Source organism: Panicum virgatum, chromosome 9K, assembly GCF_016808335.1.
Source record: "Panicum virgatum strain AP13 chromosome 9K, P.virgatum_v5, whole genome shotgun sequence".
Classification (NCBI taxonomy): Eukaryota; Viridiplantae; Streptophyta; class Magnoliopsida; order Poales; family Poaceae; genus Panicum; species Panicum virgatum.
In genome coordinates, this window is record NC_053144.1 from 24,881,730 (window position 1) to 24,950,801 (window position 69,072).

Here is a 69,072-nt window from a genome sequence, read left to right on the forward strand (position 1 = left end):
CTTTGACCAATAACATCTTCAAAAAAATACTTTTAAATAAAAAATATTACATGTTATAATAATTGGTTTCATTACGAATAAACTAATGTGACTTTTAGGTTGTCAATCTTTATATATTTTATCATCTACGGCCAAAGTTCAAAAGATTTGATTTGGGAAAAATCTAAAAATAGCTATATTCTGAATTGTTCACCGCTCCAACAAAGATAGATAAGCATATCTTATTAAAAGACCGTATAAGAAAGGGTCAAAATTTTGCGTTCTGATCAAATCATCGCGCCATTAGCCTCGATTCCCAATTGCTAATTGGGACTCTAAACAATCGCAGCCTCAAATGGAGGAGGAACACGCTACGGCCGTGTGCCCGTGTCATCTGCCGCCGGATATGCCGATGTCAGACATGGTGGCGAAGCTCATCGCCGCCGTCGAGGTCGTCCGCCAGACGGACCACGAGTCGAAGAGCGCCTGCTGGTGCTGGTGCTTCTCCCCGCCCTCGAACGCGACGTACGTCGCGGGCAGTTCCGGCAACGGCGCGCTGCCGTCGAGGTACTGCGTGACCTGCCGCATGCTCGGCCGCGCCGCCGGCGACGGGTGCAGGCACGCCAGCCCCAGCCGCAGCACCAGGTCCGCCTCCGCGGCGTCGAACTCCGAGCCGAGCCTGGCGTCCACCGCGCCGGCGATGGAGCCCTCGCGCCAGTGACCGAGCACCCACTCCACGAGCACGAACCGGCCGTCCTCCTCCTCCTCCTCCTCCTCGATGGGCCTCCGGCCGCAGGCAACCTCCAGAACGAACGCGCCGAAGGCGAACACGTCGGAGCGAGTGGTCGCCCTGCCAGTGCGCACCAGCTCCGGCGCCAGGTAGCCCATGGTGCCGACCACGCGCGTGGTGTGCGCGTCGTCGCCATGGTCGTGCAGCCTCGCGAGGCCGAAGTCGCCCAGCCGCCCGTTCATCTCGCCATCAAGTAGCACGTTGCTCGCCTTGATGTCCCGGTGGACGACCACCTTCTCCCAGTCCTCGTGCATGTAGAGCAGCCCGGCGGCGACGCCTCGGATGATGTGAAGCCTCCGAGCCCAGACCAGGACGGGCTCGCCGGCGCCGCCGTGCAGGTGCCTGTCGAGGCTGCCGTTTGGCATGTAGTCGTAGACCAGCAGGAGCTCCCCTTTGCGCCGGCAGTAGCCGAGCAGCGGCACGAGGTTGCGGTGCCGGAGCCGGCCGATGCTGACCACCTCGGCGACGAACTCCTTCATCCCTTGCCGTGATCCGTGGGACACCTTCTTCACGGCGACCTCGGTCCGGGACCCCGGGAGCACGCCCCTGTACACCCTCCCGAATCCTCCTGCTCCGAGGAGTCGCCTGTCCTTGAACCCATCGGTGGCGTCGTACAGGTCCTTGTACGCGAACCGGTGCGGCCCGAACTCCATCTCCCAATCCTCGCGCAGCTCGGCGTACCGGCGCCGCCGCCGGAGGAGGAAGAACCCGACGGCGACCGCCGCGAGGACGGTCGCCGTGGTGGCAATCGGCAGCGCGACGGCCAGCGCCTTGGACCGGGGCTTCGGGCCGATGCGCGGCAGCCTGGGCAGCATGGCGTAGTCGAGAGCCGGAGCTTCGCCGCCGAGGCTGAAGCTCCAGCCGAGCACGTAGTGCTTGACCAGCACGATGCTGGACGCCGACGAGAAGCCGACGTACGCCGTGCCGGCGATGACGGCGGAGAGGTTGACGTTCGTGGACAGGAGCGGCCTCTTCGGCCGGGGCCGCCGCGCCGGCGCCATGGCCACGGTGACCGCCGCGGTGGCGGCGTCGTAGTCCACCCAAACCTGCATGGGCTCCCGGCTTATGAGGCTCAGGTTCCGGAACGCGCCGTCGGCGTCGTCGTAGTACCCCGCCGGCGCTGCGGCCGAGGAGTTGAGGCTGTTGACGTCGACGCCGATGTGGTTGTTGTTGATGTCGGCGAACTCCGGGTTGCGCACGGTGTCGAGCTCGACGGCGAAGACGCGGTTGCGGGGGTCGCCGTTGTCGGTGCTGTTGAAGAGGCCCAGGTACTGCTGCGGCATCGCCGGGGACAGGTCCGTGGTGGGCGCCACCAGGAACGCGAACCCGCTCGTGCTCAGGTCCAGGAACTCCGACACGATGGCGAACACGAACGTGGTCGAGAAGGACGGCACCTCGCCGCCGGCGGCACCACCTGCCCCCGGCGCCGCGCGGCGGAACCTCACCGGGACTGGGTGGAAGGCGTGGCCCTTGGACATGGCGGTGTCGTTCTGCTGCGACGACGCCATGTTGGTGTCGTTGGTGAGCAGCAGCAGCCCGGCCGGCGTGACGGCGGCCATGCCGTCGAGCGACAGGCCCGCGCCACGGAAGCCGTCGTAGGCGAACTCCGCGGCGCCGCCGCCACCGGCCGCGACCACGACGGCCGCCACCGCCATCAGCAGGAAGCGCTCGGCCGCCATGACGCTGCACGCTCACCGGATCACGCAGATTCTGACGATCGCTCCACCATTAGTCCCGCGCGAAGTCAAGCGAGGAAGGTTCCGGCAGCGGCACGGTATTCAGGGCGCACGAAACCGAGAGCCGCAAGGAAGGGGCTGCCATGAGAGCGACCTGCCACCGTGGTTCGCCATCAGCGGGCCACGGCGGGTGACAAGGCTAGGATTGCAAGGTTTTGACTAGACCGCAGGAGATCACAATCACACGGTGTCGTGCTGATACCAATCACAATTCAGTACTGAAATTTGGTGAATTTTAGCAAAAATTTGCTGATAGCAAGTGGCACCGTGTGAACTGTGAACGGGTTTTGGTGGTTGAAGCTGGACCATGGGATGATGGTGTCCATGTATAAATCCGAGCAAGTAATGTGAACGTCCAGAGAGAGAGAGGACCGTGACCAGCAACAGTTAAAAGGGAATTGCCCTGCTGCTGCTCCTGCAGGTAACCTGCGACGCCGGTGCGCTGGCGATCGGGTGGATTGTTGACTGTTTGAATTGGACCGCGACTCCCGAGTGTTGACTAGAACGTCCTTGTTTATGCAGTAGTGGCCGTGTTTGGTAAACTATCTAATCAAGTTTAAAAAAAAACAAACGTCCGCATGAAACGTCCGCATGGAGTATTAAATGGAGTATATTTGCAAAATCTTTTCAGAAACGGGTGTATTTTTTTTAGATGAATCTAATGACGATAATTAATTGATGATTTGCTACAGTGACGCTACAGTAATCATCCTCTAATCGCGCGGTCAAATGCCTCGTTAGATTCGTCTCGCGATTTACACGAGGGGTTGTGGAGGTAGTTTTATAATTAGACTTCGTTTACTACTCTAAATTAATGGTCAAAGGGCCAGAAAGTTTTCGCGAAATTTTTTTCTACTCCAACCAAACACGGCCAGTATACTCGTACACACGGCACCTCTCACCTAAATCACACATACATCATCAATAGGAGCATCTCCTACTCCAAGAGACCAGGTAAATCAGATGGAATAGGTAAAAATAGATAAACTTGCTCACCATCCAACTCCGCTCGCTCGCCTGTTTTGCCGAGGCACTCCACTTCACTATCCTCTCCTCCCGCGCCTGCGCCTCCTTCCCGTGCCATGCCCATCCTCCCACGCCCCGCTCCGCGCCGCCGTGAAACCGCCGCCGCCCCTCCCCATCCGCCTGCCGCCGCGGGGAACGCGGGCGGGCGGAGCTTGGCCCCAGCAGCAGGGGCGCAGGGCGACTCCGCCGGCGAGACGACACGGCCAGGGCGGACCAGAGCTCGGTGTGAAGGTGCTGGAGACGACGCGAATTGCAGCAAAGCGTGGTGAGAAGGAGGCAGCGCAAGGAGGCCGCGGCGACTGGCGGCGTCCAGCGCTTCAATGGGATGGAGTGGAGGATGGAGTGGAGGAAGGGATGGATGGAGAAGCTGTTGGATTTCTTATCTTTTAAATAGTTAAATGGCTAGTTAAATGAAATTTGGACAGTGTAATTTGAAGAAGTGTTTAGAGATGCTCCATGCAATTCTTGCATAATAAAAAGACCATACCTCCTCGGCTCCTCAATAATGCCTCGTTTCCTCACAAGTTTGTACGCGGGCCGTACAAAGCAAGACTTCTGCGCGAAATGTTGTTCGTTCCGTCGAATGAGCAAAAATTTCCACCTCAACAGGACGGAATTAATCACTAGATGTGAACTGGGCAAAGCTACTTCAGGTGCTATGTCTAGTAGTAAATCGAAAGCTTATGATAGGTTTTTGTTATAACCATTTTGCAGCGAACTGTGGCAGGCTTGACCCCGCTGAATTATCTAATTACTCATAAGCAGTAGCATAAACCCTAGAAAATGTATCAGCTCCAGCAACCACGTCAAAGAAATTAGAGCCTGTTAGGTGTTAGCGACTTAGCGTGGCTTCCACCGGCTCCGGCTTACAGCTGATGCGTTGCTGAAATACTGTGTCGGTACCCTGCAACTGGGGTACCCACTCCTACTGTGCCAAGACTCGCGTAGTTATCCGTAACTACGCCCTAAGGAGCTGAGCAGCCGGACCCCTGGGGTCCGACTCCATCTCACCGGACCAACGGTCCCGGACCCGCTTCCCGCTCGGGGACGGGTCCGGTGTCACCATGTGTCCTAGAGGTGGAAATACTCAGTACCTGTGGCCGCGGACCCGGACCCCCGCAGGAGGGTCCGGGGCCTCCATGTGCCATCCGGACCCCTGTAGGTGGGTCCGGGACCTCCACGTGCCATCCGGACTCCCGCAGATGGGTCCTGGACCTCCACGTGCCTATCCGGACCCCCGTGAGCTCTCGGCTCAGCTAGCTGCTCGGGAGGGGTCCGGAGTCGCCACGTGTCACGCGGGCGCGGGCGCAAGCCTTCTGCTGGAAGCTCCCTCACCCACCCGCATTAAGTGCGAGTGGTTGAGGTGGGCTCTGCTGCCTCTGGGGACGGGGCAGCTTTTGTCAGTCCACACTATGGATCGCCAATTACCGACGCGGCTCGTCATTTACCAAGGCAAGCATTAAAGACTCAGCGCCGCGAGCATGGACGACGAGTCATGATGACCAGCTACTGACTGGAGCAACAGTACACACTGCTACAGTGGACTGAGTCAGTAGTTCGGCGCTTCATCATGACCTCGACGCGCGGCTGCAGAGGCTAGACTCTACTCTGACAGGACAGCTCAAGACCATCCCTGGTCAGAAGCTACGCACGGAAGCCGACGATAAAATCTCCGGATCTGAGGCATTGAAGGCCAAAGTGTAGTTTATAATACATCGCCGGGTCCACATGTCGGGGCCCCGCTCAGTGTACGTGCTCCACTTGGACATATAAAAGGGAGAGCACGCCCGCTAGAACAGACAATCTCGAGACAGATCCTCAGGATCTCCACAATACAGACTCAAGCTCTCGCACCTCCTCACGCTTGTGGGAAGGCAATACAACACACAGTGGATGTAGGGTATTACGCTCCGGCGGCCCGAACCACTCTAAATCCTGCTGTGTTCATCGTGTTCTTGAGAGAGATCGATCTAAGACTAGCTAACCCCCGAGTACACACCCTCTGGGCTAGGGCGGGTGCCTTCCGCCACCCGGCTGTGGTTTGCAGCACCACGACATTTGGCGCGCCAGGTAGGGGCGCTTTAGCTAGTTTTAGTTCATCTCTTGCTCATCTCCATGGCTCGGATGGTTGAGCACTCCCACCACGACGACATTTGGAGATGACGGAGGGTGTGGCGTCATCCGCACCACACGCCTCTCGCCTTCCTGCGCCAGGGGCAGCCGTACCCGTGGAGCAGCCACCGTCGGCAGCGGCGCGCGCTGCACATCGGCAAGAGTCAGGGCGCCCGTCAAGGGCCCCCGCACAAGCTGCGAGCGGCGGAGCGACAAATCCTAGCTCGCAGCATACCTCACTCATGTGAGAAAGCCCGCTCCGGCGGAAAGCCGACTCCGGTCGCACCAAGCCCGCTCCGGCGGAAAGCCGACTCCGGTCGCACCAAGCCGCTCCGGCGGAAAGCCGACTCCGGTCGCACCAAGCCCGCTCCGGCGGAAAGCCGGCTCTAGTGGCTCTCTCCGGCGGAAAGCCGACTCTGGTCGTACCCCCGACTCTACATCTCTGTAAGTCCTACTCTTAGAGGCCCAGCAGGGAATAAAATCTTTTCCTTTGTAACTATGTAGTACTTCCGTGTGGTCCAGTCCGGTGAGCCTCCCCCGTGGAGGGGTCCGAACCTCTGCGAACCAGGTTCAGGGAAGCGTATTCACCCTCCGGGGAGGTCCGGAGCCGTGTAGCCGCTTAGCCTGGTTCCGTACCCTAAGCCTGCATGCTCTACCTCCCTAGGGTGAGTACCGTAGTACCTAAGACTGGGGGCCCGTAGGTCCGGACAGCTCCGGCCTCATAAACCCGTGTTCTGGCTTACATCGCACATCTCATGTACATCTAGTTATAAAGGAAAAGTTTATTCTCAGTTCGCCTCTAAGGATGTTACATTCCAATTTCGATCTACGCATTCTGTTTGCGCTAACCCCCACGTGGCTTCTTACTCTTGTGCGGTGATTGTGGTCCGAATTGAGTTGGCTAGTTAGTGACTTAGCTCGAGACCCCTCATGGAAGAGAGGGGTTCGGACTCCTGGGAACCTGCAGGTTCAGGGAAGCGCACTCATTCTCCGGGGAGGTCCGGAGCCGTGTAGCCGCTTAGCCTGGTTCCGTACCCTAAGCCTGCACGCACCACCTCCTGTGAATGAGTGCCGTAGTACCTAGGACTGGGAACCTGGAGGTCCGGACTTACTCTTAACCTAAAGGCCGGCCCCTTGAGCTCCGTTCACTGAACCTAGCTGTCTATCTCAAAGGATTACAGCCAACAGGATTTGGGACCCGTGGGCACGCTACTAAGCATCTACCTTGAGTCATGTGCAGGTCCAAACGTGATGATGCAGCAGGTGACCCAAAGTATGGACGACGCGGGGCAAGACCCTTGCGGCGCGCACCGCTGGGCGCCAGAAGCAGCCAAGTTGCTCACAGTAGTGGCCCCACCTGCGGGTTCGTTGCCTCTCCCGAGGCGGGCCCGGGGGCCTCTGTCGGTACCCTGCAACTGGGGTACCCACTCCTACTGTGCCAAGACTCGCGTAGTTATCCGTAACTACGCCCTAAGGAGCTGAGCAGCCGGACCCCTGGGGTCCGACTCCATCTCACCGGACCAACGGTCCCGGACCCGCTTCCCGCTCGGGGACGGGTCCGGTGTCACCATGTGTCCTAGAGGTGGAAATACTCAGTACCTGTGGCCGCGGACCCGGACCCCCGCAGGAGGGTCCGGGGCCTCCATGTGCCATCCGGACCCCTGTAGGTGGGTCCGGGACCTCCACGTGCCATCCGGACTCCCGCAGATGGGTCCTGGACCTCCACGTGCCTATCCGGACCCCCGTGAGCTCTCGGCTCAGCTAGCTGCTCGGGAGGGGTCCGGAGTCGCCACGTGTCACGCGGGCGCGGGCGCAAGCCTTCTGCTGGAAGCTCCCTCACCCACCCGCATTAAGTGCGAGTGGTTGAGGTGGGCTCTGCTGCCTCTGGGGACGGGGCAGCTTTTGTCAGTCCACACTATGGATCGCCAATTACCGACGCGGCTCGTCATTTACCAAGGCAAGCATTAAAGACTCAGCGCCGCGAGCATGGACGACGAGTCATGATGACCAGCTACTGACTGGAGCAACAGTACACACTGCTACAGTGGACTGAGTCAGTAGTTCGGCGCTTCATCATGACCTCGACGCGCGGCTGCAGAGGCTAGACTCTACTCTGACAGGACAGCTCAAGACCATCCCTGGTCAGAAGCTACGCACGGAAGCCGACGATAAAATCTCCGGATCTGAGGCATTGAAGGCCAAAGTGTAGTTTATAATACATCGCCGGGTCCACATGTCGGGGCCCCGCTCAGTGTACGTGCTCCACTTGGACATATAAAAGGGAGAGCACGCCCGCTAGAACAGACAATCTCGAGACAGATCCTCAGGATCTCCACAATACAGACTCAAGCTCTCGCACCTCCTCACGCTTGTGGGAAGGCAATACAACACACAGTGGATGTAGGGTATTACGCTCCGGCGGCCCGAACCACTCTAAATCCTGCTGTGTTCATCGTGTTCTTGAGAGAGATCGATCTAAGACTAGCTAACCCCCGAGTACACACCCTCTGGGCTAGGGCGGGTGCCTTCCGCCACCCGGCTGTGGTTTGCAGCACCACGACATTTGGCGCGCCAGGTAGGGGGCGCTTTAGCTAGTTTTAGTTCATCTCTTGCTCATCTCCATGGCTCGGATGGTTGAGCACTCCCACCACGACGACATTTGGAGATGACGGAGGGTGTGGCGTCATCCGCACCACACGCCTCTCGCCTTCCTGCGCCAGGGGCAGCCGTACCCGTGGAGCAGCCACCGTCGGCAGCGGCGCGCGCTGCACATCGGCAAGAGTCAGGGCGCCCGTCAAGGGCCCCCGCACAAGCTGCGAGCGGCGGAGCGACAAATCCTAGCTCGCAGCATACCTCACTCATGTGAGAAAGCCCGCTCCGGCGGAAAGCCGACTCCGGTCGCACCAAGCCCGCTCCGGCGGAAAGCCGACTCCGGTCGCACCAAGCCGCTCCGGCGGAAAGCCGACTCCGGTCGCACCAAGCCCGCTCCGGCGGAAAGCCGGCTCTAGTGGCTCTCTCCGGCGGAAAGCCGACTCTGGTCGTACCCCCGACTCTACATCTCTGTAAGTCCTACTCTTAGAGGCCCAGCAGGGAATAAAATCTTTTCCTTTGTAACTATGTAGTACTTCCGTGTGGTCCAGTCCGGTGAGCCTCCCCCGTGGAGGGGTCCGAACCTCTGCGAACCAGGTTCAGGGAAGCGTATTCACCCTCCGGGGAGGTCCGGAGCCGTGTAGCCGCTTAGCCTGGTTCCGTACCCTAAGCCTGCATGCTCTACCTCCCTAGGGTGAGTACCGTAGTACCTAAGACTGGGGGCCCGTAGGTCCGGACAGCTCCGGCCTCATAAACCCGTGTTCTGGCTTACATCGCACATCTCATGTACATCTAGTTATAAAGGAAAAGTTTATTCTCAGTTCGCCTCTAAGGATGTTACATTCCAATTTCGATCTACGCATTCTGTTTGCGCTAACCCCCACGTGGCTTCTTACTCTTGTGCGGTGATTGTGGTCCGAATTGAGTTGGCTAGTTAGTGACTTAGCTCGAGACCCCTCATGGAAGAGAGGGGTTCGGACTCCTGGGAACCTGCAGGTTCAGGGAAGCGCACTCATTCTCCGGGGAGGTCCGGAGCCGTGTAGCCGCTTAGCCTGGTTCCGTACCCTAAGCCTGCACGCACCACCTCCTGTGAATGAGTGCCGTAGTACCTAGGACTGGGAACCTGGAGGTCCGGACTTACTCTTAACCTAAAGGCCGGCCCCTTGAGCTCCGTTCACTGAACCTAGCTGTCTATCTCAAAGGATTACAGCCAACAGGATTTGGGACCCGTGGGCACGCTACTAAGCATCTACCTTGAGTCATGTGCAGGTCCAAACGTGATGATGCAGCAGGTGACCCAAAGTATGGACGACGCGGGGCAAGACCCTTGCGGCGCGCACCGCTGGGCGCCAGAAGCAGCCAAGTTGCTCACAGTAGTGGCCCCACCTGCGGGTTCGTTGCCTCTCCCGAGGCGGGCCCGGGGGCCTCTGTCGGTACCCTGCAACTGGGGTACCCACTCCTACTGTGCCAAGACTCGCGTAGTTATCCGTAACTACGCCCTAAGGAGCTGAGCAGCCGGACCCCTGGGGTCCGACTCCATCTCACCGGACCAACGGTCCCGGACCCGCTTCCCGCTCGGGGACGGGTCCGGTGTCACCATGTGTCCTAGAGGTGGAAATACTCAGTACCTGTGGCCGCGGACCCGGACCCCCGCAGGAGGGTCCGGGGCCTCCATGTGCCATCCGGACCCCTGTAGGTGGGTCCGGGACCTCCACGTGCCATCCGGACTCCCGCAGATGGGTCCTGGACCTCCACGTGCCTATCCGGACCCCCGTGAGCTCTCGGCTCAGCTAGCTGCTCGGGAGGGGTCCGGAGTCGCCACGTGTCACGCGGGCGCGGGCGCAAGCCTTCTGCTGGAAGCTCCCTCACCCACCCGCATTAAGTGCGAGTGGTTGAGGTGGGCTCTGCTGCCTCTGGGGACGGGGCAGCTTTTGTCAGTCCACACTATGGATCGCCAATTACCGACGCGGCTCGTCATTTACCAAGGCAAGCATTAAAGACTCAGCGCCGCGAGCATGGACGACGAGTCATGATGACCAGCTACTGACTGGAGCAACAGTACACACTGCTACAGTGGACTGAGTCAGTAGTTCGGCGCTTCATCATGACCTCGACGCGCGGCTGCAGAGGCTAGACTCTACTCTGACAGGACAGCTCAAGACCATCCCTGGTCAGAAGCTACGCACGGAAGCCGACGATAAAATCTCCGGATCTGAGGCATTGAAGGCCAAAGTGTAGTTTATAATACATCGCCGGGTCCACATGTCGGGGCCCCGCTCAGTGTACGTGCTCCACTTGGACATATAAAAGGGAGAGCACGCCCGCTAGAACAGACAATCTCGAGACAGATCCTCAGGATCTCCACAATACAGACTCAAGCTCTCGCACCTCCTCACGCTTGTGGGAAGGCAATACAACACACAGTGGATGTAGGGTATTACGCTCCGGCGGCCCGAACCACTCTAAATCCTGCTGTGTTCATCGTGTTCTTGAGAGAGATCGATCTAAGACTAGCTAACCCCCGAGTACACACCCTCTGGGCTAGGGCGGGTGCCTTCCGCCACCCGGCTGTGGTTTGCAGCACCACGACATACTGTTGGCCACAATAGCAGGGAGTCCCAATGGAAACCGAGATGAAAAATAGACGGGAGAAGAGGCCGGAGAAGTTGGAAAAAGTGCTTTCCTCCGGCTTGCTACAGTACCGCTACGGTAGTTGGAGCTGGAGCCGAAGCCATCTGTACGCTACAGTACCACTTGGACTGATCGCACATGCATTGACGCAGATTCAGTGACATTCCACGGTGACATTTTCGGTGACATTGAGTCACTGACGTGTGGAACCTACGTAAAATGTCACCGAATCTCAATCCATCATGCCACTACTAGGTGGTGCATCATGTCTAAGGCTAGTATCGGTGAGAATGCCATTAGTGTGGGTAGAACTAGGTAATTGAGCCGGAGAAGTGTGATGACATTTCTCTTTTTTTTATAATAATTATGTCATGTCAGTAAATTTAATGCTTATAGTACTCCATTAAAATTGAACTAATAATTAAAATTTACATTCCTGCTCAAATTAAAGTTCACAAAATTGGAGCCCGATTTCAAAATGGAGGCTGGCGGTCAAATTAAAACGCGATTAGTATGCATTGCCGCTCTAATCACCTTCCTTCGGAGTGAGCACAGAGGACACGGCGCCCACGCTTGTCCCAGTAGCCGACGACGACGGGTACGACGCGGCGTACAAGTCGAAGCCCTCGTTCTGCATCATGGCCAGTGCGGTGAAGCTCTGATACGACCGCGGCGGCGAGGGCAGCGGCGCGTCGCCGTCGAGGTACTGCACCACCTGCCGCATCGACGGCCGCTCGCCGGGCACCGGGTGGGAGCACAGCAGGCCCAGCTTCAGTACCAGCGCGGCCTCCTCCGCGGGGTACTCGCCGCGGAGCCGCGCGTCCGCGGCGTCGGCGAGCGCGCCCGCGTGACAGAGCTCCAGCACCCGGTCCACCAGCAGCACGAGCCGCCCGTCGTCGTCGTCGCCGCCGCCGCCGCCGCGCTCGATGGGCCGCCGGCCGCACACCACCTCGAGCACGAACGCGCCGAACGCGAACACGTCGGTGGCCGGCGTGACGCGCCGGGTGCGCGCGAGCTCCGGCGCGAGGTACCCCATGGTGCCCACCACGTGCGTGGTCTGCGCGCCGGCGCCGCGCTCGTACAGCCGCGCGAGCCCGAAGTCGCCGAGCCGGGCGTTCATCTCGGCGTCGAGGAGCACGTTGCTGGCCTTGACGTCGCGGTGGATGACCACCTGCTCCCAGTCCTCGTGGAGGTAGAGCAGGCCCGCCGCGACGCCCCTGATGGCGCGGAGCCTCCGCTCCCAGCTCAGCGGCGGCGCGCCGCGGCCGCCGTGCAGCCACCTGTCCAGGCTGCCGTTGGGCATGTAGTCGTACACCAGGAGGAGCTCGCCCCGCCGCCGGCAGTAGCCGAGCAGCTGCACGATGTTGCGGTGCCGGAGGCGGCCGATGCTGGCGACCTCGGAGACGAACTGCCTCATCCCCTGCCTCGCGTCGTGCGAGTGCGACACGACCTTGACGGCGACCTCGGTCCCGGACTCCGGGAGCACGCCCTTGTACACGCGGCCGAAGCCTCCGACGCCGAGGAGGTGCTCGCCGTCGTCGAAGCCGCCGGTGGCGCGGAAGAGGTCCTTGTACGCGAACCGGTGCGGGCCGAACTCCACCTCCCAGTCCTCCCGGAGCTCGGCGTACCGGAACCGCCGCCACGCGAGGAGGGACACGCAGGCCACCGCCGCGAGCGCAAGGAGCGGCACGGCGACCGGCAGCGCCACATCGAGCGCCCTGGACCGACGTTTGGCGACGGCGCGGCGAGGCATCCTGGGGAGCTTCGCGTAGTCGAGCATCGGCGCGGCGCCGTCCAGGGCGAAGCTCCAGCCGAGGACGTAGTGGCGCGTGCGGAACGGGCCCGTCGACGACGAGAGCCCGACGTACGCCGTGTCGTTCACCACCGCCGAGAGGTCGACGGCGACGGAGATCAGGGGCTTCCGGGGCTTGGCCGCCTCCGCGGGCGCGAGCGTGACGTTGAGCAGCGTGGCCCGGCCGTCGTAGTCCACCCACACCTGCATCGCGTCGCCGCTGTACAGAGACAGGTTCTTGAAGACACCGGTGTCGTCGTCGGCGTAGTAACCGGCGGGCTTGGCGGCGACGGACACCAGCCCGTTGACGTCAACGCCGACATGGTTGCTGTTGATGTCCCGGAACTCCGGGTTGAGGATGGTGTCGAGCTCGACGGCGAAGATGTGGTTGCTCGCGTTGCCGTTGTTCTTGTTGTTGAAGAGGCCGAGGAACTGGCTCGGCGACGCCGCGGACAGGTTCTTGCTCGGCGCGACGAAGAAGGCCAGCCCGTTGCCGCTCACCGTCACGTACTCGGCGGCGATGGCGAACACGAAGGTCGTCGAGAACGACCGGGCGGTTCTGTTCTGCGTCGACACCGGCGCCGGCGCCTTGTCGTGGAAGCGGAGCGGCGCCGGGTGGAACGCGTGGCCCTTCAGCTGGGATGTGACGTTGGTGAGCATGAGCTTGCCGTCCGGGTCGACCACGGCCATGCCGTCCAGGTCGAGCCCCGCGCCGGCGAAGCCGTTGTAGATGAACTGGCCGTCACCGCCGCCGGCGGCTGCTGGCACCGCCGCGTGGCTGAGGCCATGGAAATGGCAGACGAGCAGGACAAGGAAGGATAGGCTGGCAAGCATCGATCTTTTGTCACTTGGAGCAGATTGGCAAGTAACCTATCCTTTGTGCCTTGGCGGTAGGTGGCAGATTAGTGGATTTGTCCGAGACAGGACAACCAAGCGGACATGAAACCTTTCAGCCTTTCAGGTAGAACTGCTGCAAAATCAACTACTAATTGACCATTTTATTTCCTTCTCTTATTAGGATCACATAAATGAGAAGAAAGATCCACATTTTCTTCTCATGTCCATCGCGAATCAAATGCAGTCATACAGATGTGCCAAGGCTCATATGATCAAGAATCTGTTTGCAGAATTTGGCAGGAAAAGAAAATTCTTGTTACACTACAAAAAAAATGCGGCCTTTGACCGCCTGAAATTTCCATGCTGAATTTTGAATTTGACAAATATAGCCATAAAACATCTCTTTTGTCTAGATTCTTAATCGTTTTGAGACTAATGCGTCCAGCTTACAAGTAACAACATACCCAAAGAAACAGCAGCAAGTGGCCACCCAAAGTTACTGAAAATCTCCAACCAAATTTGACCTAAGGCTAGGCCTAAAGCAAGCAAGAAAAGGACGAAGAAATTCTTCAACTAAAAAAATGTAAAGAGGAAAGGATCGTGATCAGATGCCATAACCATCACGGTTCTTCATTTGGAGATGAATTAATTGTTGTTGCGGATGCCAGTACAGCTTTTTCTGATTCAGCGGTCAAGTCAAAGCTGAAAAATGATAGTGAAAGGAGCTTGGATATGGAATAGAGCATTCCAGAGTCTAGAATATTGAGGTTAGCTTTTCTATATGTAAATAATTGGTTGGGTTCTGAACTTCTTTGTTTTTTTTTCAAAAAGGATCCACCCTGTTTTTATAGAAAGCAATAACGTTTTGGGGTACACATGAACGCTAAACAGTTCCGAACTTCTTTGTCGCATTCATATAAAAAGATTTGCAGCTCGCCTGTATATTCTCAATAAGAAACGGCGTGGTTCTTACCGATGGATCTACGTAATGATCGTAGAATTCAAATGCTAAGTGTAAAATTAATTTAAGAAAGTTTCTAGTACAAGGGCAGAGCTGGTCAGTTATTGGCAGAGATTGATCACAGAATAGCTCCTAATGTTTTCAGCTTTATTATGGGACCAAAGGCAGCTCCCACCGTAAACAACAAAGTTACATAATATGGTACATTTGAATTCGCATCAGAAAACAGGAGCCGCAACTTGCACCTGTATATCAGTTCAGTCACGTCCTTGTGTGATCGGCCAGTGTACAGTGCAGATCATGTCACGGCGAGTTAACTTGGACCAAACTGGAAAAGTGTATTTCCAGGTCTCCAAGGTCCACACAATCAACACAACGGGCAAGCTTTACATGAAAGTTACATATGCAAACAACGCGCATACAAATGGCTGGAGTGCTTGACCTGATACCATGTTACATTGGACAGGCAAGGTCTGTAATGTACATTACACAATACTCCTTGACCAGGCTTTTTAAAACCTACACTGATCAAGTATCATTAAGATGATGTTGGCCTGGGCAACCTCTTGGCGATTTCCTGCCAAATATATATTCAATATGTTAGTATGATTGCGCCAAAGACTGCAACAGCATATGAACAAACTGTGGCAGGATGACTATAAATGTGGGAGCAAATGTGTTTGTCATTTCAGTGTGTTGGTCAGAATATCCACACAGAGAGGTTGCTTTCATCTGTGGTGGTTAGAGCACAAAAGTTCAGGCCTGCTTCAAGCTTCCTATAAAAAAATGTTATGTTTTGCGGATTTGGCCCTACTCCCCTTCTTCCTATCAATGATTTCACATGTAAAGCTGTTTTTCTCCAAGGACAAGACAATTAGCACGCAAGAGACAGAATGACCCAATCAAATTCATAAGTTCTGGGAGTCCCTTTTGGACGGGCCAGATTCCAACAGCCACATCACAAAATTTCAGATCTTGAATCACGTGGGTGACAGACCTATTTTCCCCGAAAGACACGTGGCAACAGAGTGGAAATGCTAACTGCTGGAAGATTTGGTTAGCATATTTCTTGGTCCTGTTTGGAACGAGGTGTTTCTTGATTTTAAAGCAACTAGTCAGCAGTGAAGCCAAAAGGCTTTGCTCTCATCTTACTTCTGCTACCAGCCTTCATTGTGTAGGCATTGCACTTGGAAAAAACTCACGAGCCTAGATGCTTTTCATGTTATCACCTGCCTAGTAACTGCTCCCTCAGTTTTAAAATGCAGAACTTTAAGGACAAGCTAATTAGTACGTCATGCTTAAAAACGGAGGGAGTGTATCAAAATAAATTATCACTATGCTCCTTGATACATAGTTACATACCTCAAATAATTGATTTATGTTATCGGCTGTTTTTGCTGACGTCTCAATGAAAAACATACTGTTCTTTTCTGCATACTCTTGTGCTTCCTTAAGAAATCAAAGCATAGTGTCAAAACCTTTAGCATTACCATTCAAATAGACAAATTGGCATAACCTTTCTTTCATACCTGAGAAGATACAATACGATTTTCATGTAGATCAGCCTTATTTCCAACCAAAGCCATAATCATGTCAGGACCACCATGTTTTTGAAGTTCCTGAGGAGTGGAAAAAGAAAGTGATGAAAAGTTCAGGCTTGTGCCAAAACAAAAGAGTTATCATCATGGATTTCACTATGCTATTAAATATAAATGTTGCTCGCACAGTCAAAACTAAATAGACAAAAGCTACAGAATACATGCATTGCTAAATAACAATAAGTTAGGGCATTTGCTACGCTGTTGCTAGCAGATCTTATGGGACTCTTTGGAACAATCATTAATCACACCATTTGAAATAGTTACGAAAACCTCTTAGTACTGTAGTACAAGATGAGATCTCAATACAGTAAGATAGGCACTCCAATTATACTGTCAATGTAGTAGACTGATTGGAAATATCTCCGTAGTACAACACAAACATGATATGGTAAGTCAGAAGCAGAAACACAAATCCTAGAGAACTTGTGACCAACGTTTTGGAGTTTGGAGTGAATTAATTGAACTTGACCGTCCATACATCTCAAGGAGATTTCATAGACAAGATTAATCAGTGACTTCATAGAAGGGAGTAGATGCAGTACCTTCACCCAGTATTGTGCTTTGTTAAATGATTCTGGACTGGTTATGTCGTAGACAACAATTGCAGCACCAGCTCCCCGGTAGTAAAGAGGCGCCAAGGCAGCATACCTGAAAATTGACTATCATTCATGAATTTTGCAAGAAAATCATTACTATGCTTGAATACAACTTAAGTAAACTGAACTTGAACATGAGATAAGTGGGTACTTTTCTGATGAAATTTCGTCAGGCAGAACAATGCAAATATGACCCAGGGATGCAAGTGGTTTGTCCGCGAACCCCCATATAGGCCATTTTTAGATGGGTTTCCACTAAAGCCAACTAAAAATGAACTATTTGCGGGTTCACGGACACACCCACCTGCATTCCTAGTGCCCTACATGTCATAACTTAAAATTAAAGCCAAGCCCCTGATATGTACCTCTCTTGGCCAGCAGTATCCCATATTTCAAACTTCACTGTTGTGGAGTCCTCTAATGCCAATGTTTGTGACAAAAATGATGCACCAACAGTTACCTAAATTCATTAAATGGAAGAAGGTGAAGCAAAATAGCACATGTGAATGTATGTACTTGTACTGTTCATGAAACCGAAAAAGGTTAGTTGCTAGTTTAACCTTGGAAGTAGGGTCAAACTGACCACGGACAAAGCGAAGAACGATGCAGCTCTTCCCAACACCAGAGTCTCCAAGTAATACCAACTGCAAAGGGAACAAATAAGAGAAACTGGGAACAATGTGCAAAATTCGATTCAATTTGATCCCAACATTTAAAAAAAAATTACAAGCATTACACCAAGGCAATAATTGGACTGAGATATGATGTTGATATGATGATAAAACGCTAGCCAGACACATACAAGAACAAGGAAAATTATAATGACAGAATTACAGTTTAATTTGCGAATAAACATATCCAAGTACAAATTTAAATAAATGGGCCATATAAGATCATTATTAGCAAACCTTCACTCGGAAGTTCTTTGAATCAATATCAGAACTCCCACTGTTGACATTGTTCAACCCTCCACCTCCAGCATTAGTGGCTAAATGAGGGAAAAAATGTTGCATCAGCGCATAGCGAAATTGTTTGCTACCTAGCAGCTCTATATTATAGTAATGTTGATTTGAAAAGCACAAGAGTGACTAACTGGAGAATATTCAATACCAAGCAACTATAATTCCATTTTAGCAGTTTTGCATGGATCCTTTTACAGTATGTTTGACAACCCAGCAGCCACAAGAAACTTTTTATGAGGTGTACTCAGAGAAAAACATGATTTAAAAAAGGTTTACAAGAAGCTACAGTGAATATTATATAGATTCTGTTATGAGCTGAAGAAGTAGAACATAAGATTTAAGGAAATCCATAAGATTACAACTATTTTAGTAAAATTTCAATTTTGGATATTCAACATGGGCACTTTTGAGTGAACATAGGTTTGAGGATGGAATCTAGATAATTTTCTTTCGCGGTTTCTTTTTATGACTGGTAAGCAGGCCTACATTCCTTGCAAGGCTATAATAGCTCTTTTTTAAACAGCGGATTATTTTGAGTCCAACATAAATGTGCGGTAGTTATAAAGCAAAACGTTAAAGTTTTAGGGAACTAGCAAGATGGCCCGCGCAAATAGCGCGGGTGCTAGATTTTTTATATATTAGTGTATACGTTTTTACACAAAAATAAATTATTGCAAATAGTTTTTAGTCATGTCATTGATTTCTTTTGCTCTAACGACACATATCAAAGTATATTGAAACTTTTTTCATTATCATATTCTATGCCATATCTTTTCAAAAATAAATATAAAAGAAAAGAAAAAAGATTTTCTATAATATATAAAAATATTTACATTTTATAGAATTGTATTTGATTATTTTTATCAGCAAGAATTGTATTTGATTGTTTTTATCAGCAATGTACGGTTTTTTTTTCACGGTGACAAATTATCCTTAGAATTTTTGAAGAATATCTAAGTGAGTGATTGTGTGTACCACCAGAAACAATATTCATAATTTAATTATAATTTTGCATTGAAATCTTGATGAGAAGTGAATGCATCCTTTTTAGTTTTCATCATATTCATATCTCTTTTCTTTTCCGTATTCTCCAATCTAAATCTACCACAACCCTATTGCATTTATGCTCTCATATTTTCTTACGTCTTCTACATCCTTTTCCCAGCACGACTCGTTTGCTCGGATCATCTAATTTATTATATTGCGATATGTTGTATAGAGTTCTTCTTTGTGCTCGTCCTCTCTCTCTTTCTAGTAACATATATCCTTCTCCTTTGCTTCTCTCTCTCTCTCTCTCTCTCTCTCTCTCTCTCTCTCTCTCTCTCTCTCTCTCTCTCTCTCTCTCTCCTATTTTTGCTTTCAAGTAGCTTTTCCTGCTACCTTTCTTTAAAGATGAAGATGAATTCTTGATTGTATTTTAGCTTGTGGATGGACGCGCATGAAAAACAAACACGATCATTTTGTGGGTAGAACCTGGCTCTGGTTGGACCAATAAAAAGTCTGATTTATTCTAGGTCCAAAATCAGCTATATGGAGCCTGCAAATTCGGGCCCAGCTCGAGGAGAGCTCGGATTCGGACCGTACCGCCCACTATTCTTCAATGAGAAAAATAGCTAAACAAATATTTTCAAGCTTGTTACTACCATGCCCCTAATCCTCATATACGGGTTATTACTGTACTTTCCAAGTGTAGCAACTGTGCAAATAACTTGACTATACTTGTTCTATCATATTTTTGAACTATTTATTCAAGATAAAATTGGCTTTTTTTTTTGTACTAACGGACTTTTAGCATTTATTTCTATTGTTTAGTTATTTTACATTCCAAAGTTTATGAAAAATAAACTGCTATTTTTCCTTCTATTATTTTCTTGCGCCCATCATTGATATGTAGTAATAGTTAATGCCGTAAATTTTTATTCCATTTAATATTCATACACCTTTATGAAAATTCATTAGTTATTTTTTTTTGCAAACAAATAGGGGATATACCCTCGAGACCCACCCTAGTCTTTTGTAGTTGGTCATCTTTTCCTTCTAGAAAAAATATTTATTTATCTATTTCTCTCTCTTCTCCTCTCTTTCAATCTCGTCGCCATCGCAACTGCTTGTGTGTTCACCTAAAGTTGTGAAGACTTTCAACCTTCCATAAGGTGCTTCACCTATATCTTCCTATTTCTCACACCTGCTCAACAGGCACACCGCCGCCAGGACGACAATCCATGGCATAGTGGAAATCAACAACTATTTTCGCTTTTCACACTCTACTGATTCTATCCAGCGCTTATCCATTGCACTCTTGAAGTAATAATAGTTGTAATGCATTGTTTGGATGCTTTGTTTTGATTGCAACCTTCGGCGATACAATGTAGCAATACAATCATTGGTGAGTTTTTTTTACTCCAATTGCTTCTCCTAAGAGCATCATTCAGACACCAAAAGTATACTTGCATCTTGGTTTTTGTTCTAAATACACCTTCAGCTTACGAAAGGTGTCATCTTGGTCAGTCGTCTCCACTTGAATAATTAGTGCTTTCAGTTGCACTATCCTTCCAGCTTCTAAAGCACCACTGTGCTGGACATCGTGCTAATATGAAATATCATGCCCAACCTATTTATTTTACCCTTTTCTAGAAAGTATGTATGCCACATGCGGATATGCAACATGGCCACCATTGTGATGATATTGGGTTGTGGTTCCTTGTTGGTTGAGGTCTGACACTGCTCCTCATCTAGTCATCCCACATCCTTGCAATGCCGTCTTCTTACATCATTCTTTCGCTCTCCTATTTCCTTGGCATTGCATTAAGCCCTCATCTAACATTTTCTTCCACTGAAGGCTGTATTTGTAGGTTAAGATTTACATTAAAATAAAGTTGTACATTTATACTTTACTCAGTATTAAATAATCGGAGCCGTTATTTTAAAATAGAGTTGTACTTTTGTACTTTACTCAACATCAAATAATTTGAGCTGTTATGATATAGTCGCACTGGATCCATTCATGGAGATATCTCTATTTTTTCATTGACTAACATGGTAATTTATATTCTCTATAAGCGAATATCGTGGATTTGTGTCACACTTACAACAACAACAACAACAACATAGTCTTTTTTTCCCAAGTAAGTTGGGGTAAGCTAGAGATGAAACCCGAAATAAATAAGTTCAAGGTTCAGGCACAATAATAGCTAGTCTCCAAGCGCTCCTATCCAAAGCTATCTCTTTAGAGATATTTCAATCCTTAAGGTCTCTCTTAACCGACTCATCCCACGTCAGTTTAGGTCTACCTCTACCCCTCTTTACATTATCGACCCGCTCAAGAACCCCATTACGCACCGGCGCCTCAAGAGGCCTTCGTTGGACATGTCCAAACCATATCAGCCGATGCTGGGTAAGTTTCTCCTCAATTGGTACCACCCCGACCCTATCCCAAATAACTTCGTTCCGGAGTCTATCCCTCCTTGTGTGCCCGCAAAACCACCGCAACATCCGCATCTCTGCTACACTCAGTTGCTGGACATGTCGCCTTTTTGTAGGCCAACATTCAGCACCGTATAACATCGCCGGACGAATTGTTGTCCTATAGAATTTGCCTTTTAGCTTTTGTGGCACCCTCTTGTCACAAAGGATGTCAGAAGCTTGCCGCCATTTCAACCAGCCAGCTGAAATTCTATGCCTAACATATTCATCAATGTCGTCATCCTTTTGTAGCACCGATCCTAAATACCGAAAAATATCCTTCTGGACCACCACTTGCCCATCTAGATTAACGTCTCCCCCCTCATGCCTAATCGCGCTGAAATCGCACATCATGTACTCGGTCTTGGTCCTACTAAGTCGGAACCCTTTCGACTCTAACGTGCATCTCCACAGCTCTAACTTCCTATTAACCCCTGCCCTACTCTCGTCAACTAGCACCACATCATTAGCAAAGAGCATACACCAAGGTATCTCACCTATAATTTATATTCTCTATAAGCGAATATCGTTAAAATAATTAATGCGGGTTTTTTCAAAGAAATCATGGATGTTGATTTTCTAATAACTTAATAGACACACAAATCTGTGTAACAACATCCATCACTTTGTTTCCATCCCTTCTTTTTTGTGTAAACATTCGATGACTCTATTTGATTGGGTGAACTGAAAACAATAAATATATCACAGTGGTGGATATATCGCGATGGTGCATATCAAATTGTGTGTGGACACGTGTTACTATTGGATAGTATGCTTGGCAAGCAATGGAGTGCATGTGCTTGCTAAATTAGTTCTTTATTACATATGCTAATATGGATGGCATGCAACGGTCATCGGCTACAATCCGTATTGAAATCAGCTTTAGCTCTCCCTTTTTTTTGTTAATTCCGAGTTTAGATCTATTTAGTACTCATATTTGATATAGATTGTTTGGATTAATTTAGACCGTTAGATCTTCATAAAATCCAACGGTGCAAATTTTTCTCTTTTTTTCAATTAACGTGGGAATTTCTAGACCCTCTCGGCGAACGTGGTGGCTTCGTTTTACTGTATTGTATTAAGATAATAGATATCGATGGAATTATGAATGACCGGCCTTGCTTTAAAATAGCTGCAGGTTAACTACAGGGGGAGGGGGGGGGATACGCTGGTCCATTTATAGCACTTCCTAAATCACAAGCATCACTCGCATTAGATGCCAATTGGTGTCTTAGAGTGCCTCTCAACCTTAAGGGTGCTTATTGGGCGAGTGCATGAACTATGATATGAAGTCAGTACAACTCCTTAATATAAAAGCCCTCCTATTTTAGATGTCAATACACAAAATTACAAAAATGCCTATTTGTATCCCTTATTTGTGGTTGCTCATTTGATTGTCCCACTGATGATATTGCCATGTTAGAAGCAGTTTTGAGAAGACAGCAACAATTGAATTCTAGTCTATTCTCAAAGTATATGAGCATTGAGCACGACGGATTGATTTCACATCAACACACCACTAGCTTCAGGCTTGAGTCAATGCTAGTGTACAGAACTTGCAAACGAATTGAACCAAATAAATCATTCCGCTGCGGAATGGAGGGGATTGAGGGGGGAGAACTAATTTCCCCCCTCAATCTCCCAGTCCCCTCCAATCCACGTGGGGAATGGATTTATCCAAACAAGCTGTAAAGACCGAATTTTCCCCATTCCTACATCCCACCAACCTTCATGGTCTCACGAATTTCATAGCCCCTTCAGTTCCACGGACCATATCATTCAGCTCCATGGATACCTGGACGGAATCTAAACAAAAGACCGATCAAAACTCCACGAATTGATCAAGCTGCAAACCCAACCACCGTCGCAGCTCAAACTTTCCCCCAAACTGAAGCAGCATTGACCTCCCACCCCACAACCGCTCAAGTCCCAATCGGGAGCCCGAATCACACCGTGCCTACAGCAGCACCCACCCTGCTCAACTCCGAGCTTCCGAGGCCACATCACCCAAGCAGCACAACGCAAATGAACAGAAAGATCCACAGATGAGGGGGGAGAAAAGGGGAGCGATTTTTTTTCCCTTTTGGCAGTTGGTGAGGGCGGGTAGGAGCTACCTGGTAGGGAGGAGGAGCAGCCCATGGGCGGCGCGCGGGTGGTTGCCGGACGAACGGACTGAGGCGGGTGGCGGCGGAGGCCGGCGTTTGCCGACGGCGGGGGAGAAGCCGCGGGTTGGTGGTTTTTTGGTTGGCTCGCAAATCCTTTCTGGCTTTGGTCGTCGGCTGCTCGGGGTCACTTGCTGCACTGCAGATGGTGACTTGTTACTGACAAGTGGGCCCCAAAACCTAGAGGCCCGCATGTCACTGATCAAGTCGTGCGCTCGTGTCGGGCGACACGTAGCAGTTGCGCCCGGGGAACGTGGCACGTGGTTAGCAATGGAATGGGCGTCGTATGCGGTGGAATTCATGCCAGTGTGTGCAGGGGGCTCTATCTCGTGGAAGATAAATAAAATATTTATCTATAAAGTCTATTTTGGTCAAATTATATGCTGTAAATATATTCAATATTTTAGTAAAATTGACTCAATTATTGATAAATATGTTTAATATTTGGCTTTCAAAATGTTGAAACTGTAGAGACAAAATATTAAAATTGGAAATATAAAATGTTAAAAATACTAAAATAGAAATGTTGAAGATTTTTTCTTAAGCAATTTTTTTTCTCCAGGGCGGTGTGCGCGGGTGCGTTACGGCAGCAGCAAGCAGCAATAGCAACGCCGCGCAGCAGCAGTAGCAGCAGCGCGTAGCAGCGCACAGCAGCACAGCAGCTTGCAGCAGGAGAGCGGAGTAGCACAGCAGTAGCGCAGCAGCGGCGGCCGCGCGCGGCGGGCAGGCGGCCGCGCGCGGCGGGCAGGCGGCCGCGGCGCATGGAGAGCAACGGGATTAGAAGGAGGAAGAATATTAGGGTTTAGGAGATCCAATAGATGTGATGGCTTGCACGAATCTCAAACATTAAAAGATGAGAAAGAAAAAAAAATTCGAAAAATGTATAGGATTTCCTGTGTGTGCATGCGTATTTTAGTTTTGGCCCAGCTCAATAGGCCGCCCATGATGTAGCTAGCGGGAGAGCTAATGGGCCAAAGGCCATTGCTAGGCGAGCAGCCCAGTTGCTAAACTTTACGGAAAATTCTATCCATCTTTTAGAAAAAATTATTTATCTTACTTTCCAGTGTTTGAAATTGGTGCAACCTGCAACAAACGGATCAGATTCCACCCGATAGGAGAGCAATGCTGAGTGCATAGGCTGGATTTAGGGTGGAGGTGGACACATGTCGCATTGTGGGTGGCTGCTGTGCATGGAGGAGAGATTCTCTTTGGATTTGAAATTTTGATCTCATTTTTCTTTCAAATCATAAATGCATTTTGAATTTCATTTGAACCATGGTGTTGCTGAGAATTTATGTAATAAAACAAGATCAAATATGAATATATTATAATTTATTTATTTGTTTTCTACAAAATCAACATTCAAAAAACACTCTTTCAACATTTGAATATACATCTTCAACATTTTGAATATACAATTTGAACATTTTCATATAAAATATTGGACTAGTTCATCTGAAATATTGAACTATGTTTGCATATATATTGAATTTAGTCTTTTGAAATGTTGACTACATTATATTAATATTTTAAACATAAGATAGTAAAACCTATAATAAAAAACGATGAATTGTTGAGGCAGCAAAAAGAGAAGAAAAAGAGAAGGAAAGCATACCTGCCGCTTGTGACACACGTGGACGGACAGAGCTGGTGGCTTTGCGTTATTCCTTGATTGGGCCACGATGCAGTGTTTTGACGGGCCGTGGTGGGCCGTGCGATGCTAGCGTTATTGCGGTTTTTTCTTTTTTATATTTTTAAAAAATAAAAATTTCAAAAATATATGTCTGTTTTGAAATATTTAAAAAACATCCCCCGGTCGCCCCCCATAGGGCGACAGTCCTCGCCATGTCTGCATTTTGGCCACGGTTCTCTACGGTTATCGTATTGTCGAAGAGGAGTTTCATTGGTAAATTCACTCTTGTGCTGTGGCGGAAACTCAAACACTGGTTCCGGAAAGGAATCAGATCCAAGAGGCCCTTCCCATATTATGGGGTCTCCCTTTCTTCCACTTTTTTCTTTACCAGCAAACAAGTGTGCTCCGTGACAATGGAACATTTCCAGTTTGACTTCTATTTTCCCTTGAATGCATATACTCGCCATGGACATCCAGCATTCACACACTTCACCTCATATTCTTTACTGCCAGACTTTACGACTCTGAATTCTCGTTTCAATGATATTGCCCATATTCTCACAGCATCTTTTACGGCTTCAATGTTTGGATTTGTTGCACCTTACACTACCTCATTCCCTCTGTACTCCCACTCCTGATTTCGTACATCTTCTGCGACATGACTGCCAAAACCATGCTCCTTCCACTCTTTTGGCAATGAGTATTGCTCGTCATCAGATGAACCCTCATATTATTCCATCTCTATTGCGGTTTGGTCTTCTGCCTCCATCTCGTCCACAATACTATGTATCCTCTCTCCCTCATCAGCAAGGCCCTGTGGTTCTATGTTTTGGTTCTCTGTCTCTTCTGACTCATCTTGCTCAACATAATTGGTCTCTCTTCTAACTCAGAGTTCCTTGATCTGCACAATGTTGGATTTCATTTTGTGTCTTCTCCCGGATTTGAACAAGGATGGCCAGAGGCCACCCACGCTCTAGAGCTGTTTGCATGTACTTCTGCCAGTCATCAGTGCTGTGTATCATCATCAATTCCCATAATTCACTTTCTACCTCCCAATTAACAAGAGACTGGACAGTGATCACATGTGTCAACGGATCAACACGGAACCCACGCTGCAGCCACTTACATATGGAACCAAAACTCCTTTCCAGAGGTTTATCTATGCCGCTAGATGTGCACTTAAAGGCAAAAAGATCTACTCCATTTGGCCCATACATAACATTATATTCACTATAAAATACTTGAAACTGCATCTTGCTCGACATTTCTGTATATCACATAATACTTATCGAGTTATACTCTTTACTTCACTACCTTATTCAATAATCCGTAAAAACTAAGTATGAAATTCAACTACAATGTATAAGTATTCATAACTATGTGATGACACTCAAATTCTATACTGCATATGCCAAATTCTATTCTAAATCATAATTAATTTATAAACACGTCTCTAATAGTACTGCAATTGTAATAATAAATGCGTAGTACTAATTTTCTAAACTAATTTACTAGTACGTAACTACAAACTAAAGTATCATTAAACTCCTACTTAAATGGTTCTACTATACCACTAATTAAATTAAATTACTCACCCCTACTTAAATACGTAGTACTTAAATATAACAATATATAAACTAAATGTACTAACCTGCAGATCACAAGTGCTGAATCCGGCAAGGCTTCGCCGCTTTCCTTCTCCTCACTCCTCTCTTTTTTTTCTGGATTTTTGGTGGAATTTTCGGACTCAAATGAGGAGTGAAGGAGAGGGTTGGGTCTTATATAGGGGGGCTTACCCCGGTCGCCCGAGGGGGGGGCGACAGGCCCCCCGTGTCGCCTGCGGGGGGGACAGGCCCCCTGCCGCGCCCGTGGGCTGGGCCCCATTGGTCGCCCGGGGGGTCTGTCGCCCTTTGGAGGGGCGACTGGGGATATTTTTGAAATATTTCAAAAACGAACATATATTTTTGAAATTTTTATTTTTAAAAAATATAAAAAAGAAAAAACCGCAGCGTTATTCCCATCGCACGGAAGATACATAGGAACCCCAAACTTTACGGCCCCATTCGTTTTGTTCCTGACCATCGCTCACTTGCTGGCTCCCAGTTCTCGGACACACTGTGCTCCACGGACGCCCCTGCGCTCCCCGCCACGTGCGGCGCATGCGGTGAGGAAGCCGTCGACATTTTCCTGCGAGACCCATCGCATCCGCCGATCCGGGGCTAGGGCAGGCCAGCACGGCACGGCCCATGCTCGCTGGCATCATTTGCCGGACGCCCTGCCAGCCTGGATGCCCCTCACAAGCGCCTGTTCGGAGCTTGTCTCAGTTTAGGGGCCGTTTAGTTCCCAAAAATTTTCACCTCTTTTTTAAACACATGTATAAAACACTAAATGTAATTAAATAACAAAACTAATTACACAGTTTGGATGTACATGACAAGACGAATCTTTTAAGTCTAATTAGTGCATGATTAGCCATAAGTGCTACAGTAACTCATATGTGCTAATGACGCGGTCAAAGGTCTCAAAAGATTCGTCTCGTGGTTTCCAAGTGAGTTCTGAAATTAGTTTTTTAATTAGTGCCCAAAAAGCCCTCCCGACATCTGGTCAAACTATTGACGTGACATCCAAAAATTTTCACGTTTGCAACTAAACGGCCCCTTATTTTTTTCACATAATAAATATTTATTCTACCAGTCGAACACTATTTATCAGATCAGCCGAACAGCCTCCAAGTCCCCAGGCTACGGCATGTTGGCATCACCCTTCGCGTCAGACGTCAACCGCGTCCGTGATCCGTCGCCGTTCGTCGAAGCGGCCGCCGGACCAGTCCGAGCCGACCGGCGGCAGCCGCCAGGGCCATGCGGGCAGCACACGACGGGCCATTCATTCGACCCGGCGAACGGGCTAACGGACGAGCCAGCACCAGCCGGCGCATCTATCCACCACCCGCTCCCACCCGGTGCGGCGTTCCGAGAGATCGCGGTGACGACATCGTCTCCGCCTCCTCGGCCCCGCCTCGGGCACGTCGGAATCCCCGGGAACACGACGGGGCCAGGCCAAACGACAACGATGGACGAGCCCCACAGCGCCTCTCCTCGTCACTCCGCGGCGGGTAGGATGCACGGCGCCACACTGGCGTTGCCCACTCGCCGGGGCGGGCACCCTGTCAGCAGTATTTTTCTCGCATATCAAACTATCACAAGCCACTAGCACTATTTTTGTTCTCACAGTAAATAGCACTAGTCACCAGCCACATCCAGCAAAATATAGTGATGTATTGGAGGCAAAATAAGAAGAAAAAAATCCTTTGTTTTTTGGGGTGAAAAACCACATGCCACATCCCTTTCTTTGGTGACTCGGGAAGTTGGTCCGGTGCAGGGTACATGGACGACTGGAGAAAAAAAAAGTCAGGATAGGCTTAAATGGATCGCGATAGATCGGGCCCGGGGGCGCAGACGCGCAGCTGTTCTTTGTGTCCTGTTTCTCGGGAAGAAACTGGATAGGAAACAAAGAGAGTATCCGGATTAGATTTCCTTGGCCGATTCTTGAAGCTGACGTATCAGATTATGAGTAAACATTGGCATTATTGAGTATCGACGATGCTGACGCAGGAGGACCGAAGTTGAGTCGACCAGTTTCAGAGGGAAGGTGTTTATACTATCTATCTTTTTTTTCAAAGGTTGTTTATTCATATCTTATTATACTTTATTAGTACAATATGTATCTCCCAAGTTACTAGTACAAGATAGATTTGACAAGATCACACAAAATTAATCGCCTTCCACAGTGTTTGCGTTGCTTTGGTGCGAAGCAAGTAGGAATCGGCAGACGCGTGGACACGCTCGCGCGGCGTACGCGCCCGTCGACAGTGCCAACTTTTGTCGGAACTCGGAGCCTCAGGTCTTTGGTCAATGGCTCAATGCGCTGCATGGCCCTCGACCGCGTTGTGATCTCTCCATGGGGACCATGGGGCTGTGGCTCGCAGCTTCCCCTGCTTCGTCTCCTAGCGGGCCTGAAAAATTAAACAAAAGCGAATCGGGTGCAAACGGAACGTGGCCGTCGGTGCGCGCGCGCGCGATTAAACCCATGCAAAATTAAAAATGCCGTCCCGTTTTATTCAGGCCCGGTTCCAGGCCTGTCGATCCTGCTGCTAATCCGGTGCTCCTAGTCCTAATCCAGGATGATCTGGGGCAGTCCAGAACAGGAACGCAGAGGTCGTTCTCCTCCCGTCGAAACGGCACTTCTGATGATCAGATCCGTCCCCACTACCAAAAGGCGCTTTTAGCTCGATTTATTAGCAAAAAAGGGGGAAAGATTGGCCACTAAATACTCCTAAGTGGACTTGCGTGACACCATCCATGCCCACGCACGCTCCGGGCTACCTGGCCCGCTGGCCGCCTGCACCGCAGCGTGTTTCGCCCGCACCGTTCGCGCCGAGATCAGAGGTCACCGGCGAATACGATGCTGCCGTGGCCCGTGGAGGAAGTCAGGAACGATGTGGCGTTTTGGGCTTGTGGCCACGTACGTGTGCTCGCCCGTGCGCGTGCGGTGCCATCACTAGACTCTAGCTGCTGGCCGCCGCCTGTTATCTTCACAAATCACAACGTCCGGCGGGCGAGCTGTAGATCGCATCGGGTGATCTGAGTGTGGCTGCCTCGTCCGTCGACGCGGCGTGGACGAAGGTGACCGACCTCGCATCGCTCGCGCTAGCTAGACCTCGGCAGCGTACACCGAGCTGATCGAGAACCTACCAGCAACAGCAATCAGACGGATCGCGGATGGATCGGATCGGATGTGTGGCTTTGGCGGCTGGCTGATGCTCCCGAGGGCAGGGCAGGACAGAGCATCTCCGGTCGCTAGCAGGGGCCTCGCGTGTCGGTTCGCCCGGTGGACGCCGACGCCGACGCCGCACCCGCCGCGAACAAGGCCGGGCGGGCTAGCTAGCCGCGCGGGGGTGGGGTGCTGCCGCGGCAGGGCCATCGCCGGAGCGCGACGCCGCAACCGATCCAGGTTCCCTGATATCTGATGCTTCGGGCGACCCGTCAGTGAATCACCGGTGGTCGGTTTCGTTGATGACTGGGAGTCCCAGGATGCAATGAATGCCTCTGCTCGCTTCTCCCCCGTCAGTGAAGCTCGCGGGTTGCTGTCTGCACTAACGCTAGGCAACGGCGAGGCAACGGCCCTAATCAAATCTCATTCTTCGGTCCGTCCGGTGCAAGCGCAGTGCACTGATCCGTGAAAAGTCAAACTGACTGTGACGGACAATAATTCAGTCTCCTCCCCTGTTTCTTAAATGGGGCGAAACTGCAAAAAAATGAAAGACAAAGAAACATATTCGGGTAATAATGCTTGATTCAAGCACTGAAGGTGATGTGCCCCTGTTGGCGTTATCGGTGGTGCAGTGGCAGGATAGAGTTTTGGCTTCGGAAGCAAGTTGATCAAACTAGTCCATCAACCCGTGCTATCGCACAGGTTATTAGCATTTGATGGTGATTTTAACATTACATTTTGTTAAAAAAATTATCAAGATAAAGAATCGATTGAATTTACAGTGGTTGTTGTACGTGTTATTTTTTTTATGGCATCATAAGATGGTTTATTTACCTTCCTCAATTAGTGGTTTAAACTTTTTCATATAGGCCTTATTGATAACTCCGTGCATCATAGTTACCTGATTTATCATCATCATTAATAATTTGTATAAGCTAAAAAAATTAAAAAAATTACAATAATAGTGAAATACTATTATACTGCTGATCAATAAGGATCATGTCAAGACTTAATTGTTCACCACTATCCAGCAATATTGCATTCCATACTCTGGTTACCCTTGCCTTGATTTTCCAAAGTTCTTTTTCTGTTCTGATTTCATTTAATGTTTTGCTCATCATTGCAACTTGTTCAATTGTATCAGCAAGGTGGTGATGGATCAAATTCAGCTATTTTCCTATACAAAAGTTATCATATACACAAATATGGGACTACAACCATTAGAAAAGAACAACAATCTTGCGAGATATATTCAGAAGGAATGTAAAATTGAACTATTTTCTATACAAAGAGTAATACCATTGCGAGATGATGAAACGAATCTAGAACTGCAAGTGACATTAGTTGACACTAAACTAATTGCATGCGTCTTTCATTCGGTATTGATTCAACATGCTTACCTCTGTGTTGATCGAGCGACGTTAGAACGGCCAGCGTACCTATGTGTTGATCGAAGCGACATTACAACGGCCGGCGTATGTTCCTGCTGGCGGGGAGTCGATGAACAGCGCCAACGTATGTTCCTGCCGGTGGACGGCCAGTGGTGTCCTTGTACGTGATTACGTGATTTGGTTTTGGAAATCTTTTTATGTTTGTTAGTTGGAGATAGAGATTAGCCTTGGAGATAGAGACTCGCACGTGATTACGTGATCTGGTTTTGGAGCTATTCTTTTATGTTTATTAGTTGGATATAGAGATTAGCCTTGGAGATATAGATTCTCTATGATTCAAATAACGTATGAGATATAAGGAAATCAGTTAATATTAAACTGCATCCGTTACTTGGGGAGCTTTGCTTCCGTTCGTTCAGCGTTCAGCTAGGTGCCGTACGGGTGGTTGTGTTTAGATCTAAAAGCTATTATAATTACATTATATAGATTGACGGCTAGATGTTTTTTTAAAGAATTTCATTGATTTCTCTTATTTTTTAGGATGTCCACCTAGAATTCTATGTGGCTTCACGTAACAATTTCTTTTATTTCTCTTATTTTTTAGGATGTCCACCTATGATTCTAGGTGGCTTCACGTGGAGGCTTCAAAAGGAGTCTCCAATTAGTAATAGTAAGATGCAGAAAAAACGAAGAGTCTTCTCAGAAAAAAAGCTTCTCAGAAATAACAGACCGGTACTTTGGTATGCAGCAGGAAGCGAACGAAGAAACTGACAGTGCCAACATTTCTTTTCCTTTTTCTTTTTCTTTTTAGAACTTAATAACATCTGTAGTTCCCTCCCTTGGAAAAAGGACTACTCGTACTATTTTAGCTGCTTCAAAACTTGACGAAGTTTTGCCCAAAAAAAAAAAACTTGACGAAGTTTCGGGGGCCCCTGAAATCCAAGACCATCTGGTATTCTGGTGAGACTGAGAAAAGGCATAGAGAGGTCGTTCTCCTCTCCTGCAAACCGCACGCCCACGTACCCACTAACAAAAGGCACTTTTAGCTCTACTTAGCAAAGAAAGATAGGCCAAGAAGCAGTGGGTTTAACTGCGTGACATCGTGTGCCGCACTGTCATCAAACGGTACCGCACTGTCATCAGGAGACGAAAACGAACGTTCTGGTCCACCGGATGGCCTGGTGGCGATGCAACGGGGTCCCTTCTTCCTTTCAGCGCAGCGGCACCGGCATGCACACAAGAAACCGTTAAGGCCCCGGACGCCGTGCACGCGCTGCAACCTGGAAGCTCGCGTTGGAATTGAAGAAACAAAACCCGGGCCCTGTGTCCTTTCTTTTCTCCGATTAATAATTGGAATGAAAAATCAAGAGAAACCGTACTGTATTTAGGCTCGAGAAACGCGGCGCAAAATGGACCGGGCCGGCTAGGAAGTCACAGCAGGCCCGCGAGAGGGTCGCCGCTTCTTTTCTCTGGAAGATGAAGCATGCGCGCATGTGCCTCTGGGTGGAAAAATGCATGCCGACTTTGAACATTCGTGGGTGGAAAATGCATCTCTCGAGAAGCATGCTTGGAGTCGTCAGGGATGATCCGGTGCAGGCTGCAAAAGCACCAGCAAGCAAGCACCAAAATTGCCGCTGGGCGATCGATGCTCCCGATCGAGAGCATCATCTCCTGTTGTCGCTAGCGTAGCAGTCGCCATCCATCGATCCCGCCGGTTAAGCCGCCGGACGCCGACGGCGCACCCGCGCGCGTCGGGGGAGTCTATTTACCGCATATGCGAAGGGGGAAGAACACATCGCAGAAGCTTCCGCCCGCTTCCCCGGGCTTCGGCGCCGCCCCCGGCGCTTCCGTCGCCGCCCACCACCGCCGCCAACCCTAACCAAGCTCGTCGTCACCGCGCCGCCGACTTCTTCTCGCCCCCGCCGCCAGCCGCCGCCCACCGGGGGTCCTACCCCGCCCGGCCGGCGGCGCTCCCGCGCCGCCTCGCCCTCCGCCGGCCGAACCGTCGCCGCCACCCATCCTCCACCACCCCGGCCCCCTCCTCTTCTATCGCCGGCGGCCATGGAGCTCCCCCCCGAACTGAGGTAACCCGAAACCCTAAAGCTCCGCCGCCGCCCTCCACCACCCCGGCCGCCGGCGACCTCGCCGGCGGCCGCTCCGCCCACCAACCATCCCTCTCCGGCCAACCCTCTCCCCCCCTCCAGATCGCCGGCAGTCGCTCCACCTCCTCCCCTAGCTCCTCGGCGGCAGCAACAGCGCCTTCTGCGATGGCTCGCCGTTAAATCGCATATGCGATGAATAGATTTCCCGGCGCGCGTCGCCCCCAGAGTGCAGCGCACCTGGCCTGCACGAAGCAGAGGCCGCCGGGCCGGCGGAGCGCGACGCCGCAACCACGGCTCTCGTCGATCGGTTCGTCCACACGTACATATGCCCGCCCCGGTTTGCGCTTGTTGTCTTCTCGGGAGGGTCCTTGCGCGCGCCGCCGTTGCGCTCGGCCCTTGGCCTCTCGTCGCTTTCTCCGCGAGAGCATGCCCGGAGCCCCGTAGCTAGCACAATTTGCACAAAGGCTGGCAAACTGCCGACCACTTTAGTAAAGCCATGCACTAGGATATTATCCACTCGTGATCGTCGACGCCGCGCCGTCGGTGCGAATGTGATGGCGTATACGTAGGTGCAGAGCCGTCCGGTAAGTTGCCACGGTACGTACTACTGGATCGGTGCACGCACGGATGTTCCTTCCCCCCTTTTCGACGCATGAAGCTGCTCGTACGCACGTACACACGAGAAAAGGTGCGGTTGGCTGCCGGTTTACCGCATGCACGGGCACGGACCGGACCTTCAGTAGCTGCTGATCGCCAAAATAAAAGAAGCCACCCATTGCTGCGCGACCTACATGTATGCGTGGTACGCTACAAAAGGGAAAAAAAAAGATCACATGCTACTAGTACTAGTTCCTTTGAGCAGCAACTCAACGCGCGTGGGGCGCCAACAGTGCCGGATCGCCAAAAGAGCACGGGTAAACTCCCGTCAACATTAGCAGTGGGTCGGGTCCTATATATTCTGACGACGGCAAGCACGCGCGCACAGTGCGGGCCGTGCAGCCGCGGATGGGAGCACCGGAGCAGGTAAAAGTACCAGACTGTTTGGATGTCGTCGGGCACCAGAGCGGCAGGAGCGCCTGCCCACGATCTTGCCCAACAGCTCCAACATCCATCGCTGCTCCGTTCCTGCAGCTCGCTCCACCACCCACTGATGGTGATGGTGATGGCCATCATCATCTAGACCATCTCAAAGGACATCAACATTTGATTTCCCACAAGAAAGCTGGATTTTATTCGTTTCTTAAAGAAAAAATCATAGCGATCGATGACGGGTGATGTTTCCTACACCCCGCGCATGTTTTTCTGATGCGCGCGCCTGGTTTATTGAGAGCGTTGGATTTGGTCGACGAATTAAGATCTGAGGTCTTTCTTCCAAAAAAAAAAAGATGTGAGGTCCAGTGGCAGCACAGTTCTGCCGCGTGCGTAGGAGAATCACTGCCTGGCTGGCGGCTGGCCGAGGGGCCAGGCCGCTCGCCCGCTGCCATTAATCTGGGCTGTGTTTAGATGTGAAAAATTTATGAAAAGTGAAATTAAAAAGCATTGTAGTACTTTTTATTTATATGTGGTAAATATTGTCTTATCATAGACTAACTAGGTTTAAAAGATTCATCTCGCAACGTACATCCAAACTGTACAATAAGTTGTTTTGTTTATTCACATTTAGTGTTTTATACATACGTCATTTGTTATATTTAATATTTCGATGTGATTTTAATGTGACGGAAAATTTGGAAACTTTCGAGAAACTACACAGGCCCGGTGGCGAGCGCGCCCCTGACCAGGTCAGTGACCACCGCCGCGACAGGCGCATATGGCTCGAATCGAAAGCCGTGACCGAACCCCCTGCACCTGCGCAGTGCCGAGCGAAAAGGGACGCTCAGGCCAGGCCAGGCCGCCGCCGGCATGGCAGCTCTGGCCCGGCACATGCATTGCCCTCCTCTTCTCCTCACACCCCAGATTCTCTCGTCAGCTACACCTACACCTAGGCACGGAGGAGCAACACATTCACTCGCAGTCCGTCCTTGCTGGGCCGGCGGCCAGAGTTTACGTACCGGCAAAGATGGGAAATGGGAAAGGCCGATCCGGTTGTCCCCATGCCCCTGGCTCGTCTCACCTGGCCTGGGGCTTTCCTCGAAGTGGCAACAACTAAAGCGGCGCCGGGGGCGCGCCAGGACGGGCATGTGAGGAAAAAAGGAGGCGAGGCGAGGAGGTAGAGTGCCGCTGCCGCCGTGTGGTGGCGCAGCGGCCGGCACGCACAGTGCGCTGTACGACGAGGCGCTGCCCCGGCGTCGCGTTCCGCATGATGAGCTAGCTAGCTAGCAATGATCGGCGATGGATGGAAGCTGCGCCGTCTGCTTCCTCCGTCTCCGTGTCCGGGCCGGCAGATTCCCTTCCCTTCCCTTCCCTCGCCCCGCCCCGGCCGGTGATGCATTCGGCTTTTGGGCAGCGGTGGCGCAGGTCAGGACTCAGGAGTGAAGAAAAGCCGGTCCGGCCGGGCGGCAGGATTTAAAAGAGGATGGCCGCCTTTCGCCTCCTTTTGGCGAGAGTTTCCGACCGCATCGACGCCGCAGAGCAGCAGAGCATTTGCGAGCTCGCAGTCTGGTCTCAGCAGCGACGCAGCAGGCGCGTTCACGAGGTGAGGCGAGGCAAAGGGGCCAAGGTGCGATCTCATCTCACAGTGCGCGGAGCTCGAGGCAGGTACTAGTACGCGTCTCGCCGCCGCCGCCGTGCGGGGAGCGGAGAGACCGCGGCCGCGACGTCACCCGCGTCACGCGCCCCGCGGTTGGAACTTGCGCCCGGCGCCTTGCGCTTGTTGTCTCTCGCGCGCAGTCTGGCTGACAGCCCCCTCGCGCACTCAAATCATCCCTCCAAGGAATCTGTCGCGCCCCCGCTACGCTCCTCGCGCTCTCCACTCGGCGTCCCGGCCAGTTGGCCGTCACAGGCCTTGGTCTTGTTTAGTTGCGTAAAGATTTGGGTGTAAAATACTATAGTACTTTCGTTTGTATTTGATAATTATTGTCCCGTCATGGGTTAACTAGGCTCAAAAGATTCGTCTCGCAAATTACAATCTAACTGTGTAATTAGTTATTTTATTTAGCTACATTTAATACTTCATGCATGCGTTGAAACATTCGATGTGATGGGAATCTTGTAAAGTTTTGGAATTTTGAAGGGAACTAAACAGGGCCCTTGTTTAGTTATCTTCAAAGTTCCAAAATTTTATAAGATTTCTCGTCACATCAAATTTTTCAATACATGCATGAAGTATTAAATATAGCTAAACAAAATAACTAATTACACAGTTTATCTATAATTATCAAATACAAACGAAAGTGCTACAGTATTTTACATCCAAAAAATTTTGCATCTAAACAAAGCCTAAATATGAATCTATAAGGAAAAGGAAAAAAAAGAAAACGCAACCAAATGCTCGTCCTGCTGGCTTCCCTGACAGGTCATCAGCCGGGATCAGGACACGCGGAAGCGCCCATTCGTGCGCACCAGCCTGACAGCCGACCTAACCCAACACGTTTGAATACTAATCAAGCTGCCACACTGCTGCGTCGATCATGCGGTGGGCGCCGTCTCGTTCTCGTCCCGGCCCCCAGGATGGCACGTTGATTCGCTTGATCCTTTTTGGTTTGATTACTGCGAGCCGTGCCGAGCCGTGCCGTGCGTGATCATCACGGGGCACGAAGAGAACGTTTTGTTTAGCCCGTGGTGGTGGTTAGCCGATCGATTAGTTAATTGCTGCCAGGCATCAGCATCAGCCGGGGCGTCCGGCCGATGCGATGTCATGATCGTCGCTCCACGCACGCTCCGGAACAAGAACAAAAGCCAGCAGCCAGTTGAATAATCAGCTGCCGGGGAAGAGTCGTGCCAGCTGGACATGATCTCGGCTGCCGCCGGCGGCCGGGCCGGGCGGCGACAGGTAGGCCGCGCCCCGGTCGCCGTACGGCCGGTCAGCCAGCGGGGCCGCCCGCCTCCTGCCCGGGACGGGAGAGAGCGAGCGTTGTCATGGTTGTCTGCTTGCTTCAGATGAGACGGCGCCGCGGGGTTTGCTCGCAATCAATCGCAAGGTGATCATCAGACGCGACACAATCATGGGGCTGGGAATTCTGGTACGCCCCGCCTCTCCGCGACGTTGATCGCGCCGACGATGATGATCCGTGGTGATCGTAGGTTTGGCTGGGGTGATGATAGCAACACGAGATAAAAGATCGACAAGCCCGTCGTTCACTCAATCGGAGCCAATCAGTCCGGTTACTGAATAGCATATGCAAGGGAAAAAGAAGCACCCCAATGGGGGCGGATTTTATACGTGATATGTTGCTCATAGTCGAGAAAATATCAACCGATAGATTTGTTCTTTGTAAGCGCAATTTAGTAGAAGTTTAGAACAAATTATTCCCATTACGGTGAAACAAGCTGACAGGACGATACTACTTTGTTGCTCATAGTCAAGAAAAATATCAATAGATAAATTTGCTCTTTGTAACTGCAACATAATAGAAAGTTTTGAGAAAATTATACCCATTACGGTGAAATAGACAAGGCGATACGCGATATTTTGCTTATAGTCAAGAAAATATCGGCCGCTAAATTTATTCTTTGTAGCTGCACTTTGGTAGGAAGTTTTGAAAAAGATTGTGCAGATTTTCTGCAAAAATTGTAAATCACGCATGCATATTAGCATCAATCTTTTTCAGTACTCGCAAATAAGAGTATATAGTCGTGTATTATCACTGGCATAATTAAAATGTCAAGGTGATTGCGATATGTTGATGAGAGACGAATTTGTTTCTAAAATTAAATTTTACACTACCTATTTTTAGGCGTGCAAATGGATGACCCTTATGTGCACCTTCCACCTTTAGTTCAAAATTTTGTACTACACCGAAGAAGATTGGAGCTGCACCTAAGGGTCACCCATTTGCACCCCTACTTATTTTAAAATGCAAATTTTCCTAAACGCGCACAATATATTAATATGACCTTTTCTTTTTACATAGCTTGACGAATAGGTCGATAATCATATCATCAATAGAGTTAAATGCAGGCAATATGATCTTCCTTGTTCTTGACATCCTATTCCTTCCAATGGTGGCCGAATAGATACACTATCTATGTAGACATTGCGGCGTATGATTTTCCAACGCCCTCGTGATACAACGGTATAATCCAAGCCCGCCAAAGGAAAAGCGATTTCACTAAGCCAACCGTGAGTTCTGGTGGTTGCGGCATACTCTTAATGCGACGACACTAGAATGAGGTCCAGGTTGAGTCGTGCCATACTCTCGCTCACGTTTACTATATGCTCACCCTTGCGAGGACGACGAACAATAGCACGCTAGCTAGGGAGTGAGTGAGAGTGAAACTAGGTGTGAAAAGAGAACCGTTTGAGCAGGAAGAAGAATCAAGCTTCCGGACACATATTAACGTCCTTATCAATCAACTAGGATAAGAGGGTGACATAATAGGGTTGATATTTATATATGTATACATCTCTTCGGACTCAAATATGCACACGCAGGCGGAGTAATTAATTAATTAATTAATTAACCACCCGTTGCTAAATCGTCCGCGCCAGAGGTAGACCACGCGCCCAGCATACTCATCTCCGACAATCAACCACCGAGCGCGAGCGCTCCGTTTTGGAAGTCTCCGACCCACCCAAGAGCAAGTTGGCTTCGCATACTCGCAGCCGCAACGCAACGCAGAAAATTAGAAAAACACCGTGCCATGACCATTGACTGATTGACCCACCCACACTAATAAAGACCCCCCCCCCCCCCCCCCCCCCCCCCAGAATATTCCAGGCCCGCTGCTCATCCACGTCGGATCGAAGAGAAACCACGGCCGCCGTCCCTCTCCTGCCGTCGCCGGAGCTAAACCCCCCTAGAGAACTCCGTCGAGAACAAGAGAGGACGCCACGGTCGAATTGTATACTACTGTATCTGCCAATAAAGTAAAGATTTCACTTTATCCTTAAGGAAAAAGACGAGGCGGACGATTAGCACTAAACTAAGGTTAGCGATATGCTCCGGTTGTGCCAAAACCACAAGACAACGAACCGCAAGACAACGAACACACTACCGTGTGCACAAGCAGAAACCCATCAACGCAGGTCGCCAAGCCTTTTGACTTAACCGCCCGGATTAGAGGAACCGTTAATCTGACGCTCCCCGCGCCGACGCAGCGCCAGCCAAGTCGCCGGGGGCATCGGGAACCCTCCCTGCCCTGGGTGCGAAAAGACGGGGGACCCGTCAGCGTCGATGACCTCACCGGCGACGGCGACGCGGCACCGTCGCGCTCAGCCGTTACGCGAGCACCACCACCACTCCACCAGCGACGCGGTAATAATGGCGATTAGCGGCGGTACAAGGGCAAAATTTTCCATCGGCGGCGGGTGGATTACACACGACGCTGCATTACACGGACACACACCATGGCGTGGCGAGAGTCGCTGCCGCTGCTGCTGTCATTTACAGGGCCTGCTAGAAGACTGCTGGTACGGGAACTCGATTAAACTACTAGCTAGCTGATGATTAACTAAGCTGCTGCTAAAAAACCCAAGCCATAGTAGCTTCTGGTATGACACAGCGGAGTTCGACGGCGGGAGGCGGCGCGGCGCTTAACTAAGCTGCTGCTAAAAAACCCAAGCCATAGTAGCTTCTGGTATGACACAGCGGAGTTCGACGGCGGGAGGCGGCGCGGCGCGGCGCCGGCGGCCGGCGGGGCTCACATGACGGAGCAGGCGTTGGGGTTCTCGTCGCTGAACATCTGGGGCGCGTGGAGGTGGGACGCGCCGTACGGGTAGGCCGGCGGGGGCGGGGGCGGGTACTGGCCGCCGGCGCCGGGGTGGTAGAAGCCGGCGGGGTGCGGGGCCGGGGCGCCGCCGTAGTAGCCGCCGGGGGCCGGGGCGTACGGCGCGTACCCGTAGTGCGGCGGCATCTGGTACATGCCGGCCTCGGCCATGGGCATCGGCGCCACCGACGCGGAGGAGGCGGACTTGTCCTTCTTCTCCTCGCCGCCGTCCTTCTTGCCGCCGCCGTCGCCCTTGTCCTTCTTGTCGCCGCCGCCGCCGCCGCCTCCGCCGCCGTCCTTCTTGCCCGGCGCGACGACGTCCACGGTCCGGCTGAGCTTGTCCCGGAGGTAGCCCGGCAGCGCGGCGGCGTCCATGGTGCCGGTCACCTTCACCAGGTCCTTGGCGGCGTCGATCGCCACATCCTTCACACCTGGAACCAACAGATGGAATTGGAAACAGTCAATTCGAATGTTCGATCTGGACGGCCGGTCTTTTCTGTCGTGCGGAGAATCCGAGGGGGGGGGGGGGGGGGGGGGGGAACCGCACCTTTGATCTTGTAGATGCGGCGCTTGATGCGGTCGATGCAGCCGTCGCAGTGGAGCCGGATCTTGAACGTCACCGTCTCCTGGGGGAAAGAAAAAAAGCAGAGTAATTTCAGTTTAGGCTGACGAGAGCATGCAGCAGCGGCTCGGGATTAATTGGAATCATCGGCAAGTAACTGACCTCCTTGGGTTCCTTGGCCTTCTTCTCCTCCTTCGGCTTGTCGCCGCCCTTGTCTTTCTCGGCCTTCTTGTCGCCGCCGCCGCCGCCGCCCTTCTCCTTGTCGGCCTTCTTGTCTCCGCCGCCGCCGCCGCCGCCGCCCTTCTCCTTGTCCGGCTTCTTCTCGCCGCCGCCGTCCGCCTTCTTCTCCTTGTCCTTCTTGGGCGCGCCGGCGCCGGCGGAGACGATCTGCACGGGCTTCTTGGCCCTGGCCTCGATGCGCTCCTTGAGCTCCGCGGCGTCCGCGGGGCCGGTGACGACCACCTTGCCCGCCGCCATGTCCGCCGTCACGGTCTCCACCCCTGCGCGCACAGCAAGCAACGGTCAGAAACGAAACCCAACGCCCGCAAGAGGAGGACAACGGCAAGGCAACCCGCGACGACGATCCCGCGCGGCGGATGGACGCACCTGGGGCGCGCTTGATGGCCTTGCGGACCTTGCCCGCGCACCCGGCGCAATGCAAGTCGACCTTGAGCACGATGGGCCCCGGCCCCGCCGGCGCGGCCCCTGCGTCCTTCTCCTTCTTCTTGTCGCCGCCGGCGGCGCCGTCCTTGGCGGCGGCCTTCTTCTCCTCTCCCATGGTGGTGGCTGCCTGCCTGTCTGCCTGCCTGTCTGCCTGCCTGAGCGGTGGTTACCGAGGGCGCGGGGTTCGAGGTGGGATGCTGGCAGGGTGGGGGGGTTTGGGACGGTGGGGAGCGGAGTGCCGGGTGGGGGCGGCGTTAAATAGCCGGGAGGGAGGGTGGCGCTGCGGCGGCCTGCGTGCGGGGCGCACGTTTCATTTACATACCGGACCGGCCAAACTGTCGGGGTCCGGTACCGGTATACCGGTCTGGTTTAGTCGGAAATCGGTCGGTATCGGTTGAATTCAAATTTGAATTAAAAAACTCAGTTCAATCGGTTCGTACCGGTATACCGGCCGGTAAACCGGCCGGTTTGAATTCAAATTCAAATTTAAAATCGCATGTGTAACCGGTTTGGAACGGTATACCGACCGGTTTGACCGGTTTATCAAGTTGGCTTTAATGAGCCGTCTTATTTTTTTTCTTTTCTTTTTTGGTGTAACTTTAAATGCCCTAAAAGTATGTTAAACGAACGAATTTTTGAGAAAATTTGACACCATTATATTCATCGCACCTTGAAGTATTTTTAGAAATTTTTTGGGAATTTTTCATTTTTTGAATTTAAATTTGAATTTTGAATTTGGAGAACCGGCCCCACTGAAACCGGACCGGACCGGTCCGGATCGGTTCCCACCGGTTTTGGAAACCCTGCCGGGGCCGCAGGGTGGGTGGGCGCAGTGATGGCGGAGGCGAAGAGATGCGGTTGCTGCGGCCTGCGGTGTGAGCGAGCGCGGGTCGGACGGACCCGGGAGGCGGCGGTGGAAGAATGTTGCGCGAAGCTGCTGACCGCGGACCGGCTGGACGCACGTAGTACATGTGCGCGATGCGATGAGCGTGCGCCGCCGTCAAAGCGTGCCGCTTACCGCTCCTTTCCTGGCTGCTTCTTCGGGCGCGCATCCTGCCGTGTGGTTCGGTTCCATGGGTGGGATTGGGAACGTGGGATTTGGCAGGATTTTTTTTTCGGGTAAATTTGGCAGGATTTTTTTATCGTGGATTTGGCAGGATTTTTGCAGGAGTAATTGAGTAGTACTCCATCCTTAAAAAAACACTCTAAAATTTAAAATTTATCTAAAAAGCAAGTTATCCTACCATATTTTTTTAAAAATGAATGTTTATGCAATAATCAATTAGTAGCAAATATAAGTAATATATAGGAGCAAATATGACTATTTTACTTTTTTGTTAACTTATTCTAGAATTTTTAAAATGATTTGCTTTTCGGAGTGTGGAGTGGGGGAGTACAACTCTTTTTAGCGTCTAATGAATAAGGGGAGCTACAACTAGGGAAGAGAAATCTTTGTAAAAAGTCAGAAATTTCATGAGGATTTGAGTTTCCAAACTACTAGCCTCTAGAGTGAGCAGTAGTTTTCATCCACGGAAAATCTGATTCCCTTCCAAGATTACGTACGGAGAGCAAGGCTTTGACGTTACCTTCTGTAAGCTCACACTTTGCCTCCTGTACACCTGGTAGCACTCTACTACTCGACTACTCCAGTCTCTCATGCATGCCCGTTGCAACGAGCCAGAGCGACGCCGCAGCCACAGCGGGCATGAACAGTTCGGTCAGGCGGCGTTCCGGCCGGGGTGGCGGCGCCGGTTGGTCTCCTCCCCGGAACGACGGCCCGGTGGTGGCCCCGCCGGCGTTCGATTTTCCTCCGCGCGCGCCATGACCGGGACTAGGGCTGGAAAAAAAAGCTCATTAAGCTGGCTCGGTGGCTCGTTTCAAAATTGCTCCGATTACGTTCGTTCTTTTTTTAAAATAAAGATTAGTTGATTTGGAATAAAAGTTAATTTTGGCAGGCTCGGCTCGGCTCGGCTCGTTATGCTCGATTTGAAGTTGCATATCAAACAATGCGGGAGACTATAATAAATACGAATATATTGATTTCGATGAAAGCTCGAAAAAAATCGAGACTCGGCTCGATTCCACCCTAACCGGGACAACGCGGGCCGCGCGCGTGGAGGGAACCCCGCACAGGAGGCCACCGGCGCGGTACGGCACCCACGTGGGTACCCTCGCGCTGGATCCGTACGGGCCGCCGGATGGTTCGTGCCTCCCGACTCCCGAGGCTTTTTCAAATGTCGGTTGGCGCGGAATCCTCGCGCGGCAGCCGGTGATGGGCCCTCCGGTTGTCACGGGCTGGGCCTTGCGGCCTGACATGTGGGCTCTTCTGCCGCTTTGACTCCATGTCGGGCTTTTATTTATTTATTTAGTATTTATTTATGCTGCGTGCGCGGTTTGATCTGGCGTAGCGTGGGGCTTTAATAGGAACGATGTGGCCCACTAGGCCCAGCAATTTAATGACCATTCGCTTGGTGACTTTGCACTTGGGGCCCAGAACTCAAATCCTATCGGTGGTGTGGGAGGAGGAGATTTTCTTCTTCTTTTTTTATGGCAGGAGGAGATTTTCTGATACTACTGCGTTGACCTTTTTTCTTTCAAAAAAAAAAAAACTGTGTTGACCTGCACGGCTGCCCGGAATGTACGCATTCACTAGTAGTATTTAGGGGTGCAAGTGGATAATCCTTAGGTGTACCTCCAACTCTAATACAATATTTTAAACAAAAGAGGATTGGAGGTGGTCCTAAGGCTGTCCGCACTGGGTGCGGTAACCCATCCGCAACCCAAACTTTTAGTACCATATACAGAAAATTTTGCTGCAGCGGGTGCTGTAAAGGACTGCGGTATTATCCAGAGCGGCCTCTGACACGCCATATGCAGCGCGGCACGGACGAGACGGTACACAGCCATGCGCGGGCCCCTTTCGTCCTTCCCGCGGCCCATCCCCAACCGCCGTTGCTGCCGCCGCCGTCGGGAAGCTGAGGCTCTGCTCCACCTTGGCCGCCGCAGATGCCGAAGGAAGGAACTCGCGCCACCCTGCTCGCCGCCGGATACGCTCAGGAAGAAGCGGATCTCGGAGCTCCAAGCTCGAGCTCGAGCTCGAGCCGCCGGCGAGGGAGAAGGCATGGACCCTCCAGTCCATGGTCCCGCCGTGCCGCGCCTCCGCCATGGCCCCGCGCGGCCCACGGGGCACCGGTCGCCGAGGGCACAAGCTCCACGAGGCGCCGCGCCGCGGCACGGCTCCCGCCTCGCTCGAGCTCCCCCGCCCCGCAGACCTCCGCGGGCCGCCGCCTCACAAGCTCCCCTGCCCTGCGCGCCACGAGGCGGTGAGCTCCGCCTCTCCACCTCGCCACGCGCCTCCTCTGCCTGGGCCTCGCTGCCGCGCGCGCCTCCGCCTCCGCCTCCTCCGCCTTGGCCTGGCTGCCGTATCTTCCGCCCCGCGCGCGGCCGCCGGTCCTGCACCTCCGCGCACCTCGGCGAGGCGAGGAGAGGCAGGGGAGGCCAAAGAGGGAAGAAGGCCGGCCGGAGATCTTGCCGCTGCGTCGAATCGAGGGAGGGAAGGGCCGCGGCGAAGCTCCGGGAGGAGCGGCGCCATGGATCTGCGGGAGGTGGCGCCGCCGGTACGCTTTAGGGGCCTGGCCTCCGCGCGCTCAGAGGAGGAGGGGAGGAGGACAAGGGAGGGGCGGCGCCCAGCAGGGGAGGAGGCCGGGGTGGAGCCGGCTGCCGCCCCGCGCGGGCTTCCCCGGCTAGCCGCGCCAAGATCTGGCCGAGAGGGGGGGGGATCCGGCCGCCGCCATGGGGCGTGCCACGACGACGAGGCCCGCTGGCCGCCCCTCGCCGAGGAGGATGGATGGGGCGGGCGCTGGCCCCGCCGAGCTCGAGGCTGCCATGGACGGGCCGAATCAGAAGCGCCACGAGCTCGCCGCCGCGCGCCCCTGCGCCCGGGAGCTCGCCACCAGCAGGGGGCAGGGCCCTGCTCTGCCGCGAGGCCGCCGGGGGCGGGGCCTTGCTCCGCCCGAGGCCGGCGCTGGAGGCCGGGGACGCGGCGGCCCGCAGGGGCCACGCCGAGCTCTGCCCGCGGCGCCACAGGGGGCCACGGCCGAGCTCCGCCCGCCCCGTGCCAGGGAGCCGCCGCTAGTGGCGAGGGAGGAGGGAGGCCGCCGCCGCTCCTTGGCCCAGCGCAGGGGACGCCGGCCGGCGCAGCTCCCCAACCGCCGCAGCGAAGAGAGAGAGAGGAGTGTGCTGTGGCCGGTGGGAGAGAAAGGGGTTTGGGTGGATAAAAAAATCTATCTTGTGGGTCCCACGCTGATTAGTTGGTATATAGAGGAGATATAGAGAATGAATGAATGCGGAGAAACTGAATATAGAGTAGAGAATCTCGATGACCAGGATGGAATATTCCATTTAAAGAGTGAATTTGGAGTATCACGAGTGCGGATAGCCTAAGGGTCACCCATTGGCACCCCTAGTAGTATTTGAGTCCGTGTCCTCGTTCGAGCCGGCGGTGCCTCTGGTGCTATATTCTACTACTTAACATTTGGGATCATGCCTTTGCCACTCCAAATCGTGCATATCCAACCATAATTTTAAGGCCAGTCTCATTGGAAGTTTTATGGGCACAGTTATGTCAGATGAGTTTCATGGTGATGAAATCCTCCTCACATCCCATGAAACTTCATTCTTCTCTCTCCTTACCAAATCAGCAAATTGATGATATTTAATATCATAAAATCTTCCATAAAACTCTTATTGAAACTGATCTTAGCTGACGATGACCGGGCAAAAACCATGTCCGGGTGAACCGCGTCCCTAAAAAAGCAAGTTGAGGTGCCATACAGAACATGATCCGTACCCTAAATTGACGTGTTTATTTCTTGCAATACTATGAATTGTAGGATAAATTGGTGGTGGAAATAAAATGTTATAAATAACCCTGCATGTAAATTCTAACGGAAACAGGGCAGGCGGAACTACGTGTGCACGAATAAGTTTAATTATCATAGTTGAAAAGCCACAATTACATTATTTGTGGGACAAATTTTAAATTCTATATATATAGTTGCATTCTTTGCTGGACGGAGCCCAGTACGTACAACATATTTGCACCCTCCATTACACGACAAGCTCTCCTGACTTCTCTGAGTTTAAATAAACAACCACCTGCATGCGAATATTTCTTGTCGTAAAGCAAATTATAATTTTGTACTCCATAGAAGTTTACAGTATCTTGTAGCAATGACAGCTCGGAATAATGGAAATCTTTTTCTTTCGAACCACGTACTCCAAGGTTAAGATGGGCATTGAGAATCCAGTTTTCACCATCGCATTCCAACCTCTGAATCTCTGATCCTCCTATCAGTGTCACTGATTAGATGGAATGGGAATTACAAACAGAAGACATGTTTAATTACACTGCGCTGTTGGACTCAGAACGTAGAAATTAAATACACAAAATTCCCACTGTAAACAAATACAGGATGCTCATTTTTCTTTTAATTTATAGATGAGAGTCAGGCTCTACGCATTTGCCATGATGGCACACTTCCAAGTGCGCTTCTTGGTGGTCGGAGCGGTACATAAACCAGACATATGGGCACATTGTTTAATGTTATTTGTGCCCATTGTTGTACATTATTTTGGGCTTTATTACTTTATGTATCACATTAGATGGCTATGTGGCACATGATGTGCATTGGACTTCTCCTTGCCCCGGCCTCAGTCTCATCATCAGTTCATCACTGGATGGAACAACTGCCAGGATTCTCATCCGCCGGCTGGCCACCGTATGGATAGTAGTAGCCCTCCGGCTCTGGTTCCGGCGGCGGGTACGCCGGCCTGTACTGCTGCCCGAAACAATCTCCTCCTTGATGCGTATAGAAGGCGCCCACCTCCGGCGGTTGGTACGCCGGCCAATGCTGCCCGTAACATTCACCTCCTCCTTGAGGCATATAGAAGCCCCACGTCTAGTGTTGCCTAGTGGGGCGGGCGCCGCCCAGTGTTGGTCGCCGTACACTCCTTCCGGCGGAGGGGAACCGTACGACGACGACGACGCCGGCGGAGACGGAGGCATGCAACCACGGCATTGCGGTTGCTGGACCGGTGGCGGAGATGGAGCTCGCTGAGAGGCGCCTCGTCGTCCCCGCCGGCGCCCACCGGCGGGACACGCCGCTGACGACGGCGACGATGAGTGGTTGCTGGCATTGTCGGTAGCCGCCACCTCCTGCGGCCGCGGCTCCGCGTGCGCCGTCGTCGCCCCGTACAGCTCCCACATCTGCTCCGCCGCTGCCCGCGCCGCGGCCGCCTTCCGCTGCTCGTGGTCGTACCGTGCCGGCGCGTCCCCCGCGCTGCGGGGGTCGCTGACCACCCTGACGGGCCTCCTCATCCTGACCTCGACGCTCGTCGCCACCGTCGAGGCGTCCGCCGTGCCGGTGACCTCCACCCGGCGCCCCGGCACGTCCGTCGTGACCGCGTCCACGCCTGCACGCACGCACGGACTAAGCACACGTGAAAAATGGCACGGCCCTATATCGTGCGTGCCCATGGCGCGCGCGTACCTGGGATCTCCATGACGCGCCTCTCGACCTTCTCGGCGCAGGACCGGCAGTGGAGGTCCATCTCCAGGACGATGGGCGGCGCCGGAGCTGGAGGGTCATCAGCTGGCCCGGCAGGCGGCGGCGGATTAGCGTTGACGCTGCCGCTGGCGCTGGCCCCCGCGGCCGCCGCCTCCCCGTCCTCCTCCACGCCGTCGCTCACGACCCTGACGGCCTTGTTCGTCCTGGCTCGGAGCCGCGCCATGACCGCCGCCGCGTCGGCCGTGCCCTCGACCACCACGAGCCCGGTCTCGTAGGACGCGGTCACGCTCTCCGCCCCTACACGCTCCCGCGAGCAAATTAAAGATGAGGGAGAGATCAGACGATCACAGGCGCTGGCATGGATGATATATATAACGAACATGGAGGCCGGCAGCCAGGGTACGCACGTACCAGGCACCTTCATGATGGCTTTCCGGATCTTCTTGGCGCAGCTGCCGCAGTGCACGTCCATGGCGAGGATGACAGGCGCCATTGCCGGTGCACGCGGTGCCCGATGATCTATCTCGTCGTCGATCCGGGGCCGGGCTCGACACCGGTCGATCTACTCGGCGTGTGCGTGCGTGCTAGCTCTATGGGTGTATTGCTGTGCTGTGCATGGCCTGTTGGCTCTCGATCGGGGTTTATATACGGGAGCACGGAGGTGATCGATCATCGTGCGCGGGGCGGGGATCGTGGAAACATTGATGAGAGCTCATCTCCTTTTCGTTTCACCAGAAAAAAAAAGGAATCACGGGGAATCAATCGGCAGATCAAAGCTGCAATTATTCAGCAATTACCTCTCCCGCGTTAAATACGATTTTTTTAATTGCGTTAAATACGATTTGGAGTGAGAGTTTAGGAGAGAGTTTTTTCGGAGGCTCGATCAGAATCTGTAATTATTATTTAGGAATTATTTAACGTGGGAGAGGAATTGCTGGTCAAATCTGCTCGAACATATATACCATCCGAGATATATCTTCCTCTATAGTTTTCCATATGGCCATATCTTAGATGGCATGTTCGCTTCTCGTGAAATCTGACACATTTAATTTGGAATGAGGGTTTATTAGGCAACAGTTTTGGGAGGCAAGACCGCAAGACTGAATACCTATCATGTACTATGTCAAGTGCATTTTTTTAATAGAAACAATGTGGTTATTTCACTTATAGTAGGAGATATATATTCATTTGAATGGTATAAATTTCTAGCAATCATAGATCGGTAGATGAGCCTTTTACAATTAGTCAAAAGATAATACTATTATGAGGAAAAGAAGTTATAAGAATAAAGTGCATTGGAGGTCCATCAACTTTTTGAGTAGAGGCTTTTCCTACTTTCTGGGGCTTTGTTTGTTGCACCCAACTCCAGCAAGGGTCCCTACTTCTCAGCCCCTAAATCTTTTTCTTTCCTATTTCAAGTTTCTCTCTATGTATATCACATTAGTAAATGGACTCCCATAGCGACTGCTCAAACCGAATGGACTCAAATCATATATGTCAATTCACAGCTGGATGCAGACATGACAATGCACAAGATGTCACCGATTGAAAAATGGTTCTAGTACAAATCACTGCAGAGCCAATACCTATCCAACTGAATCTGGACAGCAGTCGAAACCAAGTATAATACAACTATAGTTTATATGACATGCTACTACCAATCTATGGGCATCACTAGCACACAAACTATGAGACTCCAAAAGTGCTTCCTGCAGATTCTTCACAGCACTGTCGTGGTAAACAAAGTCCATGGACCAAAACTCATGGTTATCAACTGAAACCACCTGAAAGTATTTCGTGTTTCTCTAACGGGTTTGTTCTACTTCTGGAGGAGTTACTGATCGCAGTCAAGCGGAATGACCACCTACATTTTCAAATAGATAAAAAAAGTTGTTAAGTTACGTATACTTTTTCAAGAAAAACAGATTTTGGAATCAGCTGACAAACTATAGTGACAAGCCACTTCTTTTTGTTATCCACATCAAGGTGACAAGATGCAGAAATTTCACCCGAAAAAAGTGCAGATTCTACATTTGTTGACTTCCCATTTACCAATCACAGATCAAAGGCTAAGAATTATGAACCTTAAACAAGAGACAAATAAAGGGACAGATCATATGGCAGTGCATATAAAAGCTTGAAACAGGACCTAGACACGACAACCATTTGTCCAGCAGTAAAAAAATACCAATGGAACAGGCTGGTGCACAAAACAGAGCTAGACAACACGTGTTACATCAAACCAGATGCTACATAAACAATCAGGCTGTTTGTAATGCTGATTCATTTCTCCAAATTACCTAAGCAACAACCTGGCAGTCAACATAAATGTATTCAACAAGCATCTCTGCAAGCATCAAGCAGTACTAGAAAATAACCAAACATATCTCTACAAGAAGCTGCTAAAGATGGTTTACAACTAGTATACCTCTGTCACAAAACATCACCGACCGTAGAGAGAAAAAAATCAAAGCTTGCTAAGCTAGTCTGACTAATTTCTGGTTATGGTCTTAGTGCATGATCTAAAGTACTCAAATAAGCAAATAAAAGAGAAAATAACTCACCAAGCATAAATTAAATGGCTGCACCATCGGCATCACCTCCTGTTCCACCACTAGAAACGCTAAACCCACCACCAAACCTAGCATTGAAGGCATCCATCTGTTGTGCTGCAATTTGTGCTCTCATTGTCAACACATGTGTCTTCTGATCCGGATCCATGGTACTCACATCACAGAACATGATTTTTCTGTTCTTGTTCCCACATCAGTTTGCCTTTTTCCAATGATATCAATTTGTCTTTTTCCAATGATATCTTTTGCTGTTGAATCATCTTTGTCTCCTTCCACCTATCCTCCTTCATTTTTTTCTCCTCCTCCCACCTAAACTCCCTCAACTTCTTCTCCTCCTCCTTCTTATCCAAGATCAACTCTGCAATAGCTGGTATAGTGCTGCATCACTGTTGGGGACGCCACCTTTGGCCATCGACCGAAAGCCCGCGGACCATTTCGGGTCCAATGACAAGGTCTTCTGCCGGCTCAGCATCCCGAGCGAGCGAAGGGCCTCGGGCTTCAAGCGAAGAGAGGCGAAGACCAAGGTCCAAATAGCGAAGACGAAGGCAAACGAAGACCGTCGAAGACCAAGGTCCAAACAGCGAAGACGAAGGCGAGCGAAGAGAGGCGAGGACCAAGGTCCAACGGAGGAGGGTAGCGAAGAGAGGAATCAGGAAGCGATTGTAACACCCAGGTGTTAATCAACCCTAATTAAGTTTAATCAAGGCCATTAGTTTTAAATTTAAGCCACAGACCATAAGATAGCAAAATTTCTTGTTAGTCTGGGCCGGACCGGTCTGACCGGTCGGAGCAACCGGTCTGACCGGTTGAACCTGGGCCAACCGTTTTTGGGCTCCACATCATTTAAACCACTCTCTCTCTCTCCCTCACCAATTCACTCATCTTCACCACACCAACTCCCTCTTTCCCCGAGCTCTCCTCTCCCAAAACCCTCACTCCCTAATCCCTCATTCCAAACTCCATTTTAAGGCTTGGGGAGCTTCAAATCAGGGTCGAGGATCATCCTCTCCAGGTGCTCCTTCCCGGGGTGACGTGGATTCAAGTTCTTCGCGGAGGAAAAGCTCATCCAAGGTATTTTAGCGTGTGATGGTCGATCTCCCGTTCTAGGTGATTTTAGGTGGTTCCGTCTGGTCAAACACGTCCAAATGCACCCCTGAACTAGTTCCTAGGAGAGTTTTGGTTTTGGTGGGCGATTTTCACCGCGCCATGAATTCTAGCTCTTGGTCTGAGTAGGACCGATCTGACCGGTTGGAAGGGACCGGTCTGACCGGTAGCATGTTAGGAGTCATATGGGACCGGTCTGACCGGTCGGTGGGACCGATATGTAATTGGGATATTGAATACTTATAACTTTTGTAAATCATGCATGCATTCTCATGTCATGTGCATATGCACACGTGTAGCAGCCGCCGCGGAGGAGGTGGTATACGAGGTGGTTGCGGAGCCACAGGAGTCGTAGGGGCAAGCCCCACAGCAGGAGGTTCGTGAGGAGGCAGCCCAAGGCCCAGCTGACCCTAGTGCTGAGCAGCAGACTCAAGGTAAGCCCCGGTGCATGTCCTGTTATTTCAAATTATGACACCTATATATGTCTCTATTACTCATGCATTAGGTTTAGGAATTGTTTGAAACCCTAGTTGCATGATCCCTAGGTTCCCTTGAGTTGTACTAGCATGTATAGGATGATAGAAATACTATGCATAATAGATCTCGGTAGAAGTCGAGTGGATTCTGGTCACTTGCGAGATATAGGATATCTCATTATTTTGAATGTATGGAATATTGGAATATGTAAGAAAGGAAAAGAATTCGGAGACCGTGCGGGGAAAGGTTAGCCCCGTTTGTGTCGGTTAAGGACCGTTCGTTGTCTGGTCCTGTGATCGAGTTTGAATTGTACTAACCGCATGCCGGGAGTAGGAGGTAGTCGAAACCGGTAAGCCGAGTACTGCCTTGCTTCGAAAGTACAGGACTCCATCTCACCTCCTGGGGTAGTGGAGTAGTCGCGGAGAAATGGGGTTGCATGGATTATTTTTGGTGGTCTCACGTTGAGCTCGGCTGACCATATGATGGTGGGGCGGTCCTGTAGTTCGAGGCGGGGAGGGGAATGGTTGGTGCATGGGGTCCGACGGGGCTTATACGTGCCATGTTGGTTAGGTCCACCTTGCAAGGTTAAATCGAATCGATTCGCCGTCAGTCGCTCTCGGATATGAGCACCTTGATCGCAGCACCGCATCGTAGTAATATGTTACGGAGCATGGATTATACATTATGATGATGATCACCTTGAGTTATGTTATATTTGCTCTATCAGGTGTGCTCTAGATATCATGCAAATACTAGTCTATGGTTAAATTATATAGAATCTTGAGCTAAAATATGGAGAATAAGGATCCATTGCTAGATGCCTCTTTCTGCAAAACAAACTACCGGCCAAAAGCCTTACATGTCTAGATAATGGGCTATGTATACCTTTAGACGGGTAAGTCTTGCTGAGTATTAGTTGCTCAGGGTTTGTTGCCACCATTATTTCAGGACCCGTAGACGTTGACTTCTGCCCCTGCTGTGTCAAATTCATCCGCCGTGATGCAGAGAGGTGGGAAGTGGTGGAGCGAGACCCTTATGTTAGGAAGTCGGCGGGTTGCACACTTGAGGGCAGAGTGTGCAGCCCTCAATTTTGTTTAGACCGGTCTGACCGGTCAGTGGACCGGTCTGACCGGTGGGTATGTTAGGTTAGGGGTGGCACCGGTCTGACCGGTCCTGTAGAACCAGAACCAGATGTAGCAAAGTTGATGTATTTTTTCTTTTATGTTTTAACTTTGGCTCCACTGTTGCAAGTTTATAAATCTTTCAACTTATGTAAATTAAGTCTGTATTTGAACTCGGTTTGTAAAACCCAAAGCTTTATCGCATGTTATTGTTGTATTTTCAAGTTTCTGTCGTGCTTGTACCATCTGCGCCCGCCTTCGCGTGAGACTACCGGTGTTGTTTCGATCGGGCTGTGGGTTGAGAAAGGACCATCAAATTAAGCCATTAAGCTAATGCGCCCGATGTGTTCAAATGACGGCCATTACGCTTAATTTATAGTTTTCATTTGGCGGTTCTGTCACAGCGATCGTGTCGGATGCCGCGAAGGCCAAGCTCACCGAATGATGATGTACGAGACGGGGCCCAGTAAATAGTAAGGGCCCGGCTGTGATCTGCTGTGTAATGTAAAAATTCAGTTGTGTCCCTGGAATATTCTGGGAATATAGTTGTTAGGGGGCATTACAGTGTAATAACGGAAGGTGGTAGGTGAACCGTCACCTATAAATACCTGATCGTTGTACATTGATGGGGGACATTGAATAGAAAAAGAGAACTCCACTTGATCGTGCGAAGCCTTTGTGCTAACTCCGAGTTGTCTGTGCATTGAGTTGCTAGATGCAGGCGTCATTCGCGAGGTACAGTACCCAGAGTGGTTGGCAAATGTTGTTAGGGTTCCGAAGAAGAATGGGAAATGGAGAATGTGCATCGATTTCACCAACCTCAACAAGGCATGTCTGAAGGATGAATATCCCTTGCCTCACATCGACAGATTGGTTGACGCGGCGGCCGGCTCAGAAATGCTGAGCATGTTGGACTGCTTCTCCAGTTATCATCAAATTTTCATGAACAAGGCGGACGAAGAGAAAACCAGCTTCACCACTCCCTCTGGGACATACTGTTGTGTCAGAATGCCAGAAGGTCTTTGCAACGCAGGTTGTACATTCAACAGAATGATCAAGAAGGTGCTCGAGGATCAGCTAGACAGAAACATCTCCGCATATGTGGACGACGTGGTCGTCCGAAGCAGGAAAAGGAAAGATCACATACAAGATCTTCGTGAAACTTTTGCAAACCTTCGCCGACACGGACTGAAGCTGAATCCCGAGAAGTGTGTCTTCGGCGTTCGAAGAGGCAAGCTATTAGGCTGTATGATCACTGAAAGGGGCATAGAGGCGAACCCTGAGAAAATTGAGGCAATCAGGCGGATGAAGCCACCAACTAGAAAGAAGGGGGTACAAAAGCTCACAGGCAGGATGGCTTCGCTGAATAGATTCATTTCCAGGTCAGCAGAAAAGTGCCTTCCATTCTTCAAGGCATTGAAAGGAACTAGCAACATGCAGTGGGGCGAAGAACAAGTGAAGGCTTTCGAAGCCCTAAAGACATACATAGAAAATCTGGCAATGATGTCCAGCCCTTCGGAGAAGGCAGAGCTATTGTTGTACATCGCCACTTCGGGTGCGGCGGTCAGTGCAGCTCTCGTCGAAGAACGATCAATCGAAGTGGAACTTAAGCAAGTTCCCATCTATTTTGTCTCCGAAGCCCTGAGTGGCTCGAAACTATTATATTCTGAGATGGAGAAAATGGCTTACGTAGTTGTCATGGCTTCGCGGAAGCTTCGCTATTATTTCCAGAGTCACAAGATAAAAGTCCCAACTTGTTCCCTCTTCGGGACATGTTTGAAAACAAGGAGGCCTCCGGCAGAATAGGCAAATGGGCCACAAAACTAGCGGAGCACACAATTGACTTCGTCCCCAAAACAGCTATCAAGTCCCAGGTCTTGGCAGAATTCATTGCGGACTGGACTCCGGTGACGCCTTTGCAAGAACCACCGAAGTTAGAATCAGTATGGCAGTTTGAATGTGATGGGGCATACCAGAGAGATAGAGTGGGGGCTTCAGCAATACTGACAGCCCCTTCGGGTACACAATTGAAATATGCAGTAAGGCTCGACTTCAAGGGGTGTACAAGTAATGTTGCTGAATACGAAGGCCTGCTCTTGGGTCTTTGGAAGGCAAGAGCACTGGGGGCGTGAAGGCTGTCAATCAGATCAGACTCTGAGTTAATCACAGGGCACATCAACAAGTCCAATAGAGCACTGAAGCCAGAGCTGGCAAAGTATTTAGCAGCCATGCGAAGCATGGAGAAATTTTTCCTCGGGTTCAGCATACGAAGCTTCCCCAGAGCACAAAACAAGCAAGCCGACATATTGGCGAAGGCAGTAGCTCAATATGATCCGTTGCCACCTGATGTGTTCTTCGAAACATTGAAGTAGGGCTCCGTCAACTGTGCCGAAGAGACTGCAAAGTTCATCAACGCCATAACCAGTGAAGACTAGAGGGCCACTATAATGGCCTATCTTCGCGGGCACTTCGTCCCGGAAGATGACAAGGAAGAAAAGAGAATGGCGCTTCGTGCCCGCAACTACAGAATCATCAATGAAGACCTGTACTGAGGAGGGGGGGGGGTCTGCGCACCCCTCCTAAAGTGCATCTCTCGCGAAGAGGGCAGACAGTTGCTCGAAGAGATTCATGCAGGCATGTGCTCTTCGCACATTGCAACTAGGGCATTGGTAGGAAAAGCTTTTCGCGAAGGTTTCCGCAAATGCCCAAATTGCCAAAGGCATGCACCATACAGCAAGTTTCCACCAGACGAAGTGCAATTATTGCCTCCGGTGTGGCCCCTCGCTCGGTGAGGCATCGACATTGTAGGGCCTCTGCCCACGGCGCCAGGAAACTACAAGTACGCCGCAGTCGCAGTGGAGTACTTCTCGAAGTGGGTCGAAGCTAAGGCGCTCAGGGATATCACCGCCGGAGCTTTTCAAAAGTTCTTCTGGCAAAATATCGTATGCCGCTTCGGCGTACCAAAGGAGGTCACCGTAGACAATGGCAAACAGTTTGACTGCACCACATTCCGAGACTTCACCACACAATTGGAACGAAGCTATGCTTCGCTTCGGTCTACCACCCGCAATCAAATGGCGCGGTGGAGAGGGCCAACGGTATTATCTTCGCGGGCATAAAGAAAAACATCACCGACCTCCCGAAGGGAAAATGGATCGACGAGCTGCCAAGGGTAATTTGGTCCCACAACACGACGGAATCGAGGACCACGAAATTTACCCCATTCAACCTACTGTATGGTGAGGAGGCTGTAACACCAGAAGAAATCAACCTCAAATCTTGGAGAACAACCGAAGGGGCAGACAAAATGGAAGAAGACATAAAGCCTTCGATTGACACAATCGAAGCAGGCAAGATACAAGCCGCAATCAACCTCGGCAGGTACCAAGAAGAAACGCAAAGGTGGAAGAACAAGAAGGTGAAGCCTAGAGAGATTAAGGAAGGAGATCTTGTGCTTCGCAGAATCCCGAATGCAAAATAGAAAGGAAAAATGCATAGCAAGTAGGAAGGACCATTTGTCGTCACCTCCATGGTGAGGCCAGAAGCCTGCAGACTTCGCACGCTGGAAGGTGCCGAAGACCCTTATTCATGGAACAAGGATATGCTACAAAAGTACTATGTATAGGAACTGTGTAAGAGCCACCAGAGAAAAACAACCGAAGGGGCTCATAGTTTAGTTCTTTCTTTACGCAATTTTAATTTCCGTTTCGCGAAGACTCGCATGATATACTGAAGGGACCGTACTCTTTTCCTCACGGGGGAAGCCTTCGCATGTTCAATTTGAGCGTCGAAGGTGTGAGGTTTTTAACGAGGCGGAACCCTGTGTAACTCCTTGTGAAATATAAACAAGGCCCTCAAAAAAAATGTCTTCAAACATAGGTATATTATAAAGGCGCCGATGCGTCTATCCCTATTCGCCAAGCGAAGAAGGGAGTCATCGGCGCACAGAGCAAGCGATGACACTTGAAAGAAGTAAGCACGGGGTGCAATCCCGAATAGGGGCTTCGCTTCCCTTAGCTTCACATCCAAAGAAAATGAAAAGTCCTTATGAGCGAAGAGCCTAAGGCAGAAAAGTCCTTATGAGCGAAGAGCCTAAGGCATAAAAGTCTTTATGAGCGAAGAGCCTAAGGCAGAGAAGTCCTTATGAGCGAAGAGCCTAAGGCAGAGAAGTCCTTATGAGCGAAGTGTCTAAGGTATAAAAGTCCTTATGAGCGAAGAGCCTAAGACAGAATAGTCCTTATGAGCGAAGAGCCTAAGGTAGAAAAGTCCTTATGAATCGAAGGAAAAAATCGAAGGCACATAAAAATTCATCGCCCCCGCAAGCCGAGCAAAGGGGGGGGGGGGTGGCGCTTCGAAAAAACAAAATACGCTAGAATGCGGCATCGATGACCAAGTCAGAACACGTTCACCCTCACGCTTGAGCAAAAGGGGGGGTGGCGCTTCGCAACACATGAATTTTTGCACAATCGAAGGGTAAACGAGGAAACAAGAATACATTCTTCACACATACAATTCACAGTTTGTGTTACAACATAGACATACGCTTCGCACAAATGCGAAGAGGACGCAAATGTACACTTCGCTCGCAGGCGAAAAACAATAAAAAAAATCTATCAAACTACGAGGTTACATTTGAAGATTCTTCCTCAAAGATAATGCGGTCCAAGTCTGATATGACTTCGCGGACCGCGATATCTAATATTTCTCCGGCAGTCCGGCGAAGAAATGCTTCAAAGCCAGCCCCTGCAAGCGAGGGCAACGCAACATTAAGAAGACTCTTCGTCAAAAATTCCCTTGCGACGATACATGAATTATGCGGTTCAATCACTTCCTCCACGAGCTCCAGCTTCGGCTCTAGAAGACCCATGGGTGGACTATAAGGCCTGTCGGTGTCCAAAATACGTTTTATTTCGCGGTGAAGCCAGTGTTCCGACAAAATCTTTGCATATTTTTCAGGATCACGTTGGAATTCCGCAAAAAAGCGCTTCGTATCGGCGTTCCGATGTTCATATATACGCTTTTGATCAGACCAAAAGTCTTCGAATGAAAGCCAAGGATGGTGAGCACGGACTTTTTCCCCAGTTAAATCAGAAACATAAAAATTCTCGTGGTTCAAACGCCAGGGAACGGTACCTTCGGTGATCCGCGCAGGGTCCTACACAGATACCGAAGGCATTAGATGCAATAACATTTTTTTGTTTAAGTACAACAGTCTAAGATTATAGAACCGCTTCGGCCTTCGCCCCTCACACCTCGCCTGACTTCGGCGCGCTGTCCCCTTGATCTCCGGCAGCTTCGCCTTCGCCTTGCCCGGGGACCTCGCCTTCGCCCTGGCCGGGGGCTCCGCCTTCACCGCTGGCGAGAGCGCCGCTGCGCAAGTTGCCGGCTTCAGCTTCGCCAAGGAATCCTCGAGCGAAGATTTCAGCCTTCTCTTGAATCTAGGAGAGAGCAAACGTGTCAATCAGCGAAGATGTAAGGATCACCGGGGTGTCAGACCCTAGAGGGGGAGGGGGTGAATAGGTTCGCTAATCGCTTTCTATCCTAGAGCTCAATCTATTTGCATAAGATAAACCTAACACGTCCTACACATGCTAGTTATGACTAAGGTTTATCTATGCTACTCTCTACTTGCCCCTAAAAGACTTGCAACCTATAGCCAATCCTAATCAAACTAACTAGAAAAGTAAAGGCACGCAAGATAGAGTAAATGCGGAAATGTAATACGGTAAGTAAAAAGGTAAGAGAGAGAATATGCAAACTCCCGTGAAGACACCAAGACACATGATTTAACGTGGTTCGGTTAGGACACCAAGTCCCTCCCTACGTCCACGGCCACTTGTCCAACACGAACAAGTGTGATGCCGAGTCTCTTCGCTTGATCACCGTCTTGCAGTCGCCACCAAGGCTCCCGGCAAGCAAAGGCTAAGTGACCCCAAGTCACCAAGACAAGGCCACCACCACCGTCTCTCTCGAAGCGTCACCAACGGCACCGTCTTCACTATCGGAGCTTCTCACCAAGAGGGGTCTCCTTCCCTGCACAAAGTGTCGTTGCCGCTCCACACCAAGTCGGAGGGTCACACGATGAATACAATGATTGCTTGCCGCAGCAAGACTTTGCTCAAGGTTGATCTCGCAAGATCAAGTCCTCCCAAGCACTAAGCTTTTCAAGCTCACACTTGCACTAAGCTATTCTAAGCTTGAATGTGGCACTAAGCTCAATATGGTGGATGGAGTTGATGTTGATCTTCAATAAAACTTCCAGAGTCTCCAACAACCTCAAATGACCCGGCCTTGGGGGTATATATAGGCAGCACAAGCAAATATAGCCGTTGGAGAAAAGCTGCCAGAAAAATACTTAATGCCGGTTAATCCGACGTACCTCCAATAGCCATCGTTGGTTCAACCGGTGATACTAAACTGCCCGCCTCAAAAACTAGCCGTTGCGTGTACGGGCAATCAACCGATGCTGCGTCGGTTTAACCAGTGAGTGTAGTTGTCCTGTGAACTCTGAAAAACAAACTCTCTGGACAACTGCACCGACGTTCACCAAGACCCGATCGTCGGTTCATCCGGTGTATAGACTTTGCCTCAGCTTCTGGGTCCATTGTACCGACGTTTTCAACTTTCCTAACGTCGGTTCAACCGGTGAAACCAAAATTCCTGGTGTGCTCCAAGTCAATGCACCGACGTATGTGATTTTCTCAGCGCCGGTTCAACCGGTGATACTAAAGTATCTCTGTCTTGATTTCTTTGACTTGGATTTCTTCACGGTCTCTTCAATTCTTGTCCTTTGGACCGTAGGTGCGGCCCTTCGGGCCTAGCTATGCCTATCTTCTCTTTGTCATCACTTGAACCTAAAAGCCTGAGAATGGTCATCTTAACAATCATATTAGTCCAAGTGTTGTGTGTGTCATCAATCGCCTAAACATTATATTGAAATATGGCATGAGAGGCTACCTGAAGAAGATAACAAAAAGTGAACTTTGAAAAACACAAAGCTGGTACCTGTTCTTTCATGCGCTCCAGTTCCAAATCAACGAGTCCCCGCCCCTTTTCATGAAAGTACTTTGCGAAGTTCTTGGCGATGTTCTTCGGCAAAGTAGGGAGGGATTCAGGGCGCAGGGAGTCTAGCGAAGGCCACTCGAAGGACGCATCCCGAAGAAGCCGCAGCTGAGCCATCACAATGCTAGATGAAGAGCCGCTGCTCTCCGCTGGAAGCAAATGGCAGACGACGGCACTAAGTGTGCGCGCTGCAACCGTTGCGGACAGCTCGCACTTGACGTCCGTGCCAGATCTGGCCATCGCCAAGGAGGCGTAGATCCAGCGGAAGAGCTCTGCCACCTTGACATTTTCTTCTTGCGAAATCTCCGGGGGGTCAAGAGCAAACTTCCCGAGCAGGCCGTGCATATCAGTTTGCACCAAATCTGCGAAGGAGCTGATAGCGGTGCGCCATCGCTGGACAACATCTTTCCCGTGGGCACGCTGGTCTTCGGCAACTTTTCGCGCCTCTTCGGCTTCAGTCTTGGCTTTTTCGGCATTGGCCTTGGCCTCCTCCGCGGCGAGCGCGTCCCGGCGAGCGGCCTCGGCTGCCTCTTTGTTGCTCTTCGCCTCGGAGCGCGCGGCGACGAGGGCCTCCTCGAGAGCTGCTTTCTCTTTTTCCACGGAGGCCACATGCTCCTCCATTACCGCAAACTGCGAAGCCCGCTCGTGGTCAATCTTCAATTGGCGGGAGGTGCAGCGAGAAGCGACGAAGGCCTTTAAGGAGAGGTCTTCGACGTCTTGCAAGATCTGGCTCGCCCCGGTGGCCATCAAGCGCCTCTCCATGAGGGGAAAGCCGAAAGAGGAGCCAACTTCGGTGAGAAACCTCCTCTCCCACTCGCTGCTGGAGAATCGGAGGCTACCACCGATATTGCCCCCGATCAGCTTCACCTGCGGCATCCCGAGAACAGCAGCCACCTCAACAGGGTCGGAGGTGCTCACGTGGTAGCTGCTGCTTTCCGTCGAAGTGAACATCGCGGGCCTTCGGATGGAGGACCCGGCGGGTGGAAGTTGACCGCCCTCACCGACAGCACCAGTGGTGCCTGCGTCTGGGGCAATGGCTTGCTTCTGGGGACCAGACCCATGCCCCTCGACATCTTCGCCGCTTGACGACGACGATGAATCCGAAGACTTCGATGTCGATTTGGGGGACGAAGGGGCTGCGGCCGAGGTTGTCACATGGGGCTCCGTAGCCGCCAAGACAGATTGGATCTCCAGGGCGAGTTCGTCATCGCTGTCTGGCTCCATGGCGCTGTACTCTAGAGCTAGCGAGGGCTTCGGTGGTGGAGCGGCGACCGTGATAGGCTGAGCGGCAATTGGAGGCGAAGCGGCGGCAATGGGGCTTCCCTTGCCCCCATCATCCTCAGATTCCCCAGCACTGCGAAGGGGCGACGATGAAAGGAAGTCGAGAAGCTTCGACCGCTTCGCGCCACCCGGGCCAGAACCACCTTTCTTCCTTTTCTTTTTCTCAAGCGCAGCGGTGGAGCCGCCCGCGCCTCCAGCTATGGTCGCTACCTTCTGAGTGGCAATCTGGGCTTCGGCGGAGCGCTGCGGGGCCTCGATCTCAAAGAACGAGAAAACCCGGTTGCCCCGCGTGCCACCGAGCTTCGTCTGCAGCAGATCATACTCAGACCCAGACACGGGACCGAGGATTTCGTCGGCGCAGGCCTCCACCTCTGCTGCATCAATTTCTGCAGGCCGAAGACAAAAGTTATAAGGCCTTCGAAAAAAACTTACGTTCTTTCTGAAGTCCGAAGACTTTGCTGAAGTTGGGCATTGGAAGCCCGTAAACTTCCTTCTCCGACGGAGCCCAGGATGACACGGTCCAGTTTTCCCTCACGGGGAAACAATTGCATGCGACGAACTCCTCCGTGATGTCTCGCATGCTTAGCACTTTTGACACCCCGCGAAGGATGCCCGGGTACGCTTCGTTGGCAGGGATGCGGGCCACGTCCACCTTTGGGGTGTCGCCCAAATTGCCAAGCTTCCGGACAACCAGAGGATGGCGCTTCATCTCCGGATCGAGGGGAACCTTGTGGTAGAACCAGAACGAAGACCAATCCCCTGGCCACTTGTTCTTCGACACCCCCACGAGGCTGGGAGCGGTCTGCTGGAACACGAAGGTGTAGCACCCATACTGGGGCTCCATCTCTGTCGACTTGCCGTTGGATCCTCGGACAAAGATAGTCTTCAGTTGATAGTGTACTCGCATCACCCGAGTGAAGTTATCAGGAGTGGGAGTGAGGCGGCACGTCTTCGATAGCCACATGAAGAGGCTGATCCGAGCGAAGGAGTTCAGTGTCATGTGATGTAGAAAAACACCATACCGAACGAAGATGACGACGATAGCGGGGTCGAGGGGGAAGCGAAGCCCACCCAGAAAGAAGTCCTTGAAGATGACCACCTCAACTTCCTGGGGCTTCGCGTAGACGTCCGTCTTCGGTGGAACCCGCCCGAGGCCAGGAGAGAGAACCCCTCTCTTCTCCATGTCTTCCAACATGGGTAGTGTCATCTTCGTCGGCCCGAAGAAGGTGGCAGGTGGGGCTTTGCTCTTCTTCCGAGCCATGACAGGGTCAGACGGGGTCACTGTGGTGTTAGCGAAGTGAGAGAAGCTGAAGAAGCTGCGCTAGTGCACGCCGAAGAGACACCAAGGCAGAAGAAAGCGAGAGAGTTCAGAACAGGAAGCCAATGGGAGCGTGCCCTCCCCGTCTGCGCGCCCTCACTTATATAAGGGGGGGATCGTGCAGAGTCCTTTTTTGCCCTCCAAGCCTCTCGCAAAGTGAGCGCGTATGGAGGGGCAGTGTCGGCATTTCGCAGCGGACGCCTCGTTCGACGGGCTGAACTCATTTAAATTATTCATTAATACATTTATGACACCTCGATCTCTGGTCCGTTGTTTAACAGGCAAATCGAAGAGACTCAGGCCTCGCCGGACCGCGAAGCGATCGGTCGAGACCTGAAGGGTGGCGTTTCGGAAGAAGAAGTCGAAGTCATCGCCCCTCCAAGGATGGGCGACGACTCCGAGGGGCTACTGTTGGGGACGCCACCTTTGGCCATCGACCGAAAGCCCGTGGACCATTTCGGGTCCAATGACAAGGTCTTCTGCCGGCTCAGCATCCCGAGTGAGCGAAGGGCCTCGGGCTTCAAGCGAAGAGAGGCGAAGACCAAGGTCCAAACAGTGAAGACGAAGGCAAGCGAAGAGAGGAGAAGACCAAGGTCCAAACAGCGAAGACGAAGGCAAGCAAAGAGAGTCGAAGACCAAGGTCCAAACAACGAAGACGAAGGCGAGCGAAGAGAGGCAATGACCAAGGTCCAACGGCGGAGGGTAGCGAAGATAGGCATCAGGAAGCGATCGTGTCGGATGCCGCGAAGGCCAAGCTCACCGAATGATGATGTACGAGACGGGGCCCAATAAACAGTAAGGGCCCGACTGTGATCTACTGTGTAATGTAAAAATACGGTTGTGTCCTTGGAATATTCCGGGAATATAGTTGTTAGGGGGCATTACAGTGTAATAACGGAAGGTGGTAGGTGAACCGTCACCTATAAATACCTGATCGATGTACATTGATGGGGAACATTGAATAGAAAAAGAGAACTCCACTTAATCGTGCGAAGCCTTTGTGCTAACTCCGAGTTGTCTGTGCGTGCATTTCCTGACTGTTGTAGTGTTCGTCCGTTCCGGAGGCACTCTCCACCAACAATCACCTCCTATCTTCAACCTCTCCTTTGCTTCCTTCCTTCCGGGTGGCCTCTTGTTTGGGTTTGGTTCTGTTGAATAACTTCAGCCACTGTCATTCCATCATCCCTTTCAGTAGCTCCATTAGAAGACATGTTACTCTGTGACTTTCTATTGTTCTCCATTGTTTGGAATTTCTGACAATGCCTCACCTTGAGCCAACAGTGAAGGAATTGGAATGACTTTTTCAGTGGCCCCTTTGCAAATAGTGTCTATGCTTCAAGGATCTACAACAAAGTTAAGTGTTAGTACAAATGAATGCAAAATTATCAACAGTGAACAATACATAAGCAAACTTACATTCTCCTTGTATGGTATGCCTCTTGGATGGCAACGCTCGACCTCATCATAGTATCTTTGAAACTTATGGTACTCCTTTTGAATGGCACTCCAACGGTGCTCAAGTGAGTTGGTATTCCTATCTGACTCAAAGGTCTTGTTGGCATGATAATGATCTGCAATTCTTTTCCAATATGCTCTCCCTGACTGCTCATAGCCAATGATAGGATCAGTGCTGATGTTTTCCCATGACACGCACAATTGGATGTCCACTTCATGATTGTAATTGCCTGCCCTTTTCGGAGCTACTTTTGCAACCTTGGTTTGGTTCTCAGGATCATCAAATGTCCACTGAAAGCCACTTGACAAGGAGATTGCATCAATATCACACTCATCAGATATCATATTAGTCCAGGGTCCGCCTCCAGTAGCCATTGCAATCTCATCACATGTCACAGTTGGTTGCAATAAATTTAAAAATTCTAAATTTTGTATAGCTATGAATTTCATTGATAGAAAAATATAAAGCTATGGTCCATAGCATAGCAACACTTTTTGCCATAGCATCCACAACTGAATAAAAAGTCCAATTAAGCTTACCCTACGGGATGTGGATGTCGGCATCGGGTTACCTACGGTGCCATCAATGGCAGAGTGACTGACGTGGAATAGACTGCGGCGCGGCGAGGTTGAGCTTGGGTTGCCGATGTCGATGGGCAGTGAAGTAGCACGGGAGGCCTGGGACCTCGTGGGTCCAAGTAGCGTAGGAGGGGCGGCCCTTGCAAGCTGCAAGCAACATATGGAACATATCAAAAAAATCAGCAAAGGAGTTGATAGCAGTGCTTATTTCAGTGCTTGCAAATAACATGGAAGCCAAATGGCGCATGAATGTTGGCAAAGGATGAACACCACCACCACAATTATGAACCTCGACAAAGAATTATGAACCTTGAACAATGAGGGGACAGATCATATGGCAGTGCATATATAAGCTTGGAACAAGACCTAGACACGATAACCATTTGTCCAGCAGTAAAAAAATACTTACAACAATGGAACAAGCCTAATAACTGCAAGCTTCTCCAGCTAGCAATCAGAAAGAAGAAATAAGAAAATATCCCTTTGGAAGGCCTGACCATCATTAGTATATTCCTTCTACAAAGAAATAAGGATGAACATTGCATGCCAAAATCTACACAAATAGATTCAGTTGTTACTAGAACCCGAGATTTAGAATTTGAGTTGTTTTCTTGTACAACAGTATGCGCTAGTCTCATCAATTCTTTGTTGTTTTCATGCAGATGATTGATATATTGTACTAGGAGATGACACGATATACTAACCAAGGTAATGTCTTTGCTCATTGGCCATCCTAAAAAAACTGACAACAAATGTCTCAAACAAAATTGGCATGATCTACGGCAGCACTTTCTGGTTTCCAACTACTATGCCTCTGTCAAACTACTACACCTTTGTCACAAAGCATCACCGACTCTCAAGTGAATAGCAAGAAGGCAACAAATGAAAGAAATATGTCGAAAAAACCTTACCTTGCACGATGTGGCTATTGGAGTTGGTCCTTCTATGGTGCTATCGATGGTTGCTTGCCCGCCAGGCATCATGCCTGCATGGACGTACGCAGCGGAGGGGCAATCGCCGGCATCGACGAGGCGGCACCGTGAGGTCGAAGCCAGGTCGCCGATGCTGCCAGCGCCGGAGGCCTGGATCCCGGCCGATCCAACTAATGCAGGAGGGGTGGCCCTCTTCCTCATCAGTGGGTAGCGCGGCGAGGTTAGGTGGGCGGTGCAGCGAGGACAAGTTGGCAGCATCCGGTGCGACAAGACCTAGGGTTTCGACGAGGGAAAAGTGGGCGGCAGATGGGAGCGGTGGAAGCAACGATAGGGGAAGTGGAGGGCGAGCTGAGGGGGAGGGAGACCGGAGGGCCGTCGCTTGCGAGGGAGAAGAAGCGGCGCTCCCACCTGCGTCGTCGCGAGCAACGGTGGGGAAGGGGAAGTGGACGGAAAAAAATAGGGAGTAGGGGCCTCCCCAACGGCCCGAGGGAGAAGGGGCTGTGAGGCTGATTTTAGGGGCCTCCCTAGTTTAGGGGCTCCAGTAGAGGCTCTGCTGGAGTTGATGTTTTCTCTCTCAGCCCCTACTTTAAAACTAGGGACCTAAATAGGAATTATGCCGGAGTTGCGCTAAGAGAGCGTTATTTAGATACATCAACTTTGAAATTGCATTTCTGGATCTATAAACTTATAATTTGTGTCACTTAGGTCCACAAATTCTGAAAGTCCATTTCTAGGTCCATAAACTTGTAATTTGTGCCACCGTCCACACTCCTCCACCTAGCATTCATGCACTGATATCGCACCAACATGAATTTACACGGTGCCAGCACGCTACTGGAGTTTTGCCAGAAGGGTCAAATTTGAGGCCCAATTTTGAATCAAGTGCATTGGGAGAGGAGAGACGGGGGATGAAAGACTTATCTTGGATGTTGTTGTCATGTATATATTAGGATTCAGAATGGGACTTACGTACTGACATTGTGAGTTCTGGAGTTTAGATCTAGATATGATCTTGTAATATGGGTGGAGAGGAGGGGGTAATAACTTGAAAAGGGTGGAGGAGGTTACGCAGGGACTTAACAACATGTATGCTGTGGTATGACATATTATATTCTACATGGCGCCAGAAAGGTCAAATTTGAGCTTATGGACCTAAGTAACACAAATTATTAGTTTATGGATCAAAAATACACTTTCAGAGTTTATGGACCTATGTTTCAAAGTTTATGGACCTAAAGTGACACAAATTACAAGTTAATGGACCTAAAAATGTACTTTTGGAGTTTGTCAGCCTAAATGACTCACCCTTACAAGTTGGTGGACCTCTGGTGCATTTTACTCAAGTTATAACGTAGAATGACTAAGTATCGAAAAACATTCCTCCCATGTTATATATGTTAGTGGTACTTCTTGGTAGATACTAGATAGACAATTTGTTTAAGGGTACACCCCAAACACGTTTTAAACTTTGATTGAATTTCAAATTTCATCACCCTAAACTAACAGTAACAAAATCATGCACCTTTAGTTTGTCCAAACCAGATATTTAACACCCTAACTAGGATTGCTTGGCTGTTTTGATGGTGTGGCACACGTAATTGACTGCTTCGACCCGTGACCATCCACATCCGACATCCGGGTACCAAAAAATTAAGCCTAGAACATTTAAGGATCAGGCTTAAAGAGAGCCGGTTAGAAATGAAATGTATTACTGAGAAAGAAATGATTAAAGATCAAGTTGGATTGCGGAAGGATATTAGGACTGTCGTTTGTCTTTGCATGCACTAGGATGCTCCATTTGGAAACTATCAAGCTGATGCCATTATTCATATGAAAATACAGTTGTTGTGCGGCAAAATCCCAAATAAAAAGCATAACATATATTTCCATGCATCAACATAGACACCACCATCTTGTGTGGGAGCTTTCAGCACTAGGTACACCCTTTTATGCACTTGTAAAATGTTGATCTATGGAAAGATCCTTTCATAATGCTACGTGTGGGATGTCGTTATTTCTTCTTTGGAAGTTCTTGTGGTACCTCTCCCTTCAGTATTTTGGAGTCTCCGAAGGCAAGCTCTGCTTAGGTTTGCTAGGCGGGCGGGCGGCGGCGTGTCCTCCCTTAAGGTGTGGTCTCGGAGGCTAGGACCGAGTTGTGTGGCCGCTGGCCAATGTGGGACATTTTCTACTCTTCTTTGACATGGTGTTTTGACAAGACCTTTGGTGACAAGCTCGGCAATGATGACGAACCAGTGGGTCACCCAAAACACTGGGCAAAGCCTTGTTGGCTTTTCCTGGTGGACGTGCACCATGGTAAAACCAAAAGTTACTAATATTTACCTCAATTTTTCCATATATTTTCTCTACAATTGTATATATTCCTTTATATTTGATTTGATAGAGGGTGCACCAGGGTTAGTTTTCAGCTGGCTTCGCCCTGTTTGTCAGTGTTGGTTGTCATGGTGTTTTGGGTTAGTCGTTTTTGTGCCGGGGGGGGGGGGGGGGGGGGGGGGGGGCTGACCTCTTCGAAGGTTCTTCGGGAAAAAATATTATGTTTGCACATCCTTTGAAAATGTAGAACCACGACAGCACAACTTGCACATCGATCACGATCATGTTTGGGTGAAAAGGGTGGATCATGCACCAAATAAGCCCAAATCCTGCTGGCTTGTGAGCTGCATTGGACTTACATGCTAGGCCTCAAATCCAACTTCATGTGGTTGAAAGGTATGTGGAAAGGGCAAAGATGTATGTTTAGAATTTTATAATTTAATTAAGGGACGAGAAGATGATTCGTTTACATTCAATCATGTCTGATGTTAGTAATCTAGCTATAGCTATCAGATATAAGCTTCAAGTTCGATCTAGATACTCATTTGTACTACGAAGTTAAGTTCCTATTCAGACAATATAATCTCTGCTTGCCGAGTTCTAATAACCAAGAAAAAAAAACTTTGTATTTTTCCTGGAACTCTAGAAGATACTGGTTGATGGCAGTGTTTCTGCTGAGATATGAACATGTGTAGTGAAGGATGGTGCTGCAATCATGCAATGCTTGCTAGTTAAAAAAAAAGACATGAACTTTAAGCTTCTCCCAGATGATGCTGGTTCACCCTCAGGTTGTCGCACACATGCTGCTGCGGCTGCTGGTGCTGCGCCGGCACCTCGTCGTTGCAGGGTCCGGCAGCATGAGCTTGATCTCCCTCACCCCTAAAACGGACGGAACGGTAGGTTAATAACCAGTATTATATTAGATCCTATCCAGGGGTGATGACTGACGAGGCATGCTTGTTTCTCCGCCGGAAACAAACGTACCGTACCTTGGAGTCGCCACACGCGCTGGACGACCCTGCTGATGCATCTGCCGCAGTAGCCCAGCCCGGCGATCCTGACCTCCGCCGCCCACCCGGCCGTCTGCTGTGTGGTCAGCCGCGCAA

General features: G+C 50.8%; 7 protein-coding genes and 1 long non-coding RNA gene across 10 annotated transcripts in view; 1 reads left to right on the top strand and 7 right to left on the bottom strand.

Moving 5' to 3' along the window:
- Nucleotides 1-207: 207 nt before the first annotated feature.
- Nucleotides 208-3,157, bottom strand: LOC120650936 (L-type lectin-domain containing receptor kinase SIT2-like). The gene has a single exon (XM_039928245.1). It carries the CDS (start codon nt 2,446-2,448, stop codon nt 370-372), a length of 2,079 nt encoding a protein of 692 aa, XP_039784179.1. The 5' UTR covers nt 2,449-3,157; the 3' UTR covers nt 208-369.
- Nucleotides 3,158-11,196: 8,039 nt separating this feature from the next.
- LOC120650934 (L-type lectin-domain containing receptor kinase SIT2-like) lies at nt 11,197-13,659 on the bottom strand. The gene has a single exon (XM_039928244.1). It carries the CDS (start codon nt 13,487-13,489, stop codon nt 11,390-11,392), a length of 2,100 nt encoding a protein of 699 aa, XP_039784178.1. The 5' UTR covers nt 13,490-13,659; the 3' UTR covers nt 11,197-11,389.
- Nucleotides 13,660-14,567: 908 nt separating this feature from the next.
- On the bottom strand, nt 14,568-23,356 carry LOC120650937 (ras-related protein RABF1-like). Its single transcript, XM_039928246.1, has 8 exons — nt 23,189-23,356; nt 17,559-17,638; nt 17,211-17,294; nt 17,016-17,110; nt 16,597-16,702; nt 15,983-16,072; nt 15,816-15,902; nt 14,568-15,030 (listed from the first exon to the last, which is right to left on the bottom strand). Exons 1-8 carry the CDS (start codon nt 23,211-23,213, stop codon nt 14,992-14,994), a joined length of 606 nt encoding a protein of 201 aa, XP_039784180.1. The 5' UTR covers nt 23,214-23,356; the 3' UTR covers nt 14,568-14,991.
- Nucleotides 23,357-39,482: 16,126 nt separating this feature from the next.
- Nucleotides 39,483-41,402, bottom strand: LOC120650938 (heavy metal-associated isoprenylated plant protein 6-like). Of its 2 annotated transcripts, XM_039928249.1 has the most exons (5): nt 41,108-41,402; nt 40,664-41,001; nt 40,487-40,565; nt 39,858-40,370; nt 39,483-39,761 (listed from the first exon to the last, which is right to left on the bottom strand). In XM_039928249.1, the coding sequence occupies exons 1-4, from the start codon at nt 41,277-41,279 to the stop codon at nt 39,874-39,876; spliced, it is 1,086 nt and encodes a 361-aa protein (XP_039784183.1). In that variant the 5' UTR covers nt 41,280-41,402; the 3' UTR covers nt 39,483-39,761; nt 39,858-39,873. The 2 variants fall into 2 exon arrangements, with proteins under 2 accessions (XP_039784183.1, XP_039784181.1); XM_039928247.1 differs by having other exon boundaries at nt 39,485-40,370.
- A 2,667-nt stretch (nt 41,403-44,069) lies between these two features.
- Nucleotides 44,070-44,792, top strand: LOC120647865 (formin-like protein 5). Its single transcript, XM_039924685.1, has one exon. It carries the CDS (start codon nt 44,070-44,072, stop codon nt 44,790-44,792), a length of 723 nt encoding a protein of 240 aa, XP_039780619.1.
- Nucleotides 44,793-46,896: 2,104 nt separating this feature from the next.
- Nucleotides 46,897-48,226, bottom strand: LOC120647866 (heavy metal-associated isoprenylated plant protein 6-like). Its single transcript, XM_039924686.1, has 4 exons — nt 48,145-48,226; nt 47,716-48,030; nt 47,315-47,638; nt 46,897-47,099 (listed from the first exon to the last, which is right to left on the bottom strand). The coding sequence occupies exons 1-4, from the start codon at nt 48,224-48,226 to the stop codon at nt 46,897-46,899; spliced, it is 924 nt and encodes a 307-aa protein (XP_039780620.1).
- A 1,079-nt stretch (nt 48,227-49,305) lies between these two features.
- On the bottom strand, nt 49,306-52,271 carry LOC120650939. The gene is made up of 2 exons (XR_005665869.1): nt 50,298-52,271; nt 49,306-49,597 (listed from the first exon to the last, which is right to left on the bottom strand). It is a non-coding gene; the product is annotated as an uncharacterized LOC120650939 (long non-coding RNA).
- Nucleotides 52,272-59,852: 7,581 nt separating this feature from the next.
- Nucleotides 59,853-69,072, bottom strand: part of LOC120650940 — a 12,945-nt gene continuing 3,725 nt past the window's right edge. The window contains exons 1-3 of one of the 2 annotated variants that reach the window (XM_039928250.1): nt 65,615-68,054; nt 64,086-64,850; nt 59,853-64,012 (exon numbers count right to left, since the gene is read on the bottom strand). In XM_039928250.1, the coding sequence (XP_039784184.1) occupies nt 59,930-61,294 (1,365 nt within the window). In that variant the 5' untranslated portion in view covers nt 61,295-64,012; nt 64,086-64,850; nt 65,615-68,054 and the 3' untranslated portion in view covers nt 59,853-59,929. Of the gene's footprint in view, nt 64,013-64,085; nt 64,851-65,614; nt 68,055-69,072 lie in introns of those variants that run through there. The other variant, XM_039928251.1, reaches the window with a different exon arrangement.

Excerpts from the sequence above, each read along its gene's own strand:
- LOC120650936 (XM_039928245.1), bottom strand. The coding sequence starts at position 2,448 with ATGGCGGCCGAGCGCTTCCTGCTGATGGCGGTGGCGGCCGTCGTGGTC.
- LOC120650938 (XM_039928249.1), bottom strand. The coding sequence starts at position 41,279 with ATGGGAGAGGAGAAGAAGGCCGCCGCCAAGGACGGCGCCGCCGGCGGC. Across the intron at positions 40,566-40,663 it reads AGGCCAAGGAACCCAAGGAG|GAGACGGTGACGTTCAAGAT; the intron begins GTCAGTTACTTG and ends TCTTTCCCCCAG. Across the intron at positions 40,371-40,486 it reads CCGCATCTACAAGATCAAAG|GTGTGAAGGATGTGGCGATC; the intron begins GTGCGGTTCCCC and ends TGTTGGTTCCAG.
- LOC120650937 (XM_039928246.1), bottom strand. The coding sequence starts at position 23,213 with ATGGGCTGCTCCTCCTCCCTACCAG. Across the intron at positions 17,639-23,188 it reads CTGCTCCTCCTCCCTACCAG|CCACTAATGCTGGAGGTGGA; the intron begins GTAGCTCCTACC and ends TCCCTCATTTAG. Across the intron at positions 16,073-16,596 it reads AAGCACAATACTGGGTGAAG|GAACTTCAAAAACATGGTGG; the intron begins GTACTGCATCTA and ends TCCACTCCTCAG.
- LOC120650934 (XM_039928244.1), bottom strand. The coding sequence starts at position 13,489 with ATGCTTGCCAGCCTATCCTTCCTTGTCCTGCTCGTCTGCCATTTCCAT.
- LOC120647866 (XM_039924686.1), bottom strand. The coding sequence starts at position 48,226 with ATGGCGCCTGTCATCCTCGCCATGGACGTGCACTGCGGCAGCTGCGCC. Across the intron at positions 48,031-48,144 it reads AGCCATCATGAAGGTGCCTG|GGGCGGAGAGCGTGACCGCG; the intron begins GTACGTGCGTAC and ends GGGAGCGTGTAG. Across the intron at positions 47,100-47,314 it reads GTCAGCGGCGTGTCCCGCCG|GAGGAGGTGAATGTTACGGG; the intron begins GTGGGCGCCGGC and ends ATATGCCTCAAG.
- LOC120647865 (XM_039924685.1), top strand. The coding sequence starts at position 44,070 with ATGCGCGGGCCCCTTTCGTCCTTCCCGCGGCCCATCCCCAACCGCCGT.